The sequence below is a fragment of the Moschus berezovskii genome, chromosome X (assembly GCF_049115385.1).
Source record: "Moschus berezovskii isolate FMDL1 chromosome X, NW_MosBer_1.0, whole genome shotgun sequence".
Taxonomy (NCBI): domain Eukaryota; kingdom Metazoa; phylum Chordata; class Mammalia; order Artiodactyla; family Moschidae; genus Moschus; species Moschus berezovskii.
In genome coordinates, this window is record NC_142488.1 from 72,178,051 (window position 1) to 72,250,139 (window position 72,089).

General features: G+C 39.4%; 1 protein-coding gene and 1 pseudogene across 1 annotated transcript; one reads left to right on the plus strand and one right to left on the minus strand.

The window, feature by feature from the left end:
* Positions 1–26,473: 26,473 nt before the first annotated feature.
* LOC148773348 (small nuclear ribonucleoprotein E pseudogene) lies at positions 26,474–26,746 on the minus strand (annotated as a pseudogene).
* A 9,710-nt stretch (positions 26,747–36,456) lies between these two features.
* Positions 36,457–37,548, plus strand: POU3F4 (POU class 3 homeobox 4). The gene has a single exon (XM_055393725.1). The coding sequence runs from the start codon at positions 36,457–36,459 to the stop codon at positions 37,546–37,548; it is 1,092 nt and encodes a 363-aa protein (XP_055249700.1).
* Positions 37,549–72,089: the final 34,541 nt, after the last annotated feature.

The window sequence follows — 72,089 nt, forward strand, 5'->3', positions numbered from 1 at the left end:
GTTCAGTTCAGTCGCTCAGTCGTGTCCGACTCTCCGCGACCCCATGAATCACAGCACGCCAGGCCTCCCTGTCCATCACCAACTCCCGGAGTACACTCAAACTCATGTCCACAGAGTCGGTGATGCCATCCAGCCATCTCATTCTCCGTCGTCCCCTTCTCCTCCCGCCCCCAACCTTGCCCAGCATCAGAGTCTTTTCCAGTGAGTCAACTCGTCTCATGAGGTGGCCAAAGTATTGGAGTTTCAGCTTTAGCATCAGTCCCTCCAATGAACATCCAGGATTGATCTCCTTTAGAATGGACTGGTTGGATCTCCTTGCAGTATAAGGGACTCTCAAGAGTCTTCTCCAACACCACAGTTCAAAAGCATCGATTCTTCGGCGATCAGCTTTCTTCACAGTCCAACTCTCACATCCATACATGACCACGGGAAAAACCATTGCCTTGACTAGACGGACCTTGGTCGGCAAAGTAATGTCTCTGCTTTTTAATATACTATCAAGGTTGGTCATAACTTTCCTTCCAAGGAGCAAGCGTCTTTTAATTTCATGGCTGCAATCAGCATCTGCAGTGATTTTGGAGCCCAAAAAAACAAAGTCTGACACTGTTTCCACTGTTTTTCCATCTATTTCCCATGAAGTGATGGGACCAGATGCCATGATCTTTGTTTTCTGAATGTTGAGCTTCAAGCCAACCTTTTCACTCTCCTCTTTCACTTTCATCAAGAGGCTTTTGAGTTCCTCTTCACTTTCTGCCATAAGGGTAGTGTCATCTGCATATCTGAGGTTATTGATATTTCTCCCAGCAATCTTGATTCCAGCTTGTGCTTCTTCCAGCCCAGCGTTCCTCATGATGTACTCTGCATATAAGTTAAATAAGCAAGGTGACAATATACAACCTTGACGCACTCCTTTTCCTATTTGGAACCAGTCTGTTGTTCCATGACCGGTTCTAACTGTTGCTTCCTGACCTGCATACAGGTTTCTCAAGAGGCAGGTCAGGTGGTCTGGGATTCCCATCTCTTTCAGAATATTCCAAAGTTTATTGTGATCCACACAGTCAAAGGCTTTGGCATAGTCAATGAAGCAGAAATAGATGTTTTTCTGAAACTCTCTTGCTTTCTCCATGATCCAGCGGATGTTGGCAATTTGATCTCTGGTGCCTCTGCCTTTTCTAAAACCTGCTTGAACATCTGGGAGTTCACGGTTTACATACTGCTGAAGCCTGGCTTGGAGAATTTTGAGCATGACTTTACTAGCGTGTGAGATGAGTGCAATTGTGCGGTAGTTTGAGCATTCTTTGGCATTGCCTTTCTTTGGGATTGGAATGAAGACTGACCTCTTCCAGTCCTGTGGCCACTGCTGAGTTTTCCAAATCTGCTGGCATATTGAGTGCAGCACTTTCACAGCATCATCTTTCAAGACTTGAAATAGCTCAACTGGAATTCCATCACCACCACTAGCTTTGTTCGTAGTGATGCTTTCTAAGGCCCACTTGACTTCACATTCCAAGATGTCTGGCTCTAGGTCAGTGATCACATTATCGTGACTATCTTGGTCGTGAAGATCTTTTTTGGACAGTTCTTCTGTGTATTCCTGCCACCTCTTCTTAATATCTTCTGCTTCTGTTAGGTCCATACCATTTCTGTCCTTTATCGAGCCCATCTTTGCATGAAAAGTTCCCTTGGAATCTCTAATTTTCTTGAAGAGGTCTCTTGTTTTTCCTATTCTGTTGTTTTCCTCTATTTCTTTGCATTGATCACTGAGGAAGGCTTTCTTATCTCTCCTTGCTATTCTTTGGAACTCTGCATTCAGATGCTTATATCTTTCCTTTTCTCCTTTGCTTTTCGCCTCTCTTCTTTTTACAGCTATTTGTAAGGCCTCCTCAGACAGCCATTTCGCTCTTTTGCATTTCTTTTCCATGGGGATGGTCTTGGTCCCTGTCTCCTGTACAATGTCACGAACCTCCGTCCAGAGTTCATCAGGCACTCTATCAATCAGATCTAGTCCCTTAAATCTATTTCTCACTTCCACTGCATAATCATAAGGGATTTGATTGAGGTCATATCTGAATGGTCTAGTGGTTTTCCCTACTTTCTTCAATTTAAGTCTGAACTTCGCAATAAGGAGTTCATGATCTGAGCCACAGTCAGCTCCTGGTCTTGTTTTCGCTAACTGTATACAGCTTCTCCATCTTTGGTTGCAAAGAATATAATCAATCTGATTTCGGTGTTGACCATCTGGTGATGTCCATGTGTAGAGTCTTCTCTTGTGTTGTTGGAAGAGGGTGTTTGCTATGACCAGTGCATTCTCTTGACAAAACTCTATTAGCCTTTGCCCTGCTTCATTCCGTGCTCCAAGGCCAAATTTGCCAGTTACTCCAGGTGTTTCTTGACTTCCTACTTTTGCATTCCAGTCCCCTATAATGAAAAGGACATCTTTTTTGGGTGTTAGTTCTAAAAGGTCTTGTAGGTCTTCATAGAACCGATTAACTTCGGCTTCTTCAGCATTACTGGTTGGGGCATAGGCCTGGATTACTGTAATATTGAATGGTTTGCCTTGGAAACGAACAGAAATCATCCTGTCATTTTTAAGATTGCATCCAAGTACTGCATTTCGGACTCTTTTGTTTACCATGATGGCTACTCCATTTCTTCTAAGGGATTCCTGCCCACAGTAGTAGATATAATGGTCATCCGAGGATGACCATTATATCTACTACTGTATCAGAGGGCAGACACACTGAAATCATAATCACAGAAAACTAGTCGATCTGATCACATGGACCACAGCCTTGTCTAACTCAATGAAACTAAGCCATGATGTGTGGGGCCGCCCAAGACGGGCTGGAAATGGTGGAGAGGTCTGACAGAATGTGGTCCACTGGAGAAGGGAATGGCAAACCACTTCAGTATACTTGCCTTGAGAACCCCATGAACAGTATGAAAAGCCAAAATAATAGGATACTGAATGAGGAACTCCCGAGGTCGGTAGGTGCCCAATATGCTACTGCAGATCAGTGGAGAAATAACTCCAGAAAGAATGAAAGGATGGAGCCAAAGCAAAAACAATACCCAGTTGTTGATGTGACCAGTGATAGAAGCAATGTCCAATGCTGTAAAGAGCAATATTGCATAGGAACCTGGAATGTTAGGTCTATGAATCAAGGCAAATTGGAAGTGGTCAAACAGGAGATGAGAAGAGTGAACATCAACATTCTAGGAATCAGTGAACTAAAATGGACTTGAATGGGTAAATTTAACTCAGATGATCATTATATCCACTAAAGTGGGCAGGAATCCTTTGGAAGAAATGGAGTAGCCATCTTGGTCAACAAAAGTGTCCAAAATGCTGTACTTGGATGCAATCTCAAAAACGACAGAATGATCTCTGTTCTTTTCCAAGGCAAACCACTCCGTATTACAGTAATACAAGCCTACGCCCCAACCAGTAACTCTGAAGAAGCAGAAGTTGAATGGTTCTATGAAGACCTACAGGACCTTATAGAAGTAACACCCAAAAAAAGATGCCCTTTTCATTATAGGGGACTGGACTGCAAAAGGAGGAAGTCAAGAAACACCTGGAGTAACAGGCAAATTTGGCCTTGGAGCATGAAATGAAGCAGGGCAAAGGCTAATAGATTTTTTCCAAGAGAATGCACTTGTCATAACAAACACCCACTTTCAACAACACAAGAGAAGACTCTACACATGGACATCACCAGATGGTCAGCACCGAAATCAGATTGATTATATTCTTTGCAGCCAAAGATGGAGAAGCTCTATACTATTAGCAAAAAAAAAGACCAGGAGCTGACTGTGGCTCAGATTATGAACTCCTTATTGCCAATTGAAGAAAGTAGGGAAAACCACTAGACCATTCAGATATGACCTAAATCAAATCCCTTATGATTATACAGTGGAAGTGAGAAATAGATTTAAGGGGCTAGATCTGATAGATAGAGTGCCTGATGAACTATGGTCGGAGGTTCGTGACAATGTACAGGATACAGGGAGGAAGACCATCCCCATGGAAAAGAAATGCAAAAAAAGCAAAATGGCTGACTGAGGAGGCCTTACAAATAGCTGTGAAAAGAAGAGAAGTGAAAAACGTAGTAGAAAAGGAAAGATATATGCATCTGAATGCAGAGTTCCAAAGAATAGCAAGGAGAGATAAGAAAGCCTTCCTCAGCAATCAATACAAAGAAATAGAGGAAAACAGCAGAATAGAAAACACAATACATCTCTTCAAGAAAATTAGAGATACCAAGGGAATATTTCATGCAAGGATGGGCTCTATAAAGGACAGAAATGGTATGGACCTAACAGAAGCAGAGATACAAAGAAGAGGTGGCAAGAATACACAGAAGAACTGTACAAAAAAGATCTTCACGACCAAGATAATCACGATGGCGTGATCACTCACTTAGAACCAGACATCTTGGAATGTGAAGTAAAGTGGGCCTTAGAGAGCATAACAATGAACAAAGCTAGTGGAGGTGATGGAATTCCAGTTGAGCTATTTCAAAACCTGAAAGATGATGCTGTGAAAGTGATGTACTTAATATGCCAGCAAATTTGGAAAACTCAGCAGTGGCCACAGGACTGGAAAAGTTCAGTTTTCATTCCAATCCCAAAGAAAGGCAATGGAAAAGAATGCTCAAAGTACCGCACAATTACAATCATCTCACATTCTACTGGAGAAGGAAATGGCAACCCACTCCGGTGTTCTTGCCTGGAGAATCCCAGGGACGGGGGATCCTGGTGGGCTTCCGTCTATGGGGTCACACAGAGTCGGACACGACTGAAGTGACTTGGCAGCACATTCTACTAAAGTCATGCTCAAAATTCTCCAAGCCAGGCTTCAGCAATATGTGACCCGTGAACTTCCACATGTTCAAGCTGGTTTTGAAAGGCAGAGGGACCAGAGATCAAATTGCCAGCATCCGCTGGATCATGGAGAAAGCAAGAGAGTTCCAGAAAAACATCTATTTCTGCTTCACTGACCATGCCAAAGCCTTTGACTGTGTGGATCACAACAAACTGTGGAACATTCTGAAAGAGAGGGGAATACCAGACCACCTGACCTGCCTCTTGAGAAACCTGTATGCAGGTCAGGAAGCAACAGTTAGAACTGGACATGGAACAACAGACTGGTTCCAAATAGAAAAATGTGTATGTCAAGGTTGTATATTGTCACCCTGCTTATTTAACTTCTATGCAGAGTACATCATGAGGAACGCTGGGCTGGAAGAAGCACAAGCTGGAATCAAGATTGCCGGGAGAATTATCAATAACCTCAGATATTCCAATGATACCACCCTTACGGCAGAAAGTGAAGAGAAACTCAAAAGCCTCTTGATGAAAGTGGAAGAGGAGAGTGAAAAGGTTGGCTTGAAGCTCAATATTCAGAAAACAAAGATCATGGCATCTGGTCCCATCACATCATGGGAAATAGATGCGGAAACAGTGGAAAAAACAGTGTCAGACTTTTTTTTTAGGGGGGGGGGCTCCAAAATCACTGAGGATGCTGATTGCAGCCATGAAATTAAAAGATACTTACTCCTTGGAAGGAAAGTTATGACCAACCTAGACAGTATATTAAAAAGCAGAGACATTACTTTGCCAACCAAGGTTGGTCTAGTCAAGGCTATGGTTTTTCCAGTGGTCATGTATGGATGTGAGAGTTGGACTGTGAAGAAAGCTGATCGCCGTAGAATTGATGCTTTTTATATGTGGTGCTGGAGAAGACTCCTCGGAGTCCCTTGGACTGCAAGGAGATCCAACCAGTCCATTCTAAAGGAGATCAATCCTGGGTGTTCATTGGAAGGACTGATGCTAAAGCTGAAACTGCAATACTTTGGCCACCTCATGCGATGAGTTGACTCACTGGAAAAGAGTCGGATGCTGGGAGGGATTGGGGGCGGGAGGAGAAGGGGATGACACAGAATGAGATGGCTGGATGGCATCACCGACTCTGTGGACTTGAGTTTGAGTGAACTCCGGGAGTTGGTGTTGGACAGGGAGGCCTGGCGTGCTGTGATTTAGGCGGTCGCGGAGAGTCAGACATGAGTGAGCGACTGAAATGAACTGAACTGAACCTTATGAAAGTTTCCTTGTATGTTGTCCTTTTTTCGCTTGTTGCTTTTAATATTTTATCTTTGTCTTTAATTTTTGTCAGTTTGATTACTATATGTCTCAGTATGTATCTCCTTGGGATTATCCTGCTTGAGACTCTCTGAGTTTCTGGGACTTGGTTGACTATTTTCTTTCCCATGTTAGGGACGTTTTCAGCTATTATCTCTTCTAATAATATCTCAAGTTCTTTCTCCCTCTCTTCTTCTGGGATATCTATGACTTGAATGTTGGTGTATTTAATGCTGTCCCAGAAGTTTTAGACTGTCTTCAAATTTTTTCATTCTTTTTTCTATATTTTGTTTTGCAGCAGTGATTTCAACCATTCTGTTTTCCAGGTCACTTATCTATTCTTCTGCCTTAGATATTCCGCTATGCATTCCTGCCAGTGTGTTGCTCATCTCTGTTTGTTTGTTCTTTAGTTCTTTTAAGTCTTTGGTAAAAATTTCCGGCATCTTTTCCATTCTTTTTCTGAGATCCTGGATCATCTTCACTATCATTAGTCTGAATTATTTTTTCTGGAAGGTTGCTTATCTCTACTTTGTTTATTCGCTTTTTTCTGGGTTTTATCTTGTCCCTTTATCTGGGACATAACTCTCTTCCTTTTCATTTTGGTTAACTTCCTGTGATGTGGTTTTTTTTCTGGTGGCTGCAGGATTGTAGTTGTTCTTGCTTCTTCTGTCTGCTTTCTGGAGGATAAGATCAAGAGGCTTCCTTAATCTTCCCTGTTAACTTTCCTGATGGGAGGGACTGGTGGTGGGAAAATCTAGGTTTTGCTCTGGTGGGCAGGGCCATGCTCAGTAAAACTTTAATCTGATTGTCTGCTAATGGGTAGGGCTGCACTTCCTCCTAGTTAACTCTTTAACCTCAGGCAACCCAGACCTGCAGTCTCTATGGTAGAGTTAATGGCAACATCCAAGAGGGCTCATGCCAAGGGACACCTCTCAGGACTGCTGCTACCAATGTCCCCATCTCTGTAGTGAGCCACTGTTAACTCCTTCCTCCACAGGAGACCCTCCAACATTAGCAGATATGTCTGGTTCAGTATACTGTGGAGTCACTGCTCCTTTCCCCTGGGTCTTGGTGCACACAAGTTTTTGTTTGTGCCCTTCAAGAATGGAGCCTCTGTTTCCCCTGTCCTGTGGAAGTCCTATCATCGAATCCCACTGACCTTGATAGTTATATTCCCTGGAGAGTCCTAGTACCTTTGCTGGATCCCTGGGCTGGGAATACTGACATGGGGCTCAGAACCTTCACAAGAGTGAGGGAAATTCTTTGGTATTATTGGTCTCTAGACTTTGGTTCATCCACCTATCAGGTATGAGATTTTATTTTATCATGATTATGCAGCTTCTCCTTTGTCTTTGAACATGGGATATCTTTTTTGGTGGGTTCCAGCATCCTCCTGTCAATTGTTGTTCAACAGCTATTAGTAGCTGTGATTTTGATGCTCTCACAAAAGGATATTGCTCATCCTTCTACTCCACCATCTCGAAACAATTTCTGACCTCGTTCTTCTTATATACATAGTACAAGCACAGGGACAGGTGGTAGATGCAAAGCACTTAAGGAAGGTACCTACATTTAAGTAATTCCCCTATTTCTTCCAAACACCTATAAATTAATTGAATAAACAATCTTAAAAGTCTTTCCTTTAAAAAAAAATCCTAGCCATATTAGATATTATATCTTAATAAACCATTCATTAATTCAATAGCCATTTAGTAAGTGCTTATAATGAATTAGACATTGTGCTGACCCCTATTCATATAATTAGAGGGAAAACAAACACATCTTCTTTTAATTTTGCTTGAGTTCATGGAGAGAATTCAATTCAACAGCTCAAAGTTACCAACAGTTTAGATTTGGGAGGAAATTAGAAAAGATGTTATTTGCTATTTGCAGGTCACAGGACAAGAAGAGGGTGAACTACATGAGTTGGTGATGGACAGAGAGGCCTGCGTGTTGCGATTCATGGGGTCGCAAAGAGTCAGACACTACTGAGCGACTGAACTGAACTGAATAATTAGTGATGTTGGATATATTTTCATGTGTTTTTTGTCCATCTGTGTATCTCTTTTGGAGAAGGGTCTATTTTTGTCTTCCACCTATGGAGAAATGAAAATCAAAACTACAGTGAGGTATCACCCCACACCAGTCAGAATGAAAAGCATCAAAAATTCTACAAACGATACATGCTGGAGAGGGTGTGGAGAAAAGGTAGCCCTCTTACACAGTTGCTGGAAATGTAAATTGGTACAGCCACTATGGAGAACTGTATAGAGGTTCCTTAAAAACCTGAAAAAAGAGCTATCACATAATCCTGCAATCACACCCCTGGACATTATCTGGAGAAAACCACAATTCAAAATGATATATGCACTCCAATGCTCAATGCAGTGTTGTTTATAAAAGCCAAGACATAGAAGCAACCTAAATGTACATCAACAGAGGAATGGATAGAGATGATGTGATACATATACATAACAGAATATTACTCAGCCATAAAAAAAGAATTAAGTAATGTCATTGGCAACAACATGGATGAACCTAGAGATTGTTAAACTGACTGAAGTAAGTCAGATAGAGAAAGACAAATATCATATGATATTTATTATACACGGAATCTAAAAAAAAATGGTACAAATGAATTTATCTACAAAATAGAAATAGAGTCACAAATGTATAAAACCAACTTAGTTTTACCAGGGAGAATGAGGGATAGGGATAAATTGGGAGACTGGAATTGACACATACACACTACTATATATAAAATAGATAACTAATAAGGACCTACTATGTAGCACAGAAACTCTACTCAGTAGTCTCTAATGACCTACATGGGAAAAGAATCTAAAAAAGAGTTAGTATATGTATATCTATAACTGATTCACTTTGCATATAGCATAAACTAATGCAACATTGTGATTCAACCATATTTGAACAAAAATTTTAATAAGGAGAAACATTAAGCCAATCCACAACGTGGCATTTAAAGCTTTGCCTCAAATATGGCAAACATATTAATTCATGTGAAACTGGCCAAAGTATAACATATGTCCAAATCCCAAGTAATAGATGTGAGAAAGGGATACACAAGCAAGTCACATGACAATGGTCTGGTTTATGTAATCTTATTGCATAGAAGTAGAGAGTGGTTGGCAAAAATAACCCAGTGTTCTACATGTTTGAAATGAATTAAAAATATTATTTATAGGTTATATGGTTGTTTACCTAGAAACTTTTTAAAATCTATCTACAAAATGGTAGCATTCATAAAAGAGTTCAGGAACATTGATGAAAATATAGCAAATTGAAAAAAAATCACATATTTCTTTACAACAGTAACAAATTTTTATAAAATAATGTTTTGTAAGAGTGCCCTATATAAAAATTCAATGAATAAAAAGGAAAATTTCTATGTAAAAATATTTTATTGATGGAAATCAAAGACCTAAATTATATACAAATACTATGTTTATGGATTAAAGAACCCATGTAGTAAAAGCATGTCTAAATTCAACAAAATTCCAATCAATACACCAGTAGGAATTTTGTGATCATTGATAAGATTATTCTAAAATTTGTATGAAAATACAAAAGGATAAGAATAGACAAGACATCCTTTATGAAGAAGAATACAATATAACGAGATTATTGCCAAGATTTAAAAAGTTGTAATAATAAAAAATATATTCTATTTGCACCAAAAAATACAAATAGACCATGTTGGGAATCTTGAAATAGACAAATACTTATAGGACTCTTTGATTTATGCAATGTTAACTCTGTAAAGTAGTCTTTTCAACAAATAGTGTTGAGTTGATCAAGTATACATATCAGAAAAAGGGAAATTGGAGCCCTACCATCATGGCTCAGATGGTAAAGCGTCTGCCTACAATGCGAGAGACCTGGGTTCAATCCCTGGGTAGGGAAGATCCTCTGAAGAAGGAGATGGCAACCCACTCTAGTACCCTTGCCTGGAAAATTCCATGGATGGAAAAGCCTGGTGGACTACAGTCCGTGGAGTCACAAAGAGTCGGACACAACTGAGCGACCTTACCTTACCATTACAAAAATTAATCCCAAATAGATTATAGACCTACATGTGAACCACGAACAATAAAATTTTCAGAGAATATCTTAATACACACAAGATAAGAAAATGTTTTAATACACATAAAGCATGAACTATAAGAGGAAAAATGAATAAATTTGACTTTTAAAATTAAGAGTTTATATACATTAAAGAGTGCAAAGGAAATGAACGAAATGGGAGACTAGTAAAAGGATCCTTTTCAGAACACAGAAGGAATTACCCCAGAGCTATAAAAAATAGCTGGAGAAGGAAATGGCTACCCACTCCAGTATTCTTACCTGGAGAATCCCTTGGACGAGGAACCTGGCATGCTGTAGTTCATGGGACTGCAAAGAGTCGGACACGACTTAGTGATGAAACCACCACCATAAGAAATAGGCAACTCATAAATACGCGCAAATGGCTAAACAGGAACTTTACAGAATCCTCCTTCAATGTGGGAGACCTAGGTTCATTCCCTTAGTTATGAAGAATCCCTGGAGGAGGGCATGGCCACCCACTCCAGTATTCTTGCCTGGAAAATCCCTACTGACAGAGGAGCCTGCCGGGCTACAATCCAGTAAAGTTCATTTCAGTTCAGTCACTCAGTCGTGTCCGACTCTTTGCAATCCCATGAACCTCAGCATGCCAGACCTTCCCATACATCACCAACTCCCGGAGTTTACCCAAATTCATGTCCGTTGAGTCAGTGATGCCATCCAACCATCTCATCCTCTGCTGTCCCCTTCTCCTTCTGCCCTCAATCTTTCCCAGCATCAGGGTCTTTTCGAATGAATCAGCTCTTCACATCAGTTGGCCAAAGTATTGGAGTTTCAGATTCAACATCAGTCCTTCCAGTGAACACACGGGACTGATCTCCCTTAGGATGAACTGGTTGGATCTCTTTGCAGTCCAAGGGACTCTCAAGAGTTATCGCCACCACCACAATTCAAAAGCATGAATTCTTAGGTGCTCAGACTTCCTTATAATCTAAATCTCACATCCATACACGACTACTGGAAAAACCATAGTCTTGACTAGACGGAACTTTGTTGACAAAGTAATGTCTCTGCTTTTTAATATGCTGTCTAGGTTGGTCAAAATTTTCCTTCCAAGGAGTAAGTGCCTTTTAATTTCATGGCTGGAATCACCATCTGCAGTGATTTTGGAACCCCCCCCCCAAAAAAAAAAAGAAGTCAGCCACTGTTCCCACTGTTTCCCCAACTATTTGCCATGAAGTCCTGGGACGAGATGCCATTATCTTAGTTTTCTGAATGTTGAGCTTTAAAGCCAACTTTTTCACTCTCCTCTTTCATTTTCATCAAGAGGCTTTTTAGTTCTTCTTCACTTTCTGCCATAAGGATGGTGTCAACTGCATCTCTGAGGTTATTGATATTTCTCCCCACAATCTTGATTCCAGCTTGTGCTTCTTGCAGCACAGTGTTTCTCATGATGTACTCTATATATAAGTTAAATAAACAGGATGACAATATACAGCCTTGACATACTCCTTTTCCTATTTGGAACCAGTCTGTTGTTCCATGTACAGTTCTAACTATTGCTCCTCACCTGCATACAGGTTTCTCAAGAGGCAGGTCAGGTGGTCTGGTATTCCCATCTCTTTCAGAATGTTTCACAGTTTATTGTAATCCACACAGTCAAAGGCTTTGGCATAGTCAATAAAGTAGAAATAGATGTTTTCCTGGAACTCTGTTGCTTTTTTGATGATCCAGTGGATGCTGACAATTTGATCTCTGGTTCCTCTGTCTTTTCTAAAACCTGCTTGAACAACTGAAGTGCACAGTTCACATATTGCTGAAGCCTGGCTTGGAGAATTTCGAGCATGACTTTACTAGTGTGTGAGATTACTGTAATTGTGCAGTAGTTTGAGCATTCTTTTGCATTGCCTTTCTTTGGGATTGGAATGAAAACTGACCTTTTCCAGTCCTGTGGCCACTGCTGAGTTTTCCAAATTTGCTGGTATATTGAGTGCAGCACTTTCACAGCATTATCTTTTAGAATTTGAAATAGCTCAACTGGAATTCCATCACCTCCACTAGCTTTGTTTGTAGTGGTGCTTACTAAGGCCCCCTTTACTTCACATTCCAGGATGTCTGGCTCTAGGTGAGTGATCACACCATCGTGATTAACTGCGTCATGTAAATCTTTTTTGTACAGTTCTTCTGTGTATTCTTGCCACCTCTTCTTAATATCTTCTGCTTCTGTTAGGTCCATACCATTTCTGTCCTTTATTGAGCCCATCTTTTCATGAAATATTCCCTTGGTATCTCTAATTTTCTTGAAGAGTTCTCTAGTCTTTCCCATTCTATCGTTTTACTCTATTTCTTTGCATTGATCACTGAGGAAGGCTTTCTTATCTCTCCTTGATCTTCTTTGGAACTCTGCATCAAATGGGTATATCTTTCCTTTTCTCCTTTGCTTTTTGCTTCTCTTCTTTCACAGCTATTTGTAAGGCCTCCTCAGACAGCCATTTTGCTTTTTTGGCTACAGTCCACAAGGTCGCAAAGAGGTGGACACCGCTGAGTGTCTAGGCACAGCCAATAAATATATTGTTAGTTCCTTAACCTTATTAGCAAGCCCCCAGGTGCTGTCAGTGGTAAAGAACCAGCCTGACAATGCAGGAGACATAAGATATGTGGGTTGGATCCCTGAATCTGGAAGATTCCCTGGAGGAAAGCATGGCAACCACCTCCAGCATTTTTGCCTGGAGAATCCCATAGACAGAGGAGCCTGGTGAGCTACAGTCCGTAGGGTTGTAACGAGTTGGACATGAGTGAAGTGACTTAGCACCCAATACAAACCTTATTAGCAATTCATGTGTGCACAAGCTCGTTCAATCAGTCAAGTCCACTCTTTGCAACCCTATGGACTGTAGCTCACCAGGTTCCTCTGTCCATGGGATTTTCCCAGCAAGAATATTGGAATGGGTTGCCATTTCCTCCCTCAGAGGTTCTTCCTGACCCAGGGATCAAACATGCATCTGCTGCATCGCAGGCTGATTCTTTACCTCTGAGCCACTGGGGAAGCCCTATTAGCAATTAGGTAAATACAACTGATACCATTAAATATTCCTACACATCCTCCAGAATGGCTAAATCTGAAGTCTAAAGAAATCAAATACTGTCAACACTATGGAGCTGTGAGAGGTTTCACACTCTGACTGTGGTATGGAGTAGAGGTCTTATTTGGTATAACCATTTTGGAAAAGAATTTGGAGTAATAGAGTAAAATTGGAGATATTCTACAACTCAGCGATTCTAGTCTATATGGCTTACAGTAATATGAGTTTATGTGTACCAGGACTCATGTAATAATTTCCATAATATTGTTTATAGCCAAAATTATAAACTACATGTCTAATAGCAATACAAAGAGATGAGTTATACTATACTCACACAATGGAATACTATACAGCAATGTCCATGAATATTCTACAACTAATAAAACAGTGGCTGAATCTCACTAATAATTGCTGAAATAAAGCAGTTAGACACAAAATAGCACATACTGTGTGATTAAACATAAAGTGTTCAAACGCAGATAAAATGAAACTATTTAAGAAGTAGACTCGCGTGGTAAAACTTCAAAGGAAACCACAGAATTAAGAAGAAAAATTATCTTTAAATTGGGCAGAGGGTTATACTCAAGGAAGAATACACCAAGGACTCTAGAATATTGACAATGTTTTATTTCTTGACTTTAAAAAATTTACACATGAAGTCACTTCACAATCATTTCAAATTATATATTTATATTTTATGTAATGGTCATTCATAATATAAATGAAAATCAGTTCAGTTCAGTTCATTTCAGTCGCTCAGTCGTGTCCGACTCTCCGCAACCCCATGAATCACAGAACGCCAGGCCTCCCTGTCCATCACCAACTCCCGGAGCTCACTCAAACTCATGTCCACAGAGTTGGTGATGCCATCCAGCCATCTCATTCTCCGTCGTCCCCTTCTCCTCCCGCCCCCAACATTTCCCAGCATCAGAGTCTTTTCCAGTGAGTCAACTCGTCGATGAGGTGGCCAAAGTATTGCAGTTGCAGCTTTAGCACCAGTCCTTCCAATGAACACCCAAGATCGATCTCCCTTAGAATGGACTGGTTGGATCTCCTTGCGGTACAAGGGACTCTCAAGAGTCTTCTCCAACACCACAGTTCAAAAGCATCAATTCTTCGGCAATCAGCTTTCTTCACAGTCCAACTCTCACATCCATACATGACCACGGGAAAAACCATAGCCTTGACTAGACGCACCTTGGTTGGCAAAGTAATGTCTCTGCTTTTTAATATACTATCAAGGTTGGTCATAACTTTCCTTCCAAGGAGTCTTTTAATTTCATGGCTGCAATCAGCATCCGCAGTGATTTTGGAGCCCAAAAAAATAAAGTCTGACACTGTTTCCAAATACAAGGCATCTTATTAGTAAAAATAAATTCTACAACGTCTGTTCAAATTTAGACTATAAAGTCTTTGGCACATTCTTAAACTTTCTGCACCTCCATTTTCCATTTCTCAAATGAAGCTAATTATGTTTATTTACCAAAGTGTCATATGAGATCTTGGTTATGAAATTGCACTATAGACTATTAAGCATAGTACAGGTAAGTTGCATTATTATCTCTTTCTTGAGTCTGCGATAGATTAGAGAAAAAGAAGAAAGAAATTAAGTTCAGACCACTACAGACAAGTATATTTTAATCTTTTATGCTTAAAAAATGAACTAGAAAAATCAGGTAAGATCTGAAAAAATACAGCTTGGAACAATTTAGAGGATAGGGCAAACACTGCTCTTAATACATCAGTTGACCAAGGGCATCACCACATAAGTGTAGAATATAAAAATGAGAATTCCTTGTGATTATTCAAGATCACAAAGAAACATGTCAGTTATGTTCATTGTAGTCTCCTGAAAGAATCAGAGAATGTAATATAAACTTTTTCATCCAAAATAGATAAATTTTTAAAGTTTTTGTTTATCATCTAGAGGTAAAGCTGTATTTGGTGAATGCACTTACCTAGAAAAAGTTATCTTAATTAAAATACCTTTTACTGCAGTACACAAATCTAGAAACTATCCTGACATTATATTATTTAGCATTTAAAATAATCTTGCAAGCCAGGTCTATTTGTTATCTCCAATTTACAAATGAGAAAATTGAGAGTTTCAATGGCTTTTCTATACATCTAAGGAGAGGCAGAATTGAAATTTGATCCCAAATATAATTCATTCCAAATCCTGGCCTACTTCAACTATCAAAAACTCCCTTTTATTGCTTAAAGTTGATAGATAAATGTGGGGGAGCAAATATAATTTTTGGCCAGTGACAAAGTCAGTTGCCTCCATATTCATATAAATCTGTATGGCAATGTAATCATACAAGGTTTTTATCAGTCATCTTTAAAGTCTTCATTTCTTGAGCTGTTGATGTTTTATTACTTGTAGATATATCGTTATCATCTTAAGTGAGTCAAACAAGGCATTTTCTCCAGGAGACTTAAAATTCAAGTTATTCACCTCCATAGGTATGTCAGTTATCACATATATTTGTGGATATTTCCAGGTTTTAATACAATAAAAGTTCTAGTGGATAAAGTTTTCAGCTTCTTTCAAAAATACATTTGTAATCTTTGAACAATATATCTATTTCATAACTTGAATTGTATATCCTAAATGCTGCTGATTTAAAACAATGAATGTATAGAAATAATATTTTTGGTAAAACCTGAATTTGCCACTTTAAAAGATTTCTAAAGATAAAATCCTTAAAATTCATTTTTAACAATCTATAATAGATTAACATGAGTTTCACAAGTTCTGAGAGTTGGTGATTGACAGAGAAGCCTGGCATGCTGCAGTCCATGGGAAAGCAAAGAGTTGGACACGACTGAATGACTGAACTGAAATGAACTGAATAGATTAACATGTCTTAATCTGAGAAAAATTTTAGTAAATAGTTTTTTAGAGAAGTATAGCACTACAGAATACCTTATAAGTCAACTAATGAAGTTTAATCTCATTCTACCCTCCCCTATTATGATTCAAGTCTCACACATTTCATATTCAGTTCAGTTCAGTTCAGTCACTCAGTCGTGTCCGACTCTTTGCGACCCCATGAATCACAGCACGCCAGGCCTCCCTGTCCATCACCAACTCCCGGAGTTCACTCAAGCTCATGTCCATCGAGTCGGTGATGCCATCCAGCCATCTCATTCTCTGTCGTCCCCTTCTCCTCCCGCCCCGAATCCTTCCCATCATCAGAGTCTTTTCCAGTGAGTCAGCTCGTTGCATGAGTTGGCCAAAGGATTGGAGTTTCAGCTTTAGCATCAGTCCTTCCGATGAACTCTTGCCTAGAAAATCCCATGGATGGAAGAGCCTGGTAGGCTGTAGTCCGTGGGGTCGCTAAGGGTCGGACACGACTGAGCGACTTCACTTTCACTTTTCACTTTCACACATTGGAGAAGGAAATGGCAACCCACTCCATTGTTCTTGCCTGGAGAATCCCAGGGACGGGGGAGCCTGGTGGGCTTCTGTCTTGGGGTCACACAGAGTCTGACACGACTGAAGTGACTTAGCAGCAGCAGCAGCATATCACACTATTGAAATCTTTCATAATTTTAATTCCCATACAATATATTAACTTTCCCTGAAAATTCTCTAAGTATGTCTTCTATGCTTGTATTTTAGCCCTTCATTAAAAATGAAAGGAGTTCAGGATGGTGGAGTAGAAAATTGTGCGCTCATCTTCTGCAAGAACACCAAAACTGCAACTAGCTGCTGAACAACCATTGAGAGGAGGATGTTGCAACCCACCAGAAAAAATACCCCACGTCCAAGGACAAAGAAGAAACTGAAAAGAGAAGATGGGAGGGGTGCAATCATGTTCAAAGCAAACCTCATGCCTGCCAGAGACTCTTGGAGAGCACAAAAAAAACCTTGTGCACACCAGGACCCAGGGGAAAGGAGTAATGACCCCCACAATAAACTGAGCCAGATCTACCTATGAGAATTTGAGGGTCTCCTCTGGAGGCATGCGTCAGCAGTGGCCTGCCATAGGGCAGGGGCACTGGCTGCAGCAGTCATGGGATGTGGGGTGTGCGGCATAAGTCCTCTTGGATGAGGTTATAATTAGCCCCACCACAGACCCTGAAGTCCTACCATAGAGCTGCCAGGTGAGTGAAGCAAACTGAGGACAATTACACCAAAGAAGTTCCTGCACTGCTGTGAAGTTTCTAGGCCACATATCAGGACTTCCCAACTAGGGGATCTGGCAAAGGAACTGGGAATCCCAAGGGAATCTGACTTTGAATGTCAGCAAGATTTGATTACAGAACTTCCACAGGACTGGGGGAAACAGAGACTCTTGGAGGAAAGAAACAAAACCTTGTGCACACCAGGACCCAGGAGAAAGGAACAATTACCCATAAGAGACTGAGCCAGACCTGCCAGTGAGTATGTGGGAGCCTCCTCTGGAGATGTGGTTTGAGAGAGGCCTGCCACAGTGACAGGAACAATGGCAGTGCAGTCCTAGGAGGTGCAGTGTGTTGGAATAAGTTATCTTGGAGGAGGTCATGATTAGCCTTACCATAGTGTCAGTAGCCCTACCAGAGAGACTGCAGACTCCAGCACTGAGCCACCTCAGGCCAAACAACTAATCAGGGAGGGAGCACAGCCCCATCCATTAGCAGAAAATTGGATTAAAGATTTACTGAGCATGACCCTACCCACCAGAGTAAGACCCAGTTTTCCTCACAGCCAGTCCCTCCCATCAGGAAGGTTGCACAAATCTCTTATCCTTACACATCAGTGGGAAGACAGAAGAAGCAAGAACTACAACCCCATGGTCTCCAAAAAGAAAACTGCAATCACACAAAACTAATCAAAATGATCATATGTATCACAGCCTTATGTAACTTAGTGAAACTATGAGCCATGCCATGCAGAGCCACCCAAGAGCAACAAATCATAGTGGAGAGTTCTGACAAAATGTGGTCCACTGGAGAAGGAGTGGCAAACCACTTCAGTATTCTTGCCTTGAATACTAAGCATAGCTTGAATAGTATGAAAAAGCAAAAGGATGTGACACTGGAAGATTAAATCCCCACATCAGTAGGTGCCCAATATGCTACTGGTTAAGAGCAGAAAAATAGCTCCAGGAAGAATGAAGAGGCTGAGTCAAAGTGGAAAAATTACCCACTTGTGGATGTGTCTTCTGGTGAAAGTAAAGTCTGATGCTGTAAAGAACAATATTGCATAGGAACCCAAAATGTTAGGTACATAAATCAAGGTAAATTTGACATGGTCAACAGGAGATGGCAAGACTGAACATCAAAATTTTAGGAATCAATGAACTAAAATTGACTGAAATGTGCAAATTTAATTCAGGTGACCATTATATCTACTACTGTGGGCAAGAATCCCTTAGAAGGAATGAAGTAGCCCTCATAGTCAACAACCAAGTCTGAAATGTAGTGCAATCTCAAAAACAACAAAATGATCTTGATTCATTTCTGAGGCAAATGATTCAATATCACAGTAATCCAAGTCTATGTCCCAACCACTAATGCTGAAGAAGCTGAAGTTGAAGGATTCTATGAAGACCCACAAGACCTTCTACAACTAACACCAAAAAAAGATGTCTTTTTCTTTTTTCTTAAAAGATGCCCTTTTCATCTTAGGAGACTGGAATTCAAAAGTAGGAAGGCAAGAGATACCTGGAGTCAGGCAAGTTTGGCCTTGGAGTACAAAATGAAGCAAGGCAAAGGCTAACACAATTTTGTCAAGAGGACAAACTGGTCATTGCAAACATACTCTTCTAGCAACACAACAAATGACTCTACACATGGACATCACCAGATGGTCAATACCGAAATCAGATTGATTATATTCTTTGCAGCCAAAGATGGAGAAGCTCTATATAGTCAGCAAAAACAAGACCTGGAGCTGACTGTGGCTCAGATCATGAATTCCTTATTTCAAAATTCAGACTTAAATTGAATAAAGCAGGGAAAATCACTAGGCTATTCAGGTATGACCTGAATCAAATCGTTTATAATTGATGAATAGATTCAAGGGATCAGAACTGAAGAATTATGGATGGAAGTTTGTAACATTGTACAAGACACAGTGACCAAAACCATCCCAGAAATAAAGGAATGCAAGAAAACAAATCAGTTGTCTGAGGAGCCCTTTAAAAATAGCTGAGAAAAGAAGTAAAAGGCAAAGGAGAAAGGGAAAGTTATATCCAATTGAATGAGACATTTTGGAGACTAGCAAGGAGAGATAAACGAGACTTCTTCAGTGAGCAACACAGAAAAAAAAAAGAAAAAAAGAAAACAGTAGAATGGGAAAGACTTGAAATCTCTTCAAGAAAATTAGAGATAACAAGGGAACATTCCATGCAAAATTGAGCACAATTAAAGACAGAAACGGCAAAGATCTAACAGAAGCAGAAGAGATTAAGAAGAGGTGGGAAGAATACACATAAGATCTGTACAAAAAAGATTTTAATGACCCGGATAACAACAATGGTGTGTTCACTCACCTAGAGTCAGACATCCTGGAATGTGAAGTCAAGTGGGCCTTAGGAAGCATAATCATGAACAAAGCTAATGGGGGTGATGGAATTCCAGCTGAGCTATTCCAAATCATAAAAGATGATGCTGTGAAAGTGCTGCATTCAATATGCTAACAAATTTGGAAAACTCAGCAAAAGCCACAGCAGCGCATGCTTAGTCATGTCTGACTCTGTGACTGCATGGACTTTAGCACATCAGGCTTCATTGTCCATGGGAATTTTCAAGCAAGGATACCGGAGTGGGTTGTGATTTCCTTCTTCAGGTGGTCTTCCCCACCCAAGGATCAAACTGTGTCTACCTGAATCCAGCAGACTCTTTATCTACTAAGCCATCGGGGAAATGGAAAAGGTCAGTTTTCATTCCAATCCCAAACAAGGGCAATGCCAAAGAATGTTCAAACTACCATACAGTTGTGCTCATTTCACATGTTAACAAGGTAATGGTTAAAATCCTTCAAGCTAGGCTTGAACAGTACATGAACTGAGAACTTCCAGATGTACAAGTTGTATTTTAAAAAATAGTAGAACCAGAAATCAAATTGCACACATTCATTTCATCATGGAGAGAGCAAAGGAATTCCAGAGAAACATCTACTTCTGCCTCATTGACTACAGGAAAGCCTTTGACTGTGTGGATGACAAGGAACTGTGGAAAATTCTTAAAGAGATGGAAATACCAGACCATCTTACTTGCCTCCTGAGAAACCTGCATGCAGGTCAAGAAGGAACAGTTAAAACCAGACATGGAACAATGGACTGGTTCAAAATTGGGAATGGAGCTTGTCAAGGCTGCATATTGTCACCCTGCTTATTTAATTTCTATGCAGAATACAGAATGTGAAATGCTGGGCTGGATGACTCAAAAGCTGGAATTAAGATTGTGGGGAGAAATATCAACAACCTCAGATATGCATATGATACCACCTTAATGTCAGAAAGCGAAAAGGATCTAAAGAGCCTCTTAATGAAGGTGAAATAAGAAAGAGAAAAACCTGGCTTAAAACTAAATGTTCAAAAAACTAAGATCATGGCATCTGGTACCATCACTTTGCAGCAAACAGATGGGGGGAAATGGAAATGGTAGCAGATTTTATTTTCTTGGGTTCTATGGTTTTTCCAGTAGTCATATACAGATGTTAAAGTTGGACCATAAAGAAGGCTGAGCACCAAAGAATTGATGCCTTTGAAATGTGGTGTAGCAGAAGACTCTTGAGAGTCCCTTGGACAGCAAAGAGATCAAATCAATTAATTCTAAAGAAAATCAACCCTGAATATTCGTTAGATGATCTGATGCTGAAAGTGAAGTTCCAATATTTGGCTACTTGATGTGAAGAGCCGACTCATTTGAAAAGAACCTAACGCTGGGAAAGATTGATGGCAGGAGGAGATGGGAACAATAGAGGATGAGATGTTTGGATGTCATCACCAATGCAATGGATATAAGTTTGAGTAAGCTCTGGGAGATAGTGGAGGACAGGGAAGCCTGTTTTGCTGCAGTCCATCAGGTCGAAAAAAGTCGAACATGGCTTAGCATCTGAAAAACAACAACAAAAATATGAGAAATGTAGCAAGATTTGACACAAAGTTCTATTCCACTAGGAAACTGATTCACTAATCATTAATTTTTTACAGGGTACAATTATTATTTAGGTGACAATTTTTGCTCATTCTCTATACCTGTACCTGTGGTATATGTTTAAAATTCATTTTAATATCATGATCTGCTCGGGTAAGTTGACATTCTCACCTCAGCTAATCTGACCAACCTAATTTTCTGCCAGGGTGAATGGTAACAATGAAAACCATGGTAAAATAAGAATTTTTAAATATATAAATCTTTAATAAAAACACACTTTTTCTATACAAAAAGCAAAATAATCTAAACATTGCAGAGTGTTTATAGTACCAGCCTTTAACTATTATTTATAATTTTGTATGGAACAGGATTTCTGAATTTAAACTCAGAACAAGACACCATCTCTTTCCACTTCAGTATTAGACTCAATTTTGCTGCTGCTGCTGCTAAGTCACTTCAGTCGTGTCCGACTCTGTGTGACCCCATAGATGGAAGCCCACCAGGCTCCCCCATCCCTGGGATTCTCCAGGCAAGAACACTGGAGTGGGTTGCCATTTCCTTCTCCAATGTGTGAAAGTGAAAAGTGAAAGTGAAGTCGCTCAGTCGTGTCCGACCCTTAGCGACCCCACAGACTGCAGCCTACCAGGCTCCCCCATCCATGGGATTTTCTAGGCAAGAGTACTGGAGTGGCTTGCCATTGCCTTCTCCGAGACTCAATCTTGGCAGATAGTAAATGCATGTGTGCTAAGATGCTTTCAGTAGTGTCCAACTCTTTGTGACCCTGGACTGTAGCCCACCAGGATCCTCTGTCCATGGGATTCTCCAGGGAAGAATACTGGAGTGGGTTCCAGTGTCTTCCTCCAGGGGATCTTCCCAACCCAGGGACCTAACCCTCATCTCTTACGTCTTCTGCATTGGCAGGCGGGTTTTTTGTTTGTTTTTTACCACTAGTGCCATCTGGGAAGCCCAGAGATTGCAAGATTTATGCTCAAATTTTACTCTTGTCACATTTTCCCTGAAAGAGGATTCCTGGATGAATTCCACGGAAAGGAAACAGCATATAGGTGCAGTGGTTCCAGAGGAGACCCCATATGCCAAGGAAAGAAGCTAAAATATTTGGGAAAATCCACAGGGGTTCTTATATTAAGGTGAGAGGTTTTCATCAGTAATGGCTAGATTCCAGAATAAATGTCACAATACAAAGCAAGAAAACATTATTTGGGGTGCAGATGGGGGCAATTATGATGGCATGTGAGTGGTATTAGGGGGACTAGCGATAGTAGTTTTTGAGTAGTATAACAGGACTCATATTTGTATATGGCTGTTCAAAAACTCCATATTAGGAAAGACATGCAGTGTGGAATTGATATTTAAATAAAACCAAATTAAGATGAACTATAGAAAGCTCACGGTAAAATAATAGAGCAATTATTTACTAATATAGTTAACACTGAGTATTACCATATGTCAGGTATTATGATGAGGATTTTATATGCATTCAGTTCAATTCAGTTTAGTCGCTCAGTCATGTCTGACTCTTTGTGACCCCATGAATCACAGCACGCCAGGCCTCCCTGTCCTTCACCACCTCCCGGAGTTCACTCAAGCTCATGTCCATCGAGTCGGTGATGCCATCCAGCCATCTCATTCTCTGTCATCCCCTTCTCCTCCTGCCTCCAATCTCTCCCAGCATCAGAGTCTTTTCCAGTAGAGTCAATTCTTCACATGAGATGGCCAAAGTATTGGAGTTTCAGCTTTAGCATCAGTCCTTCCAATGAATACCCAGGACTATTGTATGCATTATGTCATTTAATTCTTATAACAATTCCATGAAGTAGGTTTTAATGCTATCCTCATTTTCCTAAGGGGTAGTCAGAATCTCAGAAATGATATGGGATTAAGGTCACTTATTAAGTGATGTGTCTGAGATACATACTTGGGTCTGCTTAACTCTCAAGCTTAGGTCAATTAAACTCTATTCTGTAAAGGCTTTCATATTTAGGCCCAAGGCTTGTCACAAATAGCATAATAATTTATACATTGAAATATTTGCTTATAATAAGTGAACATATTTAGATTTTTATTTGAAATAAACCAAAATTAGAATATCTACCTTTTTAAAAATCGTTTTTATATCTCTAAATTTTTAGACATTCCTGCCATCATATATATGCATCTATATTTTTGATAAATGATCATATGCATATATTTTTCAAGGATGAAATTTAGTTTGCAAGTACTGCAGTTGTTCTCATTAAGAACTTAGAAATATACAGCTTTTACCAAAGACCATATCTTCCAATTCGAGGAAACTACAGTCAGTCAGTGTTGAACACTTAAAAGTACATTTCAGCACTCAATACTGTCTATAAATAATTTCATTCTTTCTTATTTGGAGGCCACTATGTGATTATTCTCAATTGGAAAACATACTGTTTCCCCTCCATGAAACTAGAACAGAAGGTCTGAGAGAAAGGAAATTATTAAACATTCTACTGAGTTTTTTCCCCAACAAAAACTAAGGTAGAGGTCAATGAATAAGAATGTGCAGACTGGAACTTGAATTCTCTAGGGTGACTGTAGGCTAATTAATAATTAATGCCAGAGTCATGGTGTTTGAAATGCAGATGTGATAACTGGAGGCCTGGCAGTGCTGTTCAGAGGAAGCAGATTTAGATGCTATAGGGAATAGGCACTCCCTTGCCGGCTGGCTCAGAGAGTCAGCCTGGGTGCAAAGCAGGGCCTATGGTTTAGATTACATTCCCCTCAGCTGTTAATTACCTGAACCTACTTTGAAGTTTTTCTCTTTTTATCCTCTGCATGAAAAGAGATTGGTTCAGCCAAGGGACTTAGAGAAATGATCAAATACATGGGACGGAGGAAAGGGGGGTGGAAATAGAACTTCAGATATAAGAAGATAACGAAGAAAAACACATAGTAGAACATACAAGAACATACATTATTAGGAAATATTGAATTGTGGCTCATTGTTTAAAACATATTTTATTTCCCTCAGTTGTTATAATGAAGTTGATTTTAAGTAAATATGTAAACTTTCTCTAAACAGGTATAATAAAGAATTTTCATCTGTATTACTATGTAAAGTAGTGATTTGAAAAGAGACACATGTTTTGTAATGTCATGTTTAATTTAATAAAGTTACTTAAACATCTTAATATTTGTACTTACTGATAAGGGCAATATTAATATAATCAGCCACAATTGCTTCTGTATAATCTGTCTGTGTTCAAACCACTGATCCTTGCAACACAAATAGATGCCATTGCTCAGTGAGAAAAACTATAGGATATTAGAAAATTGTGGAAATATGCTGCAATTGAAAAGATACTGAAAATAAATGATGGTGCAGGTTTAACTGCATTAAAAAGCAGTTTGTTTTCAAATGTGTGTATGTATGTATGCAATTGAAGAAGCATGGCCATTAACTCTCTAATAAGTGGATTACAGTATGCTTGGATTAGATGCAAATTCAAAGTTTGCGTTTTTCACCCATTTTTAGTTGTTATTTTTAGTGCAACTACTCCAAGAAAAGCATCTGAGATACACACTACTCACACAAGAAAAAAATTTCTCTTTTCTGGTGAAAGAGCATGAAGTTATGAAATAGCTAATTTTCAACTGTGAGAAGTATCTATCTTTTTGACAGAAAAATGGCACTGAAAGCACCATCAAAGGAAAATGTGTACTTATATTGAAAGTGACACCTGTGGATGCAATATCTCCTAGTTAAGGTGACATCAGATGCATACAACCAAGTGAGTCAGTAATGGACATTCAGCTCAGATAGAACACATAGACCATGCAGTGATCTAGATTTGGAGTTCTATTTCTGTGCTGTTCATTTCTGTTTAAAGCAGCAATTTTGTGAGCAAGATCCTTAAACTGTTAAGTCCAGAGGAAAAACTAAAAATTTTCTCCTTAGAATATATTGCTCAGAATGCAAATTCCAAAAAGAAAAATGTAGGGCTTTCATCATTGTAGAATTATTATTTTTTTTAATTTTAATATTGTGTTATTGTTCTTTTTCTTTTTTTCTTCCTGGCTACACCACCAAGTTCCCACAGCAAGAGATTGAATCCTTGCCCCCTGCATTGGGAGTGCAGAGTCTTAACCACTGGACTGCCAGGGAGGTCCCCATTGTACAATTTAAATCTCCTTAAGCAAGTAAATAGTCATGTAACTAAAGGTCTCCTATCAAAAGCAAATCACAATGGGAATTTTTATAATTTGTCTGTAATGCAGCTTTCCCAATTGTAGTTTTTATTCTAAGAACATATGTACAACACTAAAGTTGTGGCTCAGATGGTAAAAGATCTTCCTGAAATGTGGAAGACCTGGGTTCAATTCCTGAGTTGGGAATTTCCCCTGGAGGAAGGCATGGCAACACACTTCCAGTATTCTTACCTGGAGACTCTCCATGGAGAGAGGAGCCTGGCTGGCTACAGTTCACAGGGTCGCGAAGATTTGCACATGACTGAGCGACTAAGCATAGCACAGCACATGATTATGTAAAAATAACAAAAAGGAAATCCATCTTCATGCAATTTCAATTTTGATGTACTGAGATAAGGCCGGAGGACCAAGTCACAGAAAGTAGAGTCTCCTTTCATACTGATTTTTATCACCAATCAACTGTCTTTGCAGTATTATATTGTTAGAGTTCAAAGTGTTCATGACTATGTATCAATTTTTTCAGGCTTTACATATAAACTTTGTATGTTGAATTCCTGCCACTAAGAAAAACAAAAATTAAAGGAAGCTATTGAAAGTGTAAGCTGAAAACCAGAGGCAAAATTTTTAAAAATTAACCACTTAGATCCACACCTAAGATTTTCATGCCCATAGCTCTTTTCCCCTATGGGCATTCATGATTATTCACCTGGAACACAATTTTATTTTTTTTAATTTTGATAAAAACAGTCCCACAGCATTTATTGTCATCTGGTAATAACATAAGGGTGAGCAGAACAATATGAATACATGTTTTAGAACTACATGTCCTCTAACAAAGGACACCTAAAAAACCAACTGTATTACCAAACGATTTCTCACTTCATTGATCACTTCTAGTTGGAGACACTTTGGAGCAGAGTAATGTTATCTCCTTTAAGCATGATCCAACCCAGTTGTTTTCTTGATTTTGTTTTAGAATGAATCTCTTCTGCATCATCTAATACAAGGTTCATATACTCATCAAAACCAATGATACAGCCCTCTATCCACATATTCACTTGCTCATAAAGCCACATCTGAATCCAAGATCTATTTTGCAAGTATCTGAAGATGAGATTGATGGGCTGCACCATCACCTTCTGCACCTTCTGGCCCTGGCCCCAGTACTCCACGCTGGAAGCTCACAATCATCACACCGCTCCACTGGAACACAATTTTAAAACATAAACACAGAACAAAACACATTTCCTACACTAGAACTGCAATTGTCTTTCAAATTTGAATTTAACATTTTTGAATCATTGTTCCTCGTAGCAAATGAAACTACATTTAAAACTAGTGACATTCAGGCTTCATTTATGCATTTTTTAATTTATATTTTTGTTGTGTTAAAATATGTCAATTAATCAATAGATGTACATATACTTTCTATTTGTTTTCACCACTTCTGTCAATTGATCAACTCAGTTTAAAGAGAAAGATATTTAAAACATTATCTCCAGCTTAACTTCAGTGTGAATAAATTTTAGCTTAGAGTTAATATGAAAAGAAATATAAGCTAAAGAGCACAATGGCATCAACAGGAGAATGAGGTAAAGTTTTCCACTTATTTCAACCTGTATGTTTACATACTCATCTCCCTTATACCCTACACTACTATTTCTTAACACTAACAATTGCCTGTTTTGTAAAGATTTATTCAATATCTTAAAGCACATTTTGAAATGTTTTACTGTAATCTATTAGCAAAATGTTGCCTTAATCTCAAGGTCTTAATATATTTTAAAAGGCAATGTAAAAAACAACTCTGCCTAACCACCAATATTTAAGTCATAGAACTTTGAAAACATAATTTGTATGCTTTTATATTAACTGGAACAACTATTCTTCTGTGTCAACTCTATTTTAAATATGTTTTTCTTCTTGATAATATGCTTTCCACAGTTCAGTTTTGATCATATGTTCAGATTATAAAATTGCCTTTGACTAGAGGCTTCTAAACATGTGCACAATATTCTGACTCTCTCCACTGCAATCTAAAATGTGGTTAGATGATCTAGTTTGCTTTGTGTCCTTTTTACCCGAAGCTACAGACAGACTGAAATGAAATTTTCAGTTCTTTATTAGTAAAAAGCACTGGAAAAGTGAAAAGATCTTGACAGAAATATTTTTCTGCCTTCAGTATGAGTAATGTATGTTGCATAAGCTATGCACTGCAAAGCGGAGGAAGACTTCTTTGCCCTGCAAAAGGAAAAGTAAAATATTGAAAAAGGATTTTAATGAAATCATAACATTAAAATAGTTTTATATTAAATCCTGCTAATTTTCTATGTGAAGGCTGTGGAGTAAATGTGTTGAAACATTAAAAGGGAATTGAATTTGCATTCCTTATGTTACAGGCACATGTTTACATGACCTTTAAAACAGAATTAAAGCTGTATCATCAGCAGCTGTAGGCAATTCACATTACTAAGGCAATCAAACCAGAATGCTAAACGAACTATAAAACATAAATTAAACTGATAGAGAATGATCTCAATTCACTGGGTTTACTTGCAATATACTTACACACAACTGGTCATTTCAAAGCAGTTTGCAGATCCACCAAGCCAGCAATACTCATACATATTTGAAAACAGAGTGTTCAGTTATAATTATGTAAGCTAGAAATCATTCATCAGAGCTAGCTTATTTATGATAATTATTTACTTTAAATAATCACCTCCAAAAGTAAGCATTTATCCCATAAAGACACAGTTATTTTTTATATGTTGTACATGGCAGAGATAATTTTTATTTCCAAAAAAAGTATTTGGAAGAGTTTATAAAGAATGTTTAAATGTTACTAAAAAGTTCAGTACACTTCTTTCTACTCTAAACTTCATTGCACTGTTCTACCATTCCCCCACAATTTCCAGTAACTATATTCTGATTTCCTTTCATGGCATGTACAGATATGACACCTTTTAAAATATGGTAGGGTGGATAATTAAATAGAGTGTTAAATCTGGTTTTCTGGGATGAGAATTTCTCTAAAGAGGTGCAAAGAGAAGAGTAAATATATTTATAATGCAAGACATCATCTTACTAGAAGTGTTTTAAGAAAGCTTTGTCTCTATATTTTTAGTAATAAAATCTCAGGAAAAAAAGCATATTATATCTTTACCAAAATGTTTCTATTTGTGTGATGTGACTTATTTTCCATCTTTTTAGAAAACTTTGCAGACTCCTCAATAATATTGAAAGCATACAGGATGTGTTTGAAAATGCAGTTCTTCAATTTGAAGGGCAAAAAAGAGGAAGAAATAAAATGCTTCTCTCCATCACTAATGTGGGTGTTTATACGGGACAAATTTCAGTTTTCTACAAAGCTGTTCAATAAAAGTTAAAAGAAAATCAAACTTCTACAGTTCTAAGACTCAGCTTCTGCAAAGTTCAGATACATACACAGAGACCCAGAGTTCAGGTCATTTTTGAAGTCAATTTACACTCAAATAAGTTTGTTCTTCAATATGTAAAGTTCAGCCATGTAATCTCTCTCTCTCTCTCTCACACACACACACACACACACACACACACACACACAAGGTATCTGTGATCCATTTAAGGGGGAGTGTCTGGCAGTAAAAGGGTTTGGTTGTACCTCCAAAGAAAGGGTTACCTTAATCATCTTACATTTGTTCAGGCCTAGAGAGGGAGACACTGGGCGTAGAAATGTTTAAGGGACCCACAGCTCAAGGAACCAAGGGACAAGGATGCTCAGCCTAGGTCCAGGGGATCCCGAAAAACTAATCACCTGCTGGGCCCCAGAATCACACAGCTCACACAGCTGCCCTAGCACCGGCTCTTCTAGATCCTGGCCACCTCCCTCCACTTCGAACCTGGGAAATTCAGCCTCCTTCTTTCTGTGGAACCTGTTCCAAATAGAGGATGAGAACCTGTGGAGGTCAGGACTGTCCAAGACAGGAAGCTGGCAAAATAAGCCCCTCTCAAGAGCTCCTCGATTGTCAGAATAGGACCCATTAAGCTCAAGGAATTTTCATCTACCAACTTAACTTCACACAGAATCTCCCAGTTGAAGACCCTACCCTTGTCCTGGTCCAACCATCTCTATTCAGGATGTATTTCAGAGGCGGTCAAGCCGCTGGGTTTCACCCAAGCATTTTAGCCAGGCTACCTCACAGAGGTTAGGAATACTGTTGCTGCCCAGATCATGTCCCTTCCCACCAAGATCTTGTTCAGGACTTTGGGACAGCTCTTAGATTCTCTCTGGCTCGACTCTCTTCAGGTTGGAGCTAAGGGACTTGGGTTCATAACAACACCAGAATTGAGAGCGGATTAGCTGCAGAGGTGTGGTCAAGGGAGTGGATCCAAGAGGAAAGACTTGATAAGGGCTGAGTTCTTTTGCTGGCCTCCTGAGCACTTGAACATTGAAAAAAAAAATCAAAAACTTCTTGGATATAAAATTTACACACACACACACACACACACACACAATGGCATGAATCCATAAGCACCTAGAAACTGAAATACTAGATCAAATAGATCTCTTTCCCAAGCAGGCAAGTCAAATTGATTCTCCCAATGGAGACTGGGGCAAAGTGCAAAAAAGTGGCCCTAAGGAAAGTTACAGGATATGCAGATTTTTAAAGAGCAATCAGGAAATCAACATCCCTCTCAGAGAACTAGCACAGCAATCACAACAGCGGAAGCTCTTATATTCTTGTGAAAAATGGGTTCCCCAAAAGTCTTCATAAAGTAGACTATTCCCCAAACATTTCTCTCTCATGTATAATTATATATTTATATTTGATATATAATACTTGATTTTAAAATACTTTTTAATACATTTTTCTCTTAATCATCAGCCTGTTTCCTTACCAAATCCCTCTGGGAAAAAACAATCGCAATTTCTGAATAAATGATAGGAAGCTAGATCAGGTCGTTTGCTTACTTTCAAATATGATATAGATTCTTGCCCATCATGGGACCCAAAAAATAGTAACATGAGCCATGAATACTCAGCTGATTACTTACTAAAAGCCTTTTCTTAGAAGGACCCCATATTTCAGTCTGTAATCAAGTTTCCATAGTTCAGTCACTTCACAGGGTGAGTGGGTGGGACACAGAATGCTAGCCACTTCAAATAAATACTATTCACTAAAGAAGGGAGACACAAGTGCAGGGAAAACACAACCTCAGTTATGAATGAAACCGGAGAAGCATTCTTACAATTTTGTATGTTAAAACCTTAATCTGTCCATGAAGAAGGAAGTGAATTGCAATTTGGTGCTGCTCTATTAACTAACAAAGTGATTTATAAACAGCCTGTAATGTTCAACTAGATGGACTTATTGACGTGTCATATATATATATCTACAGAGTTAAAAGTAATAGATCATCTCTACAAGATCTCTACAAGATCAATTACGCAGCTGAAACTATTATTTTCTCTTTAAATGCTCCTACCCTTCTGTTTTACGAAAAAATAAACATAAAAATTAAAAAAAAAATTAAAAACCACCACAATTTATAAACACTGCGACTTCACTATATATAGAGAGAGACATACAGGCAGACACACAAAAACACACACACAGAGGTAATTCCACATTTGATCTGCATTTTTTAAAAAACAATTAACTGGACTCCTAGAAACTAGTCTTTATTTGTAGTACAAAAAAATGTGACTGGCAAATACCCATAATGATTTCTAGACACCCTAAATCCTAGTACTGGGAAAAATGATAGCCACATAGAATATTGAACAATAGCTCTGTTCCTATAGAGTTCTCTCCCTGGGATTCTGTAAAATCTGGCAATGCCAAGGGAAGAAATAAACTGTAAACTCGGAAAAGAAACTACGAAAGGATCAGCTCGACCTTGCCTACCCAGTGGCACTGGTGGCAGCCAGTATCGGGTCTCTACTGTCCCTATCTATCTTCTAACCCTCCTGTCTCAGCCCCAGCCACAAGATACCTCAGCACTTCCCCCAGTGACAGTCGATTTTGCTAGCAAATGACTAGCATTCTTGAAGATTGTGATTTTTTTTTTATAAATAACCTTGTTTCTGCTGCAACATTTGCTGTATGTTGTCACTCCATCCCTTCCCTTTCTCCTTTTCTTTAAATATCCTTTTCTTCATGTTCAAGGAATGCCAACAGAGATCTTTTAAAAATGAACGAGTTGAGCTTGAATCAGTATTGGCTCATGTCTGCTAATGCCGTCTAATTTTTAAAAATTTCTCCCTCAGCATATTAAAAGCCCCTTACCTCCTTCCCCATGCAGTTTGCCAAGAAGAACAACAACAAGAACAACAAGAACTATGAGAGCAGCTGCAGTAAACTGGCACTTTGAAGGGCAGCTGTGTCTCACATTGAGAATGTCTCATGAGCTTAGTGTACAGACATCAGTGAAAAGATTTCTTTCTCTGTTGCTTTGAAGAGGCTGTTCAACTGTTTTCCATCCCTCAGGAGCTCCCTGGTTATAACAAGAATATGTGTACTTCTCCCCACCAAGCCCAATCTAACTCTCCCTGCTTCCAAAGTGAATTTATGTTAAAAGTAAAGTTTTCAGTCTTAGGTCACATGTATGTACTATGTCCTACCATCTGGAGCTCCAGTCTGCATTATACACATTCAAATCTGGCCATTTGGACTTCTTTCCTTAACCCCGTCTTCAGTCTCCACCAGCTCTAGCCCCAGATAATCTCTCCTTTTCCAATTTGTACTGATAACGAAAACACTTCATAATCTACACTCAAATATGAAATCTACAAGGGGCAGAATTTCCATGGCTGGGGCACGTTCTGAACCAGCCTGGGCACAGGTTTCCCAGTTGCAACCACGCTTGGATGCTTCCACAGGAATAAGCAATCTGAGCTACCTTAATCTGCTTAATTTCTTTTGTGAGTTCTTCCTTACTTAGAAAGGGAAAGGGGCAGGCATGGGGTCTGTGAAGACTTTCAGGAGTTGTTTTATATCCTTAAATATTGTGAGAGAAGAAAGTCACTGTGAACCCCCACATTACAGATAAATAAGTACAAGTAAATCAAGCTGATCTGGCTTGCTTTTGAAAATTAACTGATTTGCCCTCTTAAAAACCAGCAAAGTGATTGGTAGGGTGGCCTGGTGAGTTTGGGTATGAAGGCAATCCTAGGGGGAATGAAGTTGGTGCTGTGTCCTGGCCAGGCATGGTAATCAAACCTGTGTTGCCTTGCTGGAGATAAGTGTGTAGAGTTGATAAAATTACAGTTCCTCCAATTCTAAGTCTGGCTCTTCTCTAGGGTGACTTTTAGCTGCCCTAGCTTGGCAGGGTTCACAGACATTACTATATTCAAACCATAGCTCTGGAGGGGGTGGGGTAAATCAGATCCAAGGATCTAGCAGTGGACTTCAAGATCTCAGTGAGAAGAGCACCAAGCTGTGTATTTATCCCAGCGAGCAGGTTTACCAGTGGTAAATTTTGAGTTTAAGGCAAAATGAAGTCTATGAAAAATAAGTTACCAGCTCTTTGCAACAGTAGCTTCTCATGGACTTTTTTTTCTCCCATGTCCAGACAAGGTCCTCTATTGAATGAGGCTCTTTTATTTTGCATGGGGCAGGGGATTTGTGACCATGGTCCCCCCTTTTATTCCTCTCTCTATGGAAACCCAGATCATGGGGAGAAATATGCAAGGCTGAATAAAGAGAAGCTGCAGAAAGGAGCGCTTGAGAGCGGCATCTGTTACACTTGTGAAGTTAGACTGACAGGAGAGGGTGAAGGAAACCTCTCCAGTAGATTAGTTATAACAGCAAGAAGATTTGACTATATGCAGATATTTTCTTCAAAAAAAAAGAACCTTGCCATCTTGTGTGCAAGAAATTCTATCTCAACTGCTAAAGGGCATGTTTCCATCTGAATTCAATAGGCAGTATCTATATTCATGGGAACTAATTATTAAAACGAAGGAAGAAAGAAAAAGGAAAGGAAATAATGGAAATAGAAAGACAACTGACATTGTTTTCTCTTTTGCTTTTTGACAGAAGCTATTCTTGTATTCAAAGACTGCAAAGCAACGGTGTGGAAAAACCTGTCGCTGGGTGCAGATGCCCACGTCTTTGACACCTCCCCCCTCAACCAACCTCGGGGCAAAAGGTCTGAACTACTTTTGCGCCTCTGGTCAAACCCCTTCGCCCAGAACAGAAGCCACTGGCAAGAGGAAGGTAGAGTGTAAGAACTCAAGCAAGTCAGAATTGAAAGAGGTCCCCCTTCTTCTTCATGCAAAAGTCTTATCAATTGATAAATGCCTTAACTCCTAGAATGACCAGGCTAAGATTTGAAACTCTTTCACCAAACACATCTGCGATTGTGGGGTTGGAGAAACCACAACAACCTGGAAATGATCATGATCTTATTGTTCCTATGGTTTCTTCAATGCGTTTCCCTCTGACCTCTAAGCTGAACCCACTGGGACTGGCAAATGGATCCTTTAACAGGCAGTCTAACAGAATGCCTGAAAACTTTTATTTCTTTTTAATTTTATCAAGTTATTTTTTCTTCATGAAGCAAAATTTTAAGCACAAATTACATTGAATTCTTGCAAAGGAAAATATACACAATTGGCAGTAAAGAAATGACATTCCTGGGCAGAAAGAGAAGAAGAAAGTAGAGGAGAGGAGGAGAGGGGAACAGAGAGTAGAGGAGGGAAAGGAAAGGAATGGGAGAGAGGAAAAATCAATTTCTAGGTTAAAAGCAGATAAACCTTTATAAAAGGACACCAGCAAATGAAAACACAATTTCAATGGGGGAAGATGGCAAATGATCCTCTCTGCCAATAATTACTAAGTGTGTATCCTTTTTTTAAGAGAAAGAGAAAGAAAGAAATAGATCTCAACCAGATGCCAGGCTTCCCTGCATAATAGACACTGTTCACATTTCCTAACATAAGCTCTTACTGCTCTGTGCTATCATAAGAAATTACTTATTTTACAGGAAATATACACTCTATAGCTACATAAAGGAATGGCAGAATAAGCTCACCTTGTTTATATTTTTTTCTCGTTTTCTTGCATTTTCTTCAGATCTGTCTTCTTAGAGAAACTAATGCCTTGATGACTTTCTGGTAGCTGCAAGCCTTCTTTTATTTCTGCTAAATATATGAAAATGTATGCAAATTTAAATCAAGCTTAACCTAGGAGATCTTGAAATATATTTAATGGAATTTTAAACCAATAAGGGAACTCTGATGCTGTCTTCTGCAAGTGCAAATATAATTATGCAACTAGGTTATCTTCAAAATTATGCAATAAAAGGTCATTTTTTTAACTTCAAAGATCATGCTAGGTATCCGATGTTGATGTTGCCTTTTCTTAGCTAGAGCAAATCTAAAATCTTTGCATTTCACCCTACTCTGCTTACAAGCAATACCTTTGCACTGGGCTGTGGAGCACATAGACTTGTCCTTCCCTAACTTATAAAAGCTTGGGTGGAGTACGAGTCTTTCCTCTATTTTCCTCTAACTAAAATGTAAGAACAGTCCCGTCTTCCCAATCTGAAAGTAAATTCAAGCTTGAAGGGAATGTCGGGGGTGGGGGTGGAGAGTGGGGGTTGGGAGTTGGGGGAGGCGGTACTTAACGTCAAACAGACCACCAACCATCTCTCTCTCTCTCTGAATTTCCAGGGTGCACTAAATGATTTCCATTTTATTCAATTTGTGTGGGATTCGGGGTGGTTTGAAGATGTGTGTGTTAAAAACAATTTTCCTAGGGGACAACACTGGGCGCCGGTAGTCAGGAACATTTGCCTGTGTACCTGCTGGGAGTGGAAAGGCTCACAGTGGGTCTGGGGTGAATTCGTAGGAGGGTTACCCTCTGCGGCAAGAGTTGCCTCTGACAAAATTTGTGAGACCTGTGATGGGAGCTGACACGGAGCAGCAAAAAAAAAAAAAAAAAAAAGCAAATCTACTAATTAACCAACTAAATTGGGAGACAAATTTCAAAATAACTGATTTTTGCCGGTATCACATTAAATTTCACTTTCTCAGAATTTTCCAGTGCTTCATGCTTTAAATCAACGTGTTTTTGTTTGTTTGTTTATTTGTTTTCCAGAAGATTTTGAGCATTTTTTTCTTAGATGCTTTTTGACTTGGTATCGAGTTTCTTATAAACGAAAAATGAAATTAAACGCATTGAAATATCTCTTATTGGGATCATGGGCTTCGATACTACAGATTTAGGGTCATACCGAAGATGTTCCTTTGCTCAAAGCCTGGAGCGGGGTTTTGTTTTTCACTCTCTGGCACCCAATTAACCCAGAGTGCTAAATTTATCTGAGAAAAATCCCTATCCGTTAAGATCTGGATGGCATTTAAACTGGTTATAATGTTTTCTTAATATTCTTCTTTATTTAGGTTAATCTAAAAGTAAAAGAGTTCTAAAATGATATCCCGCACCACACACACACATCTAACCCTAAAAGAGTTCTAAAATCATATCCCGCACCACACACAAGCACACGCACACACTCCCTCTCATCCTTCCCGCTCCTCTACAAACATCCGCGAAGTCCTAGAGTGATGGGAGGTTGGGGGAAGGGTTAACCAAATGAGCTCCTGCCACTCAGCGCCAGGCAGCCAATGGAACCAAAAGACTGATTCACTTCCTGCTTGGGTCTCACCGAAACTCTCAAGCTTCGCCCGCCTAATTTGGAAAGCTAGCTCGGCCTCCCGCTCCGCCATTGGCGGAGTTCGTGGCAGGCCAGGAAAAGCCGCGATGCAATTGGCCTCAGCGGGTGCCAGTAACTCGCTCTCGCTGCTTTGGCTCCCCGCACAGTAGATGTCAAAGGCTGAAGCTGCTCCCTTTGCCATATTATAACTAGTAGGGGATCCTCACCGACCATGGCCACAGCTGCCTCGAATCCCTACAGCATTCTCACTTCCAGCTCTCTAGTCCATGCGGACTCTGCGGGAATGCAGCAGGGGAGTCCTTTCCGAAACCCTCAGAAACTTCTCCAAAGTGATTACCTGCAGGGAGTTCCTAGCAATGGGCATCCCCTCGGGCATCATTGGGTAACCAGTCTGAGCGATGGAGGGCCATGGTCCTCCACACTGGCCACCAGCCCCCTGGAACAGCAAGACGTGAAGCCTGCGCGCGAAGACCTACAGTTGGGCGCGATCATCCATCATCGCTCGCCTCATGTCGCCCACCACTCTCCGCACACTAACCATCCGAATGCCTGGGGAGCGAGCCCGGTTCCGAATCCGTCCATTACGTCGAGCAGCCAACCCCTTAATGTGTACTCGCAGCCTGGCTTCACGGTGAGCGGCATGCTGGAGCACGGGGGTCTCACTCCACCGCCGGCCTCTGCCTCAGCTCAGAGCTTACATCCAGTGCTCCGGGAAGCCCCAGACCACGGCGACCTAGGTTCGCATCACTGCCAGGACCATTCGGACGAGGAGACACCAACCTCGGATGAGTTGGAACAGTTTGCCAAACAGTTCAAACAAAGAAGAATCAAGTTGGGCTTCACGCAGGCTGACGTGGGGCTGGCGCTGGGCACACTGTACGGCAACGTGTTTTCGCAGACCACCATCTGCAGGTTCGAGGCCTTACAACTGAGCTTCAAGAACATGTGCAAGCTGAAGCCGCTGCTGAACAAGTGGCTTGAAGAGGCTGATTCATCCACAGGGAGCCCGACCAGCATTGACAAGATCGCGGCACAGGGTCGCAAGCGGAAGAAGCGAACCTCTATCGAGGTGAGTGTCAAGGGCGTACTGGAGACGCATTTCCTCAAGTGTCCGAAGCCTGCGGCGCAGGAGATTTCCTCGCTGGCAGACAGCCTCCAGTTGGAGAAAGAAGTGGTGCGTGTCTGGTTCTGTAATCGAAGACAGAAAGAGAAAAGAATGACTCCACCAGGGGATCAGCAGCCACATGAGGTTTATTCACACACGCACACGGTGAAAACAGACACGTCCTGCCATGATCTCTGACTGCAGGAAGCCAGGAAGCGGCCGGCCGCACTTGGAGCAGCGCGGATTTCTCTTTCTCTTCCACTCTCTTCCTTTAATTCCAGCTTTATTATTGCTATTTCTCTCTCACACACACACACACTTTCTCTCTCGTTTGTTCTTTCTTTTCTCCTTCCTTCCATTTTGTTTTTTCTTTTTCCAACAGAAGAGTCTAACTTACGTTAAGAAAGGAAACACACGTAGGCATTCAGGCTTAAGGCGGATACACAGTTGTATTAAGCATCCAGGCAGGGACCTCATATCCCCTGCGTCAAGTAAAACACTTCCCTCCAACCTTTTCTGCCGATCAAATACGCTGTTTACTTTAAGAAAGGTTTTTTTATTTTATTTTTTTATTGTTGGTTTGTTTGTTTTGTTTTTTGGTCGCTCCTCTCTAGGAAGAGAAAGGAGTGGAGTAACTTGGGGGCGGGGTAGGGATGGGGAAGGGGGTGGGAAGACAGATGTGTGCCTCTGAATAACCTTTCAGCGCCTTGGTTATAGCAGCTGTATTTCAGGTGAAATCTGTTTTACAATAGGCTAGTTTTGCATTTTTAAAAACTTCTATAGCGTTTCTAAATGTCTGCGGTGTTTTACTACAACTGTACACAATATTTGTGAGATGATTTGTATCTAATCGACCACTTCATATTGTTATTGCTATTATTATTATTCCTTCATTGAGCTGATGGTTTTTTAATTGCTTAGAATAGGAAGGAGGGAGAGATGTCTACCCATCCACCGATCTCCTATCCCAAATCTTTATGGAGAAGAGAGGATACAGTAGAGAGAGTTGTTGATGATATTGGATATATATATATATATAATATATGTATTTTATATATATATATATATATACACACACACACATATGTTTATTTTGTTTATTTCCGGGAGACAGAGTTCCTAGGGTAGGCAAAATAGGCAGCCGATTCTGTTTGCAAACCAGCGCACAGGAGGAAAGGAGATTTTTAAGGTTTCTGCCCTGCTTCCCACGACTATGGAACCCCAACAAGCTTCGACAGTGCACCTGGATGCCCTAGAAGGATTCCGTTGCGGCGCCAGGCCAAAGAGGTCGGCTTGAGGAGCAAAAAGTGCTCCTCACCTCCCGAAGTCCTGGGATGCCTGCACTTACTCCGAACTCCCCACCCGCGCCGCGCCTTGCCAGGCCAGCTGCTAGTGCGACCCTACTTTAGCCCTTATAGGCAAAGGATTTTGCTTTTATACGCGATTACTTTAGATGGAGACGACGACCTGACCGGGACACGCTGGCTACGGAATGGGTCAACGCTTTCCAGTTCGTTTCACCTCCAATTCACCGCCTTCTCCGTGAGTGAGAAACCCTCAGGGAGGGGTGGTGAGGGAGTGGTGGACAGGCGTTCTCTGCTCTGTGCAAAACATCAATGAAATGATAGGCAAAGTTTACAGGGATTATGTTCTAGCCATGTACCACCTCCTCTCGTGTATATACCACTGCCTCTGGGTGGACTCCATGGGGAGCCATCTCCGTGCCTCCAACAACCACAGCTGGTAGTAGCCCATGGCGAAGATTGAGTTAGCTAGCGAGCTCCTGGGCGGCTGGGATTTTTCCTCTTCATCTTTTTGTCTGTGTGTGTGTGTGCGTGCACATGCAAACGTGTGTGTGTGTAGATAGCTGTGTGTATCGTATTATTATTTACAAAAAAAAAAAACTACAAAAAAATCTCACTGGTCTGTGTAGAGATCCAAAAATTATGCAGTTTCTGTGGCTTTATTGCTAGCTGTCATGTCCACATGCCAGGTCCACAGGCGCACCTCATTCCCAAGGAGCACACATTCTGGACCAGACATGCACCCATGCACCCAGTCCCTGCTAGTCAGACCTTCCTGGGGGCTCGGTAAGTCCGGGCTGCAGTCTAACCCGATTTCCAGAGGAAGCTGCGGTAGACAAAGCTTCACACTACCTATAAGGACCTGAAAGCCTATGGCCCCCTTTTGAGGATCCCTAGTATGGGCTGCCAGGACCCTGCTGCACTGGTGCACTGTGTCTCCCCCAGCTGCAGGTCTAAGAGCCTGTTTTAATTCGAATCCCAGACCTTGTTTTATCTTTTTCTGCTAAGCTTCTTCATTCTGTTGGTAGTTGGGTTTTAGTTCTGGGAATTTTTTTTTTCTTCCCCCACAAGGAGTTCATGTTTTACAACTGTTAGGGTTTTCTTTGTTTCGATTTTCTTTTTCTTTGCAGTTAAGCTCTCTGGTTCAAACCTGAGTTAACCCAAATATTTCTGCCGACTTTATAATTGTACAGTTTTGTATAAAACATTTCTGAAGTTATTAATTTAAAGAAAAATCATTTAGTTTATTCATTTAGTAACTGATGTATAATAAACGCTATTTTCATTAAGAGTTGCTTTTTCAACTATTTTATTCAAATTGCCTATTGAAGTTGCCAGCAATTATTTATTTTCAATAAATTCTGCGTTGTGATTAGAAGGAAATTCTTTCAAAGATGAGTTGGGTGTCAAAAATAAAACAATTTACTGTAATGTTTGCTGTGAATGGTTTCAGTCAAGGGGTTTATATTGATGCAATATTTTATTGTTGTAAAAGATTTAAAAGGTTTAAATAAAACATTTTTAAAAAAAAAATCTGTCTTTTTCTCTTGGTTTTTATTGTGTGGTACATGAAGTGAAGCATTTAAATAGGAGCAGGTTCCAGATAAGCATCACGTCCACTTTGCATCAGGTTAGAAATCATTAGTCATTTTTGTAATTTTTGATTTTCTCTCACTGAATTTTGGCCTTTCATACACTCACACAACATGGTTTGTTATCACACCCAGGATCATGCAAACACACCCCAAATATTGGGGAAAGCTAGTGGGGCAGGGGATTCATTTCAGGAGGTGAAATCTTATTAACATTCTACAAAAGGAGTGTGTATCTCTCTTGTCCAGTAGATAGACCCTTCTCTGGAACTCCCCTTCATGAAACTGGACCCAGAACTTCGTTGAGGCTTTCATTTCACCTAGCTGCACTAACCCCTCTTCCTCTTCTTCTTCATTCCTATCTGGTGATGACCGTCTGGTAGGTGAGCCCTCATTCTTCTGATGAGGAATGGGAGTGCTCTCCTTCTTCAGGCTTTCTCTGGGCCCAGAAACTTGGATAAACTGTTGTCCACTTAGTATTGCCCATTAAAGGCTGATTTCTATCCATTCCTATGTGAGTTTGGGGGGAGGAAAAATAGATTACATGGAGACATTTGGAGTAAAAGTTTGGTGAATTACTCTTCTTCTCACTCATGCATAATATTTCACCTCTATTGTTTTATCACAAGGCTTTAAATAAAATAAGGGACAGTTACCTGTAGTGATGGCTGAGGAATAACTTACTAAATCAGAAGCAGTTTTATTTTAAAGCTTTTTATGTGCACATATGCCTTATACAACATTTCTGTAGATGCATTTTAAAGTAATAGAAAAGACATTTAACTATAATTTTCCAACAGTAAAATCCTCTTCAGTTTGTACTCTGAAGTGTTTTTTCATTAGAGCAAAATTATTTATTTTAATAGATAATGATTATAATTTTTTCAGATTGCCTAATAAATTACAGTTTCACAGTGCACCATACAAATATGAGTGTTGTGTATGAGATATGCCACATGTTATATGCATACTAATAGGCATATCTCTCTCTATAAATGATACTGGTTTTATAGAGATGTAGCCACAAGCACAAAAGCCATAGTCTTAAACCTGTTGGTTCTGTTTCCATTCTTACCACATAATTTCTTTCTCTTTCAACATCCTGTGAACAATTTTGAATTGATTAAAAAGTTATACCTTTGCTTACTAAAGCACACAGAAATCATCTAGCAGTACATTCTGAACTTTTTAATGGAGTCACAAGCAGATATTTCAGGAAATACTTGTATAAATATATACATATAGACACAGTATTTTATCAGTACTTTACTACGTATTATTCATTGCATATATTTATGCGTGTTTATGAGACTCAGTTCTTTTACTGCCTTTCTTTCTCTTACTATATAACTAAGCCCTAGTTGGCTTTTATGATGACCTCCTTATCAACCTTGTTATATCTTTAACATGACATTTTCATTAAAATTCAGGGGATGTTGGTGCCTCTGCCTGGGATATTCTTTGTATTAAGGTTGACACCACCCAATTCCAAACCAAGACCTTTGTAGGAGAAGAAGCTTTAGCCTCAGTTTCTCTCAGTTCTTCATAGCAGTGTCTCTCCCTCCCATAATAAGAACCCATGGGTGAAAATAGAAAAATAATAGTTAACTATATTTAATGGTGTGAAAGCAAACATGTTTCATTTCCATTACCTGGTTAGAGCAGTAGACAATAAAGTGAGTATGAGGGGGGTAGATGTGAAAAGAATAATTGTTTAGGCATTACAGATAGGTAAACAAAGTCAAATATGTGAATTAAGTATGCATTTGTATGTAGACATAGGTTGATAATCTGTTTGACTGTGGATTTCTGCATACATAACAAATTTCTGCATTCATACTAAATTCCAGCATATCTTTTCAACAATAAAAGAAGAGAATATTATACCTGAAAATTGGTTTCTTTTTCTTATCTTTAAAACAAAAAGAGTAGGGGAAACTATTGCTTAATTTAGTACATAAGCTTTGTTTTTCTTTAATATAATCAAAAACTGCTCTCTTGAAAGTATTTAGCATTCAGATATTTCTTTTGCTCCCAAGTTAGGATGCTGTTGTTGATTTAACTGCCCATAAACTATAAGGAGGAACATAATTTTCTGTTTTTATACAAAATATCTTATTAGTAAGGAGAGTGGAGCAGGGGAGAATGCAAAAATAGAAAATGGTCAGAGGTTAAAACATAGTTTTCCAAAGGAAAGTATGTGTTTTTCTACCTGACAGATATTTTTAAAGATGCATATTATAAAGATGCATATTTAAAAAGCCAAACATGTGACCCTTTCAAAACAGTTTTGAAGAAAAAGTAACAATGCAAAACAGTACTATGTGAATAGACACCACTCATCTATTCTGCAAAATAAAAGGATAGAACATCCTTTATGCATGTCCTAAAATAGTAGTTTCAAAAATAACAACCCTCCAACTTACTCATCTGTAGATGTTAACTTTTAAAATACTAAGAACAGTGAACATATATTGAAATCGATTAAGATTTTTTTTATAAGATGAAATAAAAGTATCTCTTCTTGAGGGCACTCCTAATGAGACATTTCCCAAATGAAAGGCTTATTTAAAGAAATACAATCTTGAAAACAAAATCCAGTTAGCTTCTGCTACCTCTAAAAAGGTGGAGACAGAAGGATCGCATATAAGGACCCTAGACCATTTTTCTTGTAAACAGAATCCATAAAATCAAACCTTTGCACTTTCCAGTGAAAAATACATTAGATTGCCATGCTTTCTTTCATAGATATGGTTATATTAATAGAACTTATACTTATTCACACATTATCTTATTCACTACCTGGAACACTGGGTTCTCTTATCAAGGAAGATTGTTCATCTTGGATACTTTCCAAGTCAGTTCAGTTCAGTCGCTATCATGTCCAAGTCTTTGCAACCCCATGGACTGTGGCTTCCCAGTCCATCACCAACTCCCAGAGCTTGCTCAAACTCATGTTCATCTAGTAAATGATGCCATCCAACCATCTCATCCTCTGTTGCCTCCTTCTGCTCCTACCTTCAAACTTTCCTAGCATCAGGGTCTTTTCCAGTGGGTCAGTTCTTTGCATCAGGTGACCAAAGTATTGGAGCTTCAGGTTCAGCCCATCCTTCCAGTGAATATTTAAGACTGATTTACTCTAGGATTGATTGGCTTGTTAATTATCAAAAAGGCCTTATTATGAGGTAGCTTCACTCTGTAAGAGAATCATGGGACAACTTGCTTGTGATCGAAACTCTACAGTATTAAATACATGTGCATATACACATACAACTGAAAACATGCCCCATCTTCCTACACCCTCCCTCTGTCCCTGCACTTGCACACAGACAAGGTGATTTAACAAGGTGATTTCCTGTGCTCAAAGACAGAAAAGAAATTAACTCATTGACCAACTCATTAAGTAGGTCTTTTCATCTTTCCAACTACTCAATGACCATACTGTTCTGGTATAGCCAGTTGAAAACAACAACAACAAAATCACTCTCTATCAAAATTTGCTTTTTTTTTATATATATAATGTCAAAAAAAGACTAATTTGAGTAAACTTCCCACAAACTATGATACACACACACTGAACTGACCTCTTGCTTTTTCATCTTGCAAACAATATATTTTATATCAAAAGAGATTCTTGGCAGGAATGGGGGTCATAAACATTTTTTATATTGATTGCTTCTCATCTCCCCAGTCATTTTTCACATACAGGGGAATCTCATTATAATGTGACTGATTACCTCCCAGATTTGACCAGATCTGAGATCAATCTTTGCTCTGTCCCCCTTTCATAAACATTGAAAACTTCCTATAAAAGTGAGCATGGAAAGTAATGTCTGTATCTCCCCACTAGATCAACATTAAAAAGAGCTTTGTAATATAGAATGTATATCTGGTAAAAGATTATCTCTTCCCTAATACTTGCAATCTGAGCATAGAAAATCACATACATATGCATCCTGCATGCTAAAATCCCTGCCTGATGTCACATTTTTAAAGCACCGAAAATAGAAGACTATGGACCAGGGGCAGTTGTTTATTTGACTTCAAATGGCATATGATTCCAAATTGCAGAAAGAAAGCTATCTAAGTGGACATGTTGCACAGAGATGTCACACACACACACACATATATCTCCATGTATATATGTGTATATATGCATATAAATGTCTTACTATTCACAGTCTGCTTGTGGTGGTGTTGGTAATATTCATGTTTAATTAACATCAGTTTTTGTTGTTTATTGTCACAGAAGTGCATGTATATACACATGTAGAAAAGATCAGACTCAAAGACAGGTCTGTCTTGAACCTGTGATGGCCTGCGAAAATAACCAAAAAAAAGTCAGATTTGCAATATTTGTTGCAATAATTAGGGGCTATGTTCAAAACAGAATACAATAGACACTGTTGACAGATAAGGATTGACTTTCTCAATAGTAAACAGCAATATTCTACAAATGAATTTATTTCATCATGGGAAGAGGAGCCAAAATTATTTAACCCAAAATTCTGAGACTTTAAGGTGAGAGGGGTGGAAATTCTAGATAAACGTATTTTCCTTAATAACTTGCATTTTTCATGTTTTATACTGGGAGAGAAAAGCCTAACTTCTACAGATTTTACATTAAAAGTGAAACTACAGTAACTTTTTCATGGGTTCGCAAAGAGTCGGACACGACTGAGCAATTGAACTGACAGTGACTTTACAAAATAGTTCTTTCATCCATTATGAGTTCTCCCTTCATCCCTGTCCATGGATTAGTTGATGATATGGGCTCTTTTTGGTGCACTTCACTAACCTCCTTAGGGCAAAACTGAAGAAGTAGGTATAGAATGGACTGTAGGAAAAAGGTTCACACTAAGAGTTCCAGTCTCATCCAGAGTGAAATTTCAAGTCCTATTTTCTCTTCTCCCCATTAGTTTTCTGTGTCTGCATATGCTACTTTGATATTGTCTGTCAAACTAGAAAATGAACTAACTTGTTTTCAATGGATTAAAAATACTTCTACAAGTGGATAATTTCAAAATTGCTGATTTAAAATAATTTTACTTCTTGGAGTTTTCTCTGCACATCTGATTTGCACTTTTTACTGTATTTATGCATGATTTAGAAGACTTGCAAATAGAAGCATTTAAAATAAAGACAATAATAATATTTTCAATTTATGTACTACTTTCTTCTGTAAAAATCCCTAGGCACTTTAGAAATGACATATACACTATACTCTGCAGCAACCAATATGCAAATCACAGTAAAATGACCACTTTAGGCCACATAAAATGACTATAGTCAGTTCAGGCAAAAACTCATTAATATCAATAGGAGTTCTGTGCACAATTGAAGGGCAGTATATGCCATGGGTCTCATTCATTGTTGTACAAGAGTATACGGGCTCACACTACAGAAGAATAAAGTCTTACATTTTAAACGTGTCTCACAGGAGGAAAAAAAATAAAATTCATTTATATATTTGATAATTGTTGGTTAAATTTGTCTTCAAGAGTTTTGTAGAAAAATAAGCTATTCAGTAAATGAAAGATCAGTGATACTCAAAAGTAATTGCGTGTTTAAGATGCGTAATATTTCAAATTAAAATTGTTATTCACATCTGTTAAAAATGCTTAAATAGAAGACTGCTGCTGCTGCTGCTAAGTCACTTCAGCCGTGTCCGACTCTGTGTGACCCCATAGACGGCAGCCCACCAGGCTCCCCCGTCCCTGGGATTCTCCAGGCAAGAACATTGTAGTGGGTTGCCATTTCCTTCTCCAATGTGTGAAAGTGAAGAGTGAAAGTGAAGTAGCTCAGTCTAGCCAAGTTCAAAATCACAGTCTCTTGGTTGTTTCTAATTATACACAAATGTGAGCACACACACACAGAGTTAGAACACACACTCTGGAGTAACTGTTTTAAAAGTAGCCATTGAAACGGTTCTTAAGCTTACAATCACCATGGCAGTAACTCCTCCCACCCCTCCACTAACACGGCACACATTTAAGTCCGTATATTGTAAAAATGACCAAACTGTTCAGATGAAGAGAGGTGGATTTGACAGGTCTTAAATATATTAAAGGGTACTTTTAGTACAAAGAATCTTAATACTTAAATAAAAAGCAATTTATTTTCTGGCTCACTTTTAACTCTTTTGACATGAGATATGTGATATAAATGGAAACTTTTTTTTTTAGTAAGCATCACAAGCTATATTATCATTACCTTCTGATAGTATGAAAGCATTTTTGTTTTAAATTTTCTGGAAAACACACCAAAAATAATCAACCTACCTGAAAAGAAGCTGTGTATTTACTGGAAAATATGTGTTATTCTAAACTCTCTGTGCCTTCCCTGACCCTGTTCCATGCCTTTGGCTGTCAGAATTTTGCAGTGCCTTCTCAAAGCTCAATGTCAAATTAAAAAGTGACAAGAACTAGGCAGCATAATAATAGCTTAAAGCTATTCTCCACCTTTCAACTTACAAACATTTGAATTTCAAAGTCCAGTAATTTTTAACTGAATAAATATTTTCAGATTTTGTATGTAATTTGGAATAATAAAAATAGCAACAAAATTTAATTTAATGAATATTTTATTGAGCGTATACTATTTGCAAGGCATTTTATTGCTATTGGACAGCACTGTCTTAGTGGAAACATTTTATTTGCAGATCACTTTCTGGGACAAAGGGGTATGAAGGGTGTGGAGTAAGTATGTACCTTGTTTTGAGGAGCTAATAATCTCTAAGAAAATAGAAATAAAACAGAAATACGCACAATTAACTATTAATTAAATGAGAACTGAGAGTGCTGCAGATATGTACTATTGCCAAATTGGGTGCTACTCTATTTTTATTGTTACTTTTCTGTTCTACTCAAGCACAGCAGTTATTTGCGCTATTTTGATAATATTGTGAATCTTTGTTGAACCCCAGTAAATGCAATTGTTAGTTGATTTACATGTATAGACACTGAGTATCAGGATTATTTGCAAATTTCTAAAACTGAATTAAATTCTAGTGAGCTTGAATTATTTTTATAAGGTAAAATTTATACAGGTATAAAGTGCAGAAGGAAAAACACATTGAAATCTTCTAAAATCTACTTTTTGTCCCTCCTCTACACATTGAAAACTTGGAATAAATTAAAGGTAACAGGAGCAATGCAAAACATTTCCCTACTCTTATTTTCATCACTTCCACTATTAGAGGATTAGTCTATCCACAGTTCAGCAATTTGTGATTGAGTTAAAAAGAAATGAAAGTCTCACAAGCAGGTTCTTAGAATCGTACTTCAAAATGAGCTTCTGTGCAACTGTTCTACTCTCACTATGGATTTCATTGTATGAGATTAATGACATGGTAAAAACAATAGGCAAGAGCGTGGAAGATACATTTTCAGACTGCAAATTTCTGTTGGTAAATTTAAGGATATGGTGATTTAAACAGGAAAGGGAAAAAAAAAAAACCTACAAGTGTGGCAAGCACATTTTGTAATCAAATTGTTCCCAGCTAAAACCAGCCTCTTTGAGATTTTCTGTAGTGCCTTTTGGTTGATGATCAATGGAAAAAATCATTTTTATGAATTCAGAAACCTGTGGGGAAATGACACTGATATTTAAAATGTGACTGTTTAGTTGACTTGTTAGGATGATTTTCAGAGTGTGAAGAAATCTGAATTTAACAAAAATATATTAAGTGTGGAGTGCATTGTCTTCTGTTTTCTTAAATGCATTTTCCTATCTTCCAAATGCATTCAGCAAAGTGAAGCTTGTAGCATTATTTAAAATTTTCAATTATCTAGAGGGAAGTATGGTCAATGTAAAATATATTCCCTAACACTGATTAAATAATCAGAAGACCAACAAAATTATTCTCAGTGGGTCTACATTTGTACTCTCAAATAAGCGCAGAGGCAGGAGCATAATTATCTTAGGGGAAAGGGCTGGAAACAGTGTACAATCTTAAGACCATGCTCTTTTCCTACCTAAGTCTTATAGGACACACTGCTACTGTTGTTGTTCATGCTCTTCAAGGAACAGAGATAAACTTTGGGTAGAGTCACATAAATGCAATGACAAGCAATTCTCCAAAGGGACCCTAACTGACCAAACAAATGGATTTTGGTGAAAGCCAATCCAGATATATCTATGTCAATGTCTTGATTATGATATTGCAAATAGTTTTGCATATCAATATTGTTGGATGAAACTAGGTTAAGGGTACACCAGTCTTTCTATAGTATTTCTTACAACTTCGTGTGAAAAGTGAAAGTGTTAGTCGCTCAGTCATATCTGACTATTTGCAACCACATGGAATACAGTTTCTTTTGTCTGCCAGTTTCTTTTGTCCATGGAATTCTCCAGGCAAGAATATTGGAAAGGGTAGCCGTTCCCTCAGGTGATTTTCCCAGCCCAGGGATCAAACCAAGGTCTCCTTCATTGCTGGCAAATTTTTTACTGCCTGACAAATCAGGGAAACCCACAACTTCATGTACATCTGCAATTATCTCCATAAAATTTTTAATTTCAAAAACCAAGGCACAATTTTCATAATTAAAAAAAAAAGAGTTCTTACTAATTCTATTCTTGTCATTCAGTAATTTTCATGAATCTAAACTTTGACTTTAATTTTTTCTATTTTTTTTCTTCTTTTTGGTATTGAGGTGAGTAGCGTCTGAATAAAACTTGCCTGTTCTAAGTTTTCTTTAACCAGAATTAGGCTCCTGTTTCTGGTGCTGGTAGTGCCTCTAAACATGCACTCCTACTATGGAAACTCTGGTTATCTACCTGGGATGTTTTCTGGTTTGGTTTACAATCTTCTCCTGTAAGATGCTTGCTTACAAAACCAGCCCCAGATCCACCCAGGGAAAGATAATGCAATTAAGTGAGTACACAAGGGATAATTCCTTAAAAGCTAGGTATGGACTTCCTGCTGAGATATGTTTTTAATGACTCAAAACCTATTCACTAGCTCAACAAACATTTATTGAGTACATTCCACATCCAAGAATTTTAAAATCATTATTGGTTTTGGAGATTTTTTTTTTTTATTCTAGATTTTGAGCTGTTGAGTTCTGAGTCTCCAGATTAACTATCTCTGGAACATTGAACAAGTCTTTTAATTTGTGTCTAATTTTCTCATTTGTAAAATCAAAATAATAATAATTGCACATTCTAATAAGGTTGTTATTATGCTAAATGCTTACTTTAGTTCCTGACACATCAGAAGTACTCATTAGATACTCTTATTGCTTTGTTCATTTCTCCTCATTTTCCACATTCTATACAAGAAATGTTTTAATATGGTTGAAATGTATCTAAACAAAGTGAAAAGACAATACCCATTTTAGTATCTACTATTGCAGTGAAATCCAAATAAGACAGTAAGCATCAGAGGGCAGACACACCGAAATCGTAATCACAGAGAACTAGTCGATCTGATCACATGAACCATAGCCTTGTCTAACTCAATGTAACTAAGCCATGCTCTGTGGGGCCAACCAAGACAGGCGGGTAATGGTGGAGAGGTCTGACAGAATGTGGTCCACTGGAGAAGGGAATGGCAAACCACTTCAGTATACTTGCCTTGAGAACCCCATGAACAGTATGTAAAGACAAAATAATAGAATACTGAATGAGGAACTCCCGAGGTCGGTAGGTGCCCAATATGCTACTGGAGATCAGTGGAGAAATAACTCCAGAAAGAATAAAGGGATGGAGAAAAAGCAAAAACAATACCCAGTTGTGGAAGTGACTGGTGATAGAAGCAAGGTCCAATGCTGTAAAGAGCAATATTGCATAGGAACCTGGAATGTTAAGTCCATGAATCAAGGGAAATTGGAAGTGATCAAACAGGAGATGGCAAGAGTGAACATCGACATTCTAGGAATCAGTGAACTAAAATGGATTGGAATGGGTGAATTTAACTCAGATGACAATTATATTTACTACTGTGGGCAGGAATCCTTTGGAAGAAATGGAGTAGTCATCATGGTCAACAAAAGAGTCCAAAATGCAGTACTTGGATGCAATCTCAAAAAAAAAAAAAAAAAAGCGACAGAATGATCTCTGGTAGTTTCCAAGGCAAATCATTCAATATTACAGTAATTCAAGCCTATGCCCCAACCAGTAACGCTGAAGAAGCCGAAGTTGAATGGTTCTATGAAGACCTACAAGACCTTTTAGAAGGAACACCCAAAAAATATGTCCTTTTCATTATAGGGGACTGAAATGCAAAAGTAGGAAGTCAAGAAACACCTGGAGTAACAGGCAAATTTGGCCTTGGAGCATGGAATGAAGCAGGGCAAAGGCTAATAGAGTTTTTCCAAGAGAATGCACTGGTCATAGCAAACACCCTCTTCCAACAACACAAGAGAAGACTCTACACATGGACATCACCTGATGGTCAACATCGAAATCAGATTGACTATATTCTTTGCAGCCAAAGATGGAGAAGCTCTATACAGTCAGCAAAAACAAGACCAGGAGCTGACTGTGGCTCAGATCATGAACTCCTTATTGCAAAATTCAGACCGAAACTGAAGAAAGTGGGGTAAACCACTAGACCATTCAGATATGACCTAAATCAAATCCCTTATGATTATACAGTGGAAATGAGAAATGGATTTAAGGGACTGGATCTGACAGTTGAGTGCCTGATGAACTATGGACGGAAGTTCGTGACATTGTACAGGAGACAGGGACCAAGACCATCCTCATGGAAAAGAAATGCAAAAAAGCAAAATGGCTGTCTGTGGAGGCATGACAAATAGCTGTGAAAAGAACAGAAGCGAACAGCAAAGGAAAGATATAAGCATCTGAATGCAGAGTTCCAAAGAAGAGAAAGGAGAGATAAGAAAGCCTTCCTCAGCGATCAATGCAAAGAAATAGAGGAAAACAACAGATAGGAAAGACAAGAGATCTCTCCAAGAAAATGAGAGATACCAAGGGAAAATTTCACGCAAAGATGGGCTCGATAAAGGACAGAAATAGTATGGACCTAACAGAAGCAGAAGATATTAAGAAGAGGTGGCAAGAATACATGGAAAAACTGTACAAAAAAGATCTTCACGACGAAGATAATCATGATAGTGTGACCACTGACCTAGAACCAGACATCTTGGAATGTGAAATCAAGTGGGCATTAGAAAGCATCACTACGAACAAACGTAGTGGAGGTGATGGATTTCCAGTTGAGCTATTTCAAATCCTGAAAGAGGATGCTGTGAAAGTGCTGCACTCAATATGCCAGCAAATTTGGAAAGCTCAGCAGTGGCCACACGACAGGAAAAGGTCAGTTTTCATTCCAAGCCCAAAGAAAGGCAATGCCAGCAATGCTCAAACTACTGCACAATTGCACTCATTTCACACTCTAGTAAGTTAGTTCAATCAGTTCAGTCCCTCAGTCATGTCCGACTCTTTACCACCCTGTGACTCACAGCACACCAGGCCTCCGAGTCCATCACCAACTGCCGGAGTTCACTCAAACTCGTCCATCGAATCGGTAATGCCATCCAGCCATCTCATTCTCTGTCATCCCCTTCTCCTCCTGCACCCAATCCCTCCCAGCATCAGACTCTTTTCCAGTGAGTCAACACTTCACATGAAGTGGCCAAAGTATTGGAGCTTCAGCTTTAGGATCAGTCCTTCCAATGAACACCCAGGACTGATCTCCTTTAGAATGGACTGGTTGGATCTCTTTGCAGTCCAAGGGATTCTCAAGAGTCTTCTCCAACACCATAGTTCAAAAGCATCAATTATTCCGCGACCAGCTTTCCTCACAGTCCATCTCTCACATCCATACATTACCACTGGAAAAAGCATAGCCTTGACTAGACGGACCTTGGTTGGCAAAGTAATGTCTCTGCTTTTTAATATGCTATCTAGGTTGGTCATAACTTTCCTTCCAAGGAGTAAGCGTCTTTTAATTTCATGGCTGCAATCAGCATCTGCAGTGATTTTGGAGCCCCCCAAAATAAAATCTGTCACTGTTTCCATTATTTCCCCATCAAAGCGATGCAACTTGATGCCATGATCTTTGTTTTTTGAATGTTGAGTTTGAAGCCAACCTTTTCACTCTCCTCTTTCACTTTCATCTAAAGGCTTTTTAGTTCCTCTTCGCTTTCTGTCAGAAAGGTGATGTCATCTGCATATCTGAGGTTATTGATATTTTCCCGGCAATCTTGATTCCAGCTTATGCTTCATCCAGCCCAGCATTTCTCATGATGCACTCTGCATATAAGTTAAATAAACAGGGTGACAATATAGAGGCTTGACTTACTCCTTTCTCTGAATTTAAAAATTTGTGCAGATTTATCTATTGGAGATCTTGTATTGAAGTTGTCCTGCAAATTTACCTATGTCCCTCTATATTTGTTCTGTTCTGTTCAGTCGCTCAGTCGTGTCCGACTCTTTGCGACCCCGTGGACTGTAGCCTACCAGGCTTCTCCGTCCATGGGATTCTCCAGGCAAGAATACTGGAGTGGGTTACCATTTCCTTCTCCAGGGGATCTTCCCGACCCAGGGATCGAACCCGGGTCTCCCGCATTGGAGGCAGACGCTTTAACCTCTGAGCCAATACTGTTAGCATAATTAATAAGCATGTTGATTTAACTGTTGTTGTCATCCCATCGTGTCTGACTCTTTGCAACCCCATGGACAAGCTTCCCTGTCCATCACAATTCCCTGGAATTTGCCCAAGTTCATGTTTATCACATTAGTGATGTCCTCCAGCCATCTCATCCTCTGATGCCCTCTTCTCCTTCTGCCCTCAATCTTTCCCAGCATCAGGGACTTTTCCAGTGAGTCATCTGTTCACATCAGATGACCAAAATACTGACGCTTCAACTTCAACGTCAGTCCTTCCAGTCAATATTCAGGGTTGATCTCCCTTAAGACTGACTGGTATGATTTCCTTGCTATCCAAGGGACTTTCAGGAGTCTCCTCCAGCACCATAGTTCAAAGGCATTAATTTTTTGGTGTTCTGCCTTCTTTACAGTCCAGCTCTCACAACCATATGTGGTCAACTGGGAAGACTACAGCTTTGACTATACAGACCTTTGTTGGCAGAATAATGTCTCTTCTTTTCAACACACTGTCTAGCTTTGTCATCATGTTTTTGCCAAGAACCAGTCATCTTCCAATTTCATGGCTTCAGTCACCATCTGCAATGATTTTGAAGCCCAGGAAGAGGAAATCTTTCACTACTTCCATGTTTTTCCCCTTCACTTGCCATGCAGTAATGGGGCCAGATGCCATGATCTTAGTTTTTTAATATTTAGTCTGAAGCCAGTTCCTTCACTCTCTTCCTTTACCCTCATCAAGTGGTTCTTTAGTTCCTCTTTGCTTTCTGCCATTAGAGGGATATCATCCACATATCTGTGGTTTTTGTTTCTCCCACCCATCTTAATTCTAGCTTGTAACTCATCTAGACCAGCATGTCTCATGATGTGCTCAGCCTATAGGTTAAACAAGCAGGGTGACAACAGAGCCCTGTCTTACTCCTTTCTCTATCTTGAATCAATCAGTTGTTCCATACAGGGTCCTAGCTGTTGCTTCTTGACCCACATACACGTTTCTCAGAAGACAGTTAAAATGGTCTAGTAATTCCATCTCTGTAAGAGCTTTCCACAGTTTGTCATGATCCACATAGTCAAAGACTTTAGCTTAGTTGATGACACAGATGTTTTTCTGAAATTCCCTTGATTTCTCTGTAACCCAGTGAAAGCTAGCAACTTGGTCTCTAACTCCTCTTTCTTTCCTAAACCCATCCTGGATGTCTGGAAGTTCTTGATTTGCATAATGCTGAAGCTTATCATGCAAAATTTTAAGCATGACCTTACTAGCATCTGAGATGTTAATAAGAATGAGCCTATGTTAAATGTCCTTCTCTGGTTGCCTGTCTGCTCTAATGTGTTCAGTTATTTAAACCATACTTAAATACAGTCGGATATCATCTGTATGTTGAGTTTGACATAGATGATATAGTTATTTAATCTGTGGTTATCGAAATGTCAAGATATTAGACTATTACCAAAAATAACTTGTAACGAAATTACTCAGATATAGTGGGTTGACCAAAAGATTCATTTAGGTTGTCTGTAACATTTTATGGAAAAACCCAAACAAACATTTTAGACAACACAACAGTAAATTTTTTCAAATTATCACTGTTCAGCTCAGTTCAGTCATTTCCAACTCTTTGGAATCCCATGGACTACACTGCCATCCAACCATCTCATCCTCTGTCATCCCCTTCTCTTCCTGCTTTCAATTTTTCCCAGCATGAGGGTCATTTCAAATGAGTCAATTCTTCATATCAGGTGGCCAAAGTATCTCCAATGAATATTCAGGACTGATTTCCTTTAGGATTGACTGGTTGGATCTCCTTACAGTCCTAGGGACTCTCAAGAGTCTTCTGCAACACGACAGCTCAAAAGCATCAGTTATTCGGTGCTCAACTTTCTTTATGGTCCAACTGTCATATTCATACATGACTACAGGAAAAATCATAGCTTTGACTAGATGGATCTTTGTTGGCAAAATAAAGCTTTTTTTGTAATGCTTTTTAATAAGGTGTCTAGGTTTGTCATAGTTTTCCTTCCAAGCAGTGAGTGTCTTTCAATTTCATGGCTGAAGTCACCATCTGCAGTGATTTTGAAGCCCAAGAAAATAAAGTCTGACACTGTTTCCATTGTTTCCCCATCTATTTGCCATGAAGTGATGAGAATAGATGCCATGATCTTTGTTTTTTGAATGTTGAGTTTGAAGCCAACTTTTTCACTCTCCTCTTTCACTTTCATCAAGAGGCTTCTTTGCTTTCTGCCATAAAGGTGGTATCACCTACATATCTCAGGTTATTGATAATTCTCCCAGAAATCTTGATTTCAGCTTATACTTTATCTAGCCTGGAATTTCTCATGTTGTTCTCTGCACACAAGTTAAATTATCAGGATGACAATATACAGCCTTGACGTACTCCTTTCCCAATTTGCAACCAGTCCACTGTTCCATGTCTGGTTCTAACTGTTGCTTCTTGACCTGCATACAGATTTCTCAGGAGGCAGGCAAGGTGACCTGGTGTTCTCATCTTTTGAAGAATTTTCCACAGTTTGTTGTGATCCACACAGTCAAAGGCTTTGGCATAGTCAATAAAGAAGAAATAGATGGTTTTTCTGGAACTCTCTTCGTTTTACAATGATCCAATGGATGCTGGCAATTTGATCTCTGGTTCCAATGACTTTTCTAAATCCAGCTTGAATATCTGGAATTTCACAGTTCACGTCTTGTTTAAGCTTCACGTGGATAATTTTGAGCATCATTTTGCCAGCATGTGAGTGAGATGAGTGCAATTGTGTGGTAGTTTGAACATTTTTTGGCATTACCTTTCTTTGAGATTGCAATGAAAACTGAGTTTTTTCAGTCCTGAGGACACTGGTGAGTTTTCCAAAATTGTTGGCATATTTATTGAAGCACTTATTATCACTGTTAACTAGTTATTAAAAATATTACAGACTTAGTCCAGCTTTTATGTAGCTGGTTAAAGTTTGATTGGGTATGTATCTATAAAGCAGAGGATATCTATTCAGACATTAAAAAAAAAAAAACCCTTTGTAATCTTGAGTTTTTTTCTTTTATCAGCTTTAGAAAGACTCTACTAGGAGTGGCCCAAAAAAGCTTCCATTCCAGTCCCAGAAGAAACTTTCCCAACTGACATCAGATTACTAGAAACCCATCCAGCTGGGTAATTTGGAAGAATGATAGGCCAATCCTAGTTCTCAATAGGCTACTAAATCTTCCTCAGTAACTGCTCCAGATGTCTTCTGGAACAATGTGGTTACCTCAAATTTAGGCATAAAAAGTCTCCAGGAAAAGATATTTGTGTATAAACTCCATTTTAACCAACATCTGGATATTACTCTGGGGAACAAATACCCCATCTTGTTGCAGGAGAAGAAAGTCAGTGAGAGGCTATTACAGAAAACTATTCATAAGGGCCCTTTAGCGATATTAGTTTAACTTTAATCAAAGTTGACAAGGTAGACTCTCTCCTCCTCACAAGACAAAACTTCAAGGGCTTTCTTCAGAAATGGGTCTTTTTAGTTCCCTTTCTTTACTAATTATGAGAACTAAGAGGGTTTCTGGGAGAGAAATGGTTCCCTTGTCATTTCTCTTTATAACAAACTTAGAGCTTATAAATGATGCTTCCCAAAGGCAGGGGGACTGCTTATTGAAAGCCTTAACTCTCACTTGTACACTCTCCAAGCCATAAATAAATAGGAGACCAATGTTTCAAGTCTGTAGTGGGCCTGGCAGAACAAACTGACCAGCATTCCCAGCCTGGGCTCTAGATATTTAGACACACATTTTTAACCTGACACCTTCTGTACAAACCAAACTTCCCAATACAACAGTTTTCCTGCCTAATACCCACTCATGTGCTGATCTGATTTCAGCTAACAAAACTGCCTTTATTAAAGATCAATGTAAAAAAAAAAAAGAGTTATTTGTAAAATTTTGCAGCTCAAGTGAAAATCACCATTATAGGAGCTGTTTATTGCAACACTCTCTGATCCTAATATAAGGATCCATTATTTGACTTAGGAGAACCCAGAAGACATTTCCTTGCTTTTAATAAGTGGTATGACTCCTTGTATTGAGTGTTGTAACTATAATAGCCTTCAACATTTCCATTTATATTCTTGTTGCTGGAAATCTCAGAGCTAAATTTGGTGAAAAACTGACACAAATTTCCATTCTTCTTTATGTTTTCAGTCTCTTAAGTTTAATCTTAAAGTTTCATTATAATATATGATGTCATTATTGCAAATCATTTCAAACTTTCTATGAAATATGAAAGTAGATAGGGATATAAATTATATGAGTGAATAAAAGTTGTTCTGTCATGTCTGACTCTTTGCAACCCCACAGACTGTAGCCCACTAAACTCCTTTGTCCATGAAATTCTCCAGGTAAGAATAGTGGAGTGAGTTGTCATTTCCTTCTCCAGGGGATCTTCCCGACCCATGATAGAACCCAGGTCTCCAGCATTGTAGGCCAATTTTTTACCAAAATGTGTATGCATCTTCCCAAAATGAACTTCTTTTTAATTGTGGTGCTGGAGAAGACTCTTGAGAGTTCCTTGGACTGCAAGGAAATCAAACCAGTCAATCCTAAAGGTAATCAGTCCTGAGTATTCATCAGAAGGACTGATAATAAAGCTCTAATACTTTTGCCACCTGGTGCAAAGAACTGACTCATTGGAAAAGACCCTGATGCTGGGAAAGATTGAAGGCAGGAGAAGAAGGGGAAAACAGAGGATGAGATGGTTGGATGGCATCACTGACTCGATGGACATGAGTTTGAGCAACTTCTGGCAGTTGGTGATGGACAAGGAAACCTTGCGTGCCATTGTCCATGGGATTGCAAAGAGTCAGACACGACTGAATGATGGTGAATGGAACTGAACCAGAGGGCTAAGACCCAGGTCCACACAACAGTGCACAGACACAAACCTCTTCCACCAGGAACCCTGTACAAGCCACTATACCAGCCTCATTCACCAGGGGCAGACACCAGAAGCAAGGAAACTATGATCCTATTACTTGCAGAACTGAGTCCACAAATACAGGAACTTCCTTGGCATCCCCTTGTCCCTTTCCCTTGGGTGACAAGAGAGGAGTATACTGTTAAGACATATAGGACATCCCCTACAAAGTGCCACTTCTCCAAAGCTGAGAAATGTAACTAAACCTCTGTATATGTAAAAATGAAAAAATAAATTTAAATGAGATAGCAAAGAAATATGTTCCAGACAAAGGAACAAGATAAAACTCCAGAAGAATAACTAAGTGAAGTGGAACTAAGCAATCTACCTGATAGGGTTCTAAGTAAGAATCACGAAGATGATCTAAGAATTCAGGAAAACAATGGATGCATAGTGAGATGTTACAAGAAGTTTTTAATAAAAGTTAGGAAATATAAAGAACAACCAAACAGATTTGAAGAATGCAATATCTAAAATGAAAAATACACTAGAAAGATTCGATAGCAGAATAAATGATGCAGAAGAAGGAATCAGTCAGCTGGAAGACCCAGCGGTGGAAATCACTGCCATAGAACAGAATGAAGAAAAAAAAAGAAATGAGGACAGTTTAAAAGACATCTGGGACAATGTCAAAAGCACAAAAATTCACATTATAGGGGTCACAGAAGGAGAAAAAACAGAAGACGGGCCTGAGGAAAATATTTGAAAATACAATAGCTGAAAACTTCTCTAACATAGAAAAGGAAATAAGCACCCAAGTTCAAGAAGTACAGTGTCCCATATAAGATTAACTCAAGGAGAGACACACTAAGGTGAATAGTAATCAAAATTAATAAAAATTAAAGACAAAGAAAAATAGTAAAAGCAGTAAGGGAAAACCAGCAAATAACATACAAGGAAATTGCCATAAGACTATCTGCTATTTTTCAGCAGAAACACTGCAGTCCAGAAGGAAGTGGCAAGATATGCTGAAACTGATGAGAGGGAAAATCTTCAACAAGGGTATTTTACTCAGAAAGGGTCTCATTCAGATTTGATGGAGAAATCAAAAACTTTACATACAGGTAGACAAAAATTAAAGTAATTCAATATCACCAAACAAGATTGATGACAAAAGCCAAAGTGACTACTCTAAGCATAAAAGGAAAGGCCACAACTAGTAACAACAACAACAAAAGTTAAGGATGTAAAATCTCACCAGTAAAGGCAAATATACAGTAAAGGTAGGAAATAATTCACACACAAATATGATATCAAAACCAGTAATCCTGAGAGGAGAGAACAAATGCAGGATATTTGAAATGCAATTGAAATTGAGATAAGCAACTTAAAGCAATTATGTGTACAAACAGACTGACATATTGAAACCTCAAGGTGACAGCAAACAGAAATCTGTAAGAGATATACACACAGAAAGAAAAAAAGAGTGCGTACAACCATCCCAGCACAGCCGAAAGAACAAATAACCCCTGCAAAAAAGAGTGCAGGCAGTGAAATGAAGCAAATGCACATAAATCCCGTAATTCAAAGGGCGAGCACGGGGAGTCAAAACAAGTCCACACTAGTCGCGTGACAGAGAGACCACCCTTGGAGGCTGAAACAGGAGTACACAAGCCCTGCAACTCAGAGGGTGGACCTCAAGAACTGAGAGTCACGTGTACACAGCCCGGCGACACAAAGGGTGAGCTTAGGGGGCTGAGGGAAGCCCACACAAGTCACTGCGATGCAGAAGGATCCACACAAGAACCTACATAGCAAGTTTTGGCCAGCAGTACAGGGTGAAACAGGGAAACAGAAGCACTGGCAATGATCCCAGGGATAAGTAGGTGACTGGCAGCCCTGCAATTTTTCTGAGAAAGCCACTTTGAAGCAGCTGTGGATATAGGCACACCTAATGGTTTTTCCAGTGGTCATGGATGGATGTGAGAGTTGGACTGTGAAGAAAGCTGAGCACTGAAGAATTGATGCTTTTGAACTGTGGTGTTGGAGAAGACTCTTGAAAGTCCCTTGGATTGCAAGGAGATCCAACCGGTCCATCCTAAAGGAGATCAGTCCTGGGTGTTCATTGAAAGGACTGATACTGAAGCTGAAACTCCAATACTTTGGCCACCTCATGCAAAGAGTTGACTCATTGGAAAAGATCCTGATGCTGGGAGGGATTGGGGGAAGGAGGGAGAAGACGACTACAGAGGATGAGATGGCTGGATGGCATCACCGACTCGATGGACGTGAGTTTGTGTGAACTCCGGGAGTTGGTGATGGACAGGGAGGCCTGGCATGCTGCGATTCATGGGGTCGCAAAGAGTTGGACACGACGGTGTGACTGAACTGAACTGAGCTTAACTGAACGCCGTGAAAGCTAGAGCGACTGCCCAAAGGCATACTGAACCCATCGACACTCCAAAACCTACTACTGGACTCTGCTCTGCCCTTCAGAGAGATGAGATCCAGCTCCATCAACCAGAACACGGGCACAATCTCTGCCAACCAGGAAAACATCACAAGACTGTAACTCAACCCCATCCACAGAGGCAGACTTCACAGCCAAGAACTATGACCTTGAAAACCCTTTTTAAATTTTTTTTCCGTTTTTTTTCTTCTTATAAATCACACTGTTTATTCCCCCAACCTATCTCCACCTTCACACTAGCGTTTAGTGGTGTTGTGGGGTTTTCCTCTTTTTTTTTCTTGTTATTAAAAAAAATAATAAAATTCTTTCTTCTTATAAGTCACACTGCTTATTCCCCAACATATTTCCACCATCACATTAGCTTTTTGTGGTTCTGTGGAGTTTTCCTTCTTAAAAAATTCATTTTGGGGGCGGTCGTAAGATGGTGGAGGAATCGGATGGGGAGACCATTTTCTCCCCCACAAATTCATCAAAAGAACATTTGAATGCTGAGTAAATTCCACAAAACAACTTCTGAATGCTGGCAGAGGACATCACGTACCCAGAAATGCAGCCCATTGTCTTTGAAAGGAGGTAGGAAATAATATAAAAGATAAAAAGAGAGGCAAAAGAAGTAGGGACAGAGATCCGTCCCGGGAAGGGAGTCTTAAAAAAGAGAGAAGTTTCCAAACACCAGGAAACACTGTCAATGGCAAGGCTGTGGTGAGCCTTGGAACCTCAGAGGGCAACATAACCTGGAGGAAAAATAAATAAATAATTAAAACTCACAGATTACGTGCCCAATGGTAATTCCAAGCAGAGAAGCAGAGCAGATGCCCACATCCACCACTAGCAAGCTGGGGATGGGCAGGGTGGCACTGGGCTGCATTGCTTAGAGTAAGGACCAGGCCTGAATGCCCCAAGGGCAATCTGAGGGAACTAACTTGAGATAGCAAACCAGATTGTGGGATAGCTATCCCATGAAAAGCCCTAACCTAAGACACCTCCAGGCCCTCTCATAGAACATAGCTGAGCAGAGCTAGCTGGCTACTGACCGGCCCATCCCCTGCTGGAGACAGAAAGGGGAGGGCAGCCAGAGCTGGAAGTGGGCAATCCCAGCTCCAGAGAGGCATCATTCACCAAACTGCAAGCAGGCTTCGTTGCTAGCCAAGACTTCTTGGGATTCTGGATGGTCGACATCCACTGGGAGTGTCACAGCCAGATATCAGCTCCTCAGAAGAGACACAAGGCACACCCTAGAAGGTGAGCCAGTTGTACACCCAGAAAACTGAGCGGCAGGAACGGGAGAGGTGATAAGTTGCAGCAACTGTGCTCGCAAAGCACCTGGTCACCTGACCTGCTCGGACCTGGGAAGGGCACAAAACGCAAGCCCAAACAAGTCTGTGCCTTTGTGGAGTAATCGAGTACCTGAAAGTGAGTGGCATAGATCTGGGAAGTGCATACAACCCAGGGCCGGGCTCAGGCAGTTCCCAGCAGAGCAACCTAGAGCCTAAGCAGTGTAGACAGGGAGAGCACACATGCCATGAGTGGGGGCAAACCCAGTGTGGCTGAGACACTGCAAGTACACCCCAGTGTTATTTGTTTGGAGTGTTCCTCCCTCCCCACAGCAATGACTGAACAAGGGAGACTAAAAAGGTGTCCACCGCCGCCCCCTTGTGTCAGGGCAGAAATTAGACACTGAAGAGACCAGCAAACAGAAGAAGTTAAAGCAAACAGAGATAACCGCCTTGGAAGTGACAGGTGCAATAGATTAAAACCCTGTAGTTAGCACCAACTACATAGGAAGGGGCCTATAGATCTTAAGTATAAGCCAGAACAAGGAAATATCTGAAAATGAACTGACCCCACAATGTCCACAACAACACCAGAGAAAGTCCTAGATATATTTTTACTATTGTCATATTTTAAGTTTATTTATTTTTTCTTTTTAGGTCCTCTATTACTCCTTTAATTTTCATTTTTATAACCTACTATTACATTGCAAAAAAGACCCTATTTTTTAAAGCAAACGTCATATAAATATATTTTATAATTTTTGTGACTTTGTTTTGTTTTGTTTTTTGAGAATCCAACCTCTACTCTAGATTTTTAATCTTTGCTTTTTGGTATTTGTTATCAATTTTGTACCTTTAAGAACCCAATCTTCAGTACCCATTTTTACTTCGGAGTGAGATTACTGGCTTGACTGCTCTCTCCCTCTTTGGACTCTACTTTTTCTTCACCAGGTCTCCTCTATTTCCTCCCTCCCCCTTTTCTTCTCTACCCAACTCTACAAATCTCTTTGTGTGTTCCGGACTGTGGAGAACACTTAACGCACTGATTACTGCCTGGTTCTGTCTCTCTCCTTTTCATACCCCATTTATTATGCTGACCACCTCGGTCTCCTTCCTCCCTCTGCTCTTCTCTGTATAACTCCATGAACATTTCTGAGTGGTCCAGACTGTGGAGAGCACATAAGGAAGTGACTACTGGCTAGCTTGCTCTCTCCTATTTTTATTCCCCCTCTTCTCCTCCTGGTCACCTCTATATCCCTCCTTCCTCTTCTCTTCTCCATGTAACTCTGTGAACCTTTCTGGGTGTCCCACTGTGGAGAAACTTCTCATCTTTAACCTAGATGTTTTATCATAGGTGCTGTATAGATGGAAAAGTCTTGAGTCTACTGTAGAAATAAAACTGAAAACCAGAGGCAGGAGGCTTCAGTCCAAATCCTGAGAACACCAGAGAACTCCTGACTCCAGGGAACATTAATTGATAGGAGCTCATCAAACGCCTCCATACCTACACTGAAACCAAGCACCACCCAAGGGCCAAAAGTTCCAGAGCAAGACATACCACACAAATTCTACAGAAACACGGGAACATAGTACTAAGCTTCAATATAGAGGCTGCCCAAAGTCGCACGAAACCCATTGACACCTCAAAATTCATTACTGAACACTTCATTGCACTCCAGAGAGAAGAAATCCAGCTCCACCCACCAGAACACCGACACAAGCTTCCCAACCAGGAAATCTTGCAAAGCCACCAATCTAACCCCTCCCACACTGAGGAATGTCCACAATAAAGAGAACTCCACAAACTGCCAGAACATGGAAAGACCACCCCAAACACAGCAATATAAACAAGATGAAAAGTCAGAGAAATACCCAGCAGGTAAAGGAATAGGATAAATGTCCAACAACCCAAACAAAAGAGGAAGAGATAGGGAATCTACCTGATAAAGAATTCCGAATAATGATAGTGAGAATGATCCAAAATCTTGAAAAAAATTGGAGATACAGATAAATAGTGTGAAGACAAGGATTGAGAAGATACACGAGAGGTATAACAAGGACATAGAAGAAATGAAAAAGAGTCAGTATATAATGAATAATGCAATAAATGAGATCAGGAACACTCTGGAGGGAACCAACAGTAGAATAACGGAAGCAGAAGATAAGATAAGTGAGTTAGAAGATAGAATGGTAGAAATAAATGAAACAGAGAGGAAAAAAGAAAAATGAATAAAAAGAAATGAGGACAACTTCAGAGACCTCTGGGACAATATTAAACGCCCCAACATTCAAATCATAAGAGTCCCAGAAGAAGACAAAAGAAAGACCATGAGAAAATACTTGAGATAATAGTTGAAAACTTCCCTAAAATAGGGAAGGAAATAATCACCCAAGTCGAAGAAACCCAGAGTTGTAAAGAGGATACACCCAAGGCAAAACACTCCAAGACATATGCTAATCAAATTCAGTTCAGTTCAATCGCTCAGTCGTGTCCGACTTTCCACGACCCCATGAATCACAGGACGCGAGGCCTCCCTATCCATCACCAACTCCCGGAGTTCACTCAAACTCATGACAGAATTGGTGATGCCATCCAGCCATCTCATTCTCTATCGTCCCCTTCTCCTCCCGCCCCCAACATTTCCCAGCATCAGACTCTTTTCCAGTGAGTCAACTCGTCGCATGAGGTGGCCAAAGTATTGGAGTTTCAGCTTTAGCATCAGTCCTTCTAAAGAACACCCAGGATTGATCTCCTTTAGAATGGACTGGTTGGATCTCCTTGCATTCCAAGGGACTCTCAAGAGTCTTCTCCAACACCACAGTTCAAAAGCATCAATTCTTCGGTGATCAGCTTTCTTCACAGTTCAACTCTCACATCCATACATGACCACAGGAAAAACCATAGCCTTGACTAGACGGACCTTTGTTGGCAAAGTAATGTCTCTGCTTTTTAATATATTATCAAGGTTGGTCATAACTTTCCTTCCAAGGAGTAAGCGTCTTTTAATTTCATGGCTGCAATCAGCATCCGCAGTGATTTTGGAGCCCAAAAAAATAAAGTCTGACACTGTTTCCACTGTTTTTCCATCTATTTCCCATGAAGTGATGGGACCAGATGCCATGATCTTTGTTTTCTGAATGTTGAGCTTCAAGCCAACCTTTTCACTCTCCTCTTTCACTTTCATCAAGAGGCTTTTGAGTTCCTCTTCACTTTCTGCCATAAAGGTAGTGTCATCTGCATATCTGAGGTTATTGATATTTCTACCAGCAATCCTGATTCCAGCTTGTGCTTCTTCCAGCCCAGCGTTCCTCATGATGCACTCTGCATATAAGTTAAATAAGCAAGGTGACAATATACAGTCTTGACGTACTCCTTTTCCTATTTGGAACCAGTCTGTTGTTCCATGTACAGTTCTGACTGTTGCTTCCTGACCTGCATACAGGTTTCTCAAGAGGCAGGTCAAGTGGTCTGGTAGTCCCATCTCTTTCAGAATTTTCCACAGTTTATTGTGATCCACACAGTCAAAGGCTTTGGCATAGTCAATGAAGCAGAAATAGATGTTTTTCTGGAACTCTCTTGCTTTCTCCATGATCCAGTGGATGTTGACAATCAGATCTCTGGTGCCTCTGCCTTTTCTAACACCTGCTTGAACATCTGGGAGTTCACGGGTGACATATTGCTGAAGCCTGGCTTGGAGAATTTTGAGCATGACTTTACTAGCGTGTGAGATGAGTGCAATTGTGCAGTAGTTTGAGCATTCTTTGGCATTGCCTTTCTTTGGGATTGGAATGAAGACTGACCTTTTCCAGTTTAACAAAGATCAAACACAAAGAACAAATAATAAAAGCAGCAAGGGTAAAACAACAAATAACGCACAAAGGGATTCCCATAAGGATAACAGCTGATCTTTCAATAGGATCTCTTCACGCCAGGAGGGAATGGCAGAACATACTTAAAGTGTTGAAAGAAAATAACCTACAGCCCAGATTACTGTACCCAGGAAGGATCTCATTAAAATATGACAACGAAATCAAAAGTTTTACAGACAAGCATAAGGTCAGAGAATTCAGCACCACCAAACCACCTCTCCAAAAAATGCATTCTGTGTGGATCACAATAAACTGGAAAATTCTGAAAGAGATGGGAATACCAGAACACCTGACCTGCCTCTTGAGAAACCTCTATGCAGGTCAGGAAGCAACAGTTAGAACTGGACATGGAACAACAGACTGGTTCCAAATATGCAGAGCACATCATGAGGAACGCTTGGCTGGAGGAAGCACAAGCTAGAATCAAGATTGCTGGGAGAAATATCAATAACCTCAGATATGCAGATGACACCACCCTTATGGCAGAAAGTGAAGAGGAACTAAGAAACCTCTTGATGAAAGTGAAAAAGGAGAGTGAAAAAGTTTGCTTCAATCTCAACATTCAGAAAACAAAGATCATGGCATCTGGTCCCATCATTCCATGGGAAATAGATGGGGAAATAGTGGAAACAGTGTCAGACTTTATTTTTTGGGTCCAAAATCACTGCAGATGCTGATTGTAGCCATGAAATTAAAAGACATTTACTCCTTGGAAGGAAAGTTATGACCAAACTTGATAGCATATTAAAAAGCAAAGACATTACTTTGCCTACAAAGGTCCATTTGGTCAAGGCTATGGTTTTTCCCGTGGTCATGTATGGATGTGAGAGTTGAACTGTGAAGAAAGCTGATCAGCGAAGAATTGATGCTTTTGAACTGTGGTGCTGGAGAAGACTCTTGAGAGTCCCTTGGACTGCAAGGAGATCCAAAAAGTCCATTCTAAAGGAGATCAATCCTGGGTGTTCATTGGAAGGACTGATGCTGAGGCTGAAACTCCAATACTTTGGCCACCTTATGCGACGAGTTGACTTACTGGAAGACTCTGATTCTGGGAGGGATTGGGGGGGAGGAGACAGGGACGACAGAGAATGAGATGGCTGGATGGCATCCAGACTCGATGGACATGAGTTTGAGTGAACTCTGGGAGTTGGTGATGAACAGGGAGGCCTGTCGTGCTGTGATTCATAGGGTCACAGAGAGTCGAACACGACTGAGTGACTGAACTGAACCAAGACAGCAAACACCGAAAGGGTGTATAAACTTGAACCTCAAACAATAAAGTAAATTGCAATGGGATCAAATTTATCAAAAATTACCTTAAATGTAAATGGGTTGAATGCCACAACCTAAAGACAAAGACAGGCTGAATGGATTAAAAAACAAGACTCCTACATATGTTGTCTACAAGAGACCCAGCTCGAAACAAGAGACACATACCGACTGAAAGTGAAGGGCTGGAAAAAGATATTCCACGCAAATAGAGACCAAAAAGAACGCAGGAGTAGCAATACTCATATCAGATAAAATAGACTTTAAAACAAAGGTTGTGAAAAGAGACAAAGTGGACACTACATAATGATCAAAGGATGAATCCAAGAAGAAGATATAACAATTATAAATATATATGCACCCAACATAGGAGAACCACCATATGTAAGACAAATGCTAACAAGTATAAAAGGGAAATTAACAATAACACAATAGTAGTGGGAGACTTTAATATACCACTCACACCTATGGATATTTCAACTAAACAGAAAATCAAGTAAACACATACTTTAAATGATTCAATAAACCAGTTAGATCTAATTGATATCTACAGGACATTTCACACCAAAGCAATCAATTTCACCTTTTCCTCAAGCCACACGGTACCTTCTCCAGGATAGATCACACCCTGGGCCATAAATCTAGTCTTGGTAAATTCAACAAAACTGAAATCACTCCAGGCATCTTTTCTGACCACAATGCAATAAGATTAGATCTCAATTACAGGAGAAAAACTATTAAAAGTTCCAACATATGGAGACTGAACAACATGCTGCTGAATAACCAACAAATCACAGAAGAAATCAAAAAAAATAAAAATATGCATAGAAACGAATAAAACTGAAAACACAGCAACCGCAAACCTGTGGGACACTGTAAAAGCTGTGCTAAGGTGAAGGTTCATAGCAATACAGGCATACCTCAAGAAACAAGAAAAAAGTCAACTAAATAACCTGACTCTACACCTAAATGAACTAGAAATGGAAGAAATGAAGAACCCCACCGTTAGTAGAAGGAAAGAAATCTTAAAAAATAGGGCCGGAATAAATGCAAAAGAAAGAAAAGAGACCATAAATCAACAAAGCCAAAAGCTGATTCTTTGAGACGATAAATAAAATGGACAAACCATTAGCCAGACTCATCAAGAAACAAAGGGAGAAAAATCAAATCAATAAAAATAGAAATGAAAATGGAGAGATCATAACAGACAACACAGAAATACAAAGGATTATAAGAGACTACTATCAGCAACTATATGGCAATAAAGTGGACAACTTGGAAGAAATGGACAAATTTTTAGAAAAGTAGATCTTTCCAAAACTGAACCAGGAAGAAATAGAAAGTCTTAATAGACCCATCACAAGCACGGAAATTGAAACTGTGATCAGAAATCTTCCAGCAAACAAAAGCCCAGGTCCAGATGGCTTCACAGCTGAATTCTACCAAAATTTAGAGAAGAGCTAGCACCTACCCTACTCAAAATCTTCCAAAAAATTGCAGAGGAAAGTAAATTTGCAAACTCATTCTATGAGGCCACCATCACCCTAACACCAAAACCTGACAAAGATGTCACAAAAAAAGAAAACTACAAACCAATATCACTGATGAACATAGATGCAATATATGGCAAAACCAATACAATATTGTAAAGTAATTAGCCTCCAGGTAAAATTTTTAAAAATTCCTTAACAAATTCTAGTAAACAGAATCCACCAACACAAAAAGATCATACATCATGACCAGTTGGGCTTTATCCCAAGGATGCAAGGGTTCTTCAATATCCGTAAATCAATCAATGTAATACACCACATTAACTAATTGAAAAATAAAAACAATATGATTGTCTCAATAGTTTCCTTGAAAGCCTTTGACAAAATTCAGCATCCATTTCTGATAAAAACCCTCCATAAAGCAGGAATAGAAGGAATATAGGTCAACATAATAAAATCTATATATGACAAACACAGAGCAAACATTATCTTCAATGGTGTAAAATTGAAAGCATTACCCCTAAAGTCAGGAACAATACAAGGGTGCCCACTCTCACCACTACTACTCAGCATAGTTTTGGAAGTTTTGGCCACAACAACCAGAGAAGAAAAAGAAATAAAAGGAATCCAAATTGGAAAAGAAGAAATGAAACACTCACTATTTGCAGATGACATGAGCCTCTACATAGAAAACCCTAAAGTCCCCACCAGAAAATTATTAGAGCTAATCAATGAATATCATAAATTTGCAGGATATAAAATCAACACACAGAAATCCCTTGCATTCCTATACTCTAATAATGAGAAAATAGAAAGAAAAGTTAAGGAAACAATTCCATTAACCATTGCAACGAAAAGAATAAAATACTTAGGAATATATCTACCTAAATAAACAAAAGACCTTTATGTAGAAAACTATAAAACACTGGTGAAAAAAATCAAAGAGGACACAAATAGATGGAGAAAAATACTGTGTTCATGGATAGGAAGAATCAATATAGTGAAAATGAGTATACTACCCAAAGCAATCTATAGATTCAATGCAATTCTTATCAAGATACCAATGGTATTTTTCATAGAGCTAGAAAAAATAATTTGCAGACTGTATGGAAATAACAAAAACCTCGAAAGCAAGCCAAAGCAGTCTTGAGAAAAAAGAATGGAACTAGAGGAATCAACCTTCCTGACTTCAGGCTCTACTGCAAAGCCACAGTCATCAAGAGAGTTTGGTCCTGCCACAAAGACAGAAATATAGATCAATGGAACAAAATAGAAATCCCAGAGGTAAATTCATGCACCGATATACACCTTATCTTTGACAAAGGAGGCAAGAATACACAATGGAGAAAAGACAATCTATTTAACAACTGGTACTGGGGAAAGTGGTCAACCACTTGTAAAAGAATAAAACTAGAACAATCCTTAACACCATACACAAAAGTAAACTCAAAATGGATTAAATATATAAAGGTAAGACCAGAAACTATTAAACTCCTAGAGGAGAACATAGACAAAACACTCTCCGACATAAATCACAGCAGGATCCTCTATGACTCACCTCCCAGTATACTGGAAATAAAAGCAAAAATAAGCAAATGGGACCTAATTAAACTTAAAAGCTTCTGCACAACAAAGGAAACTGTAAGCAAGGTGAAAAGATAGCCTTCAGAATGGGAGAAAATAGCAGCAAATGAAGCAACTGACAAAGAATTAATCTCAAAAATATACAAGCAACTCCTGCAGTTCAATCCCAGAAAAATAAATGACCCAATCAAAAAACGGACCAAAGAACTAAGCAGACATTTCTCCAAAGAAGACACACAGGTGGCTAACAAACACATGAAAAATTCTCAACATCACTGATTATCAGAGAAATGCAAATCAAAACCACAATGAGGTACCATTTCAAGCCATTCTGAATGGCTGCTATCCAAAAGTCTACAAAGAACAAATGCTGGAGAGGGTTTGGAGAAAAGGGAACCCTCTGACCCTTTTGGTGGGAATGCAAACGGGTGCAACCACTATGGAGAACAGTGTGGAGATGCCTTGAAAACTGGAAATAGAACTGCCATATGACCCAGGAATCACCCTGCTGGGCATACACACCGAGGAAACCAGAATTGAAAGAGACACGTGTACCCCAATGTTCATCACCACACTGCTTATACTAGCCAGGCCATGGAAGCAATATAGATGTCCACCTGCACCCGAATGGATAAGAAAGCTGTGGTACATATACACAATGCAGTATTACTCAGCCATTAAAAAAATACATTTGAATCAGTTCTAATGAGGTGGATGAAACTGGAGCTTATTACACAGAGTGAAGCAAGCCAGAAAGAGAAACATCAATACAGTACACTAACGCATATATATGGAATTTAGAAAGATGGTAACAATAACCCTGTATACGAGACAGCAAAAGAGACACAGATGTATAAAACAGTGTTTTGGAGTCTATGGGAGAGGGAGAGGGTAGGACGATTTGGGAGAATGACATTGAAACATGTATATTATCATATGTGAATGAATCGCCAGTCCAGGTTCGATGCATGATACAAGATGTTTGGGCCTGGTGCACTGGGGTGATCCAGAGGGATGGGATGGGGAGGGAGGTGGGAGGGGGGTTCAGGATGGGGAACACACGGACACCAGTGGCACATTCATGTCAATATTTGCAAAACCAATACAATAATGTAAAGTAAAAAATAAAATTAAAAATTCATGTTAAGTTTTTTTTTTTTTCTTATAAATCACACGATTTATTTCCCCGACATGTTTCCACGTCCGTATTAGTCTTTTGTGGTGCTGTGTAGTTTTCCTCTTTGTGTTTCTTGACCAAAAAATGGAAGAAAAAAATTCATTTTAGGTTTTTTTTTTTTAAATCTCCTCACGTTTTTTTCTTTTTTCTTGATGGGTTTTTTGGATTTTCTTTTGAATACATTCAAGTGCTTTTCCTAATGTTTTTTACTGGCTGTAGCTATTCCTGAATATATATAAATCTTTTCCTCACACATCTTTTCATCTTTCCTTTTTCATTTTTTCTTTTCTCTCTCTTTTTAAAAATTTTTAATCTTCTCCACCACTTCCTTTTATATTTTCCCTCCCTTCTTCTCTTTCTTTTCTCTCTCTCTTTTTCTATTCTCCCTTTTTTCCTTCACTCTCTCTTCTTTCACCAAGTAAGTTAAAATATTGACCTCTCTAAGCTTTATTCCCCAGTTGGCCTTCCGCTCATGCTCAGAGCTAGCATTAGCTAGCTTTGCTTTCAATTGGCTGATATCACCTCTGGTTTCCCTTGTTCACCAAGTCAATCTCATGTACTCTTTTCTTTAGAACATTTTGGTTATAACTGTATGTGTTTATGTCCCAATATTTCTGTAGTTCCTACCTGATCTCCTCCCACTAGAACACAAGCACAAGTCACACCCAACAAGAACCCAACACAAACCATGCAACAAACACTTCCTTCCAAGAGAAAAATCAAAAGGAAGAAGTAATACAACCCTAAAGCCTGAGAAAAGGAGACCACAAGTGGAGCAACTTAGAAAAAAAAAAAAAAGATGATGAAAAGACAGAAAAATACAACACAAATGAAAGAGTAAGGTAGAAATTCACAAGACGAAATAAACAAAGAGGAAATAAGTAATCTCCCTGAAAGAGAATTCAGAATAATGATAGTAAAGATGCTCCAAATACTTGAAACTAGAATGGAAAAAAATTCAAGAAACATTTGACACTGTTAATACAATCACCAAGGACATAAAAAAAAATAAAGAATAAGCAAACAGAGATGAATAGCACAATTACTGAAACTAAAAATACTCTGCTGCTGCTGCTGCTAAGTCACTTCAGTCGTGTCCGACTCTGCGTGACCCCATATACCGAAGCCCACCAGTCTCCCCTATCCCTGGGGTTCCCCAGGCAAGAACACTGGAGTGGGTTTCCATTTCTTTTTCCATTGTGTGAAAGTGAAGTCGCTCAGTCGTGTCCGAC

Excerpts from the sequence above, each read along its gene's own strand:
- POU3F4 (XM_055393725.1), top strand. The coding sequence starts at position 36,457 with ATGGCCACAGCTGCCTCGAATCCCTACAGCATTCTCACTTCCAGCTCT.